This window comes from Humulus lupulus, chromosome 3, assembly GCF_963169125.1.
Source record: "Humulus lupulus chromosome 3, drHumLupu1.1, whole genome shotgun sequence".
NCBI classification, from domain to species: Eukaryota; Viridiplantae; Streptophyta; class Magnoliopsida; order Rosales; family Cannabaceae; genus Humulus; species Humulus lupulus.
In genome coordinates, this window is record NC_084795.1 from 269,835,133 (window position 1) to 269,907,221 (window position 72,089).

Sequence of the window (72,089 nt, forward strand, 5' to 3'; positions counted from 1 at the left end):
TATTTGAGGTAGGTTAGATCACATGTAGTATATGATAACCCATCTACGTCCCCTGTCTAATATTTGAGGTAGGGTAAATCATAACATAACATATAAAAACATAAACTTATCATAACATATTAAACATAACATAACATATCATACAAACATACAAGATCTAGCCTATTTTCCTTACCAAAATACCGGGATGATGAGAACAAGGTCAGGATTTTGGAACACTCCTAAAAAACCATTATTAGAGATGTGAGTTTTCTAAAAGAAAGAGATGAAGAGGAATGAACTAAACCATCGAGAAGATACTTACGAACAAGAAATCTCAAGTTCGAAGAACTTAGATGCCTAACCAAGAATAGAGAAGATTGGGTTAGGAATTAAGTAGAGAAAAACTATAAGAACTAATGAAACAATACAGAAAATGAACTAAGAATAGGAATACCTTTGAAATTGCTATGACCGAACTACACCTCGAAACCGAAATACACTCTATGAACCTTAATTCCCAAGTGTCTAATAAGCTTAGAATGACAAAGCTTATAACCTCAACCCAAGTGTTTATCACTCTATAGTCTCACTAGCACCTAGAAGGCTCTGATCAATGCTTAAAGAATGAATGAAAAGGCTTGGTGCTAGGTCCTATTTATAGAGTTCTAGGAATAAAAATCTTCTAATTATAATCCAAATTTAAATTTAAATTTAAAATAGAATCCTAAGGAATAAAAATCTTCTAATTATAATCCAAATTTAAATTTAAATATAAAATAGAATCCTAACTTCTAACTTTCTAAATCTCGTAACTCTAAACTAACCTACAGTAAAATCAACATATCTGAAGTTGTAGAACTCCGATTTAGAATATCTTTATACCGTTAGAAAGCTAATTAAATTATCTACAATGTTTTAGAAATACTATTTTTCGAAATTCATAACATAACTGGGTAAAAAATAGGTCGGAAGTTACAGTACCCTAAAGTTACGAAAAATCTATTTAATTATCTAAATCACAAATAAATAAAATATTTAAATCACAAATAAATAAAATTGTGAGTCTAAATATCTAAATAAATATCATGCTCCTAACAGATTCTGGTGAAGACTAAGTCTTATATTTCTCTTATTAAAATAATGATTCTTTAATAATCATGCATATGACAAGTGTCATAATCCTATTGGCTCTATCTAAACCTTAGGCTATAATAATCATCATATTAATAACCAGCAATATTAATCAAACCTTATGTTATAATTAATATTCTTAAACTATAGGTTAAACTTATAAAGTCCATAACTATTGCTAGGAGTTTCCAACTAAATCCCGGCTTGAACCAAAATCCACAGTAATAAACATACTATAACTACTGCTAGCTATTACTATTACTACTATTATCTAACTAGCTAAGTAAAGTTCTTGGACTCTACAGCGCTCATAACCTTTTTAGTTCCAAAAGTCAACCCAATAGGGAACCATTATTCAATCTACAAGAAGATATAGATTCCATATATGTTAAACTATGTCCCCAGCCATATATATCATTGAGTCCCCAAAACAATTGTTCTTAACCTGATCATTCTGATAAACCTTAACACATGAATCAAAGGATCAGATGACATATATAGGAGTTCATAGCAACTTCAGGATTAAGATCATCGTGTATATGATCATCATTTGATTAATACTATGAAACGGTGTTTAAACAAGTATTAACAAATCACATCTGGTCCAGTTCTATACATCACTATGTATAAAGTACCTGTAACGCCCTATACTCCAGGGACCGTTACGGTGTGCATTTTAAACACTGCTAAACTCGCTAATCGAGTCATTTGGCCATAATCGTGTAACTAAGTATGATTAGCGATTTAGGATTAAAAATTTTGGTTAAGATATAACGTTTCACTAGAACGTTTACTGTATGCATTGGGATCCCAAAAAAATATAATTTAAAGGTTTATTACAACAAAATCTTTACAACCAGCCGACCTAGGCGGTAAAATAGGGTTTAACCCTAGTTCCCCTATAAATCCTCGGCCGTGGCGATCGAGCAGTCGCATATGTACACATCGTCACCTAAGCTCTCCAACTCAAGGATGGTCCAGCTTTCTTTTGCCTTTACCTGCACCACATAGCACCCGTGAGCCGAAGCCTAGCAATAAAACTCAATATAACAAGAATATAATATCAAACAATGATCATAATGATCATCCAGGACTTTTAGCCCTAAATAAAAGAGTGACAATTATAAAAGTCACTAAGGTGGGTTCCGTTCCCTTTACAAATAAGAGATCACGTCACTAGCATAAACAAAATAAGTGATTCATAAGCAAGTCACCAATGCAAACCAATCAAGTGACCATAGAGTCATTACTGTGGGTTCCGTTCCCTCTAGCCATGTGATGATACAGTCACCTGGGCCTTCTGGCCCCGGCTCTGAGTAACTAGTCATAGAACTAGGCAAGCCACCAGTGTAAACCAAGAGAGTGACCATAGATTCACAACTGTGGGTTCCGTTCCCTTAGCCATGTGACAATAGAGTCACTTGGGCCTTTGGCCTTGGCTCTAAGTAATTAGTCATATAACAAGGAAAGCGCTTTTAGTTTTCATCGAACTTAGGGTTGGTCCGGCATTAATGCTCATAATGAGTCATTCAATGCAGATGAGGATTAGATCTAATCTTTCATCAGCTCTTCATTCATGACGCTTATGCCGCTCCTGACTTCTAGGTCAATAACATGCGACCAATGCTCAAAACTACTGTCGAACTTGACTAGTAGGTCACAACTTCACAGCTAGTTCTGACACCATTGCCGATTCTGACTAGTAAGTCAGTGCCACACACAAGTTAGCAATATTACCAGGCATATATCATATGTCAAATATTCGAATATAGGGCATTCAACATGCTTAACAATTGCTAGCATAATTATGATCATGCACAAACACATAGACTCAGGCTCTGATGAATCTCATATTTAACATTCATGGCATGCCCTAACCACATGTTTCTCATGCATCACATTTAAACACTCAATATACCTCAATAATAACCATGCATGTCATATACTGGGTGCAATTTTCTTACCTCTGGTTCGAGCGAGAAACAGTAATAGAACGACCCTTGAGAATGATCACTTCTTTAATCCCTTAGAGGTCACCTAGTCATAACCAATTATAATTACCATTAATGAAAATGAGCAATGAAAGGTCCATACCTAAACCTCACTCCCGAGACCCTGAATTGTACCCAAACGGTGAGTAGATATGATCCCAAGCCTTAAGGATTGAAACCCCAAGCCAAAAACCCTTAAAAAAACCCAAAATGGGAATCCTGAAAAACAGGGTAACATTGTAGCGCTATCCCCTAGTGCCTAGGCACTACAACCAGAGCTAGATCTGCTCTGGCTAGCGCTATAGCTCCCATAGGTGGGCGCTATGGCACTAGCACCAGCCAGAACCGCCCTAGTTCTTCCCTCCTTTGATTCCACCATTTCCAACTTGATTCTAAAGCTTCCAAACACCATTTAAACCCCCAATCGAACCCAAATATCATCTACACATAACCTAGGCATCATAGCCCAAGCATCCCTTGCCAAAACTCTCATTGAATTCTCATTATCCAACCCAGAAACTAGCTAAAACTCAAATAGAAAAACAGAGCAAGAAGAAGAGTTTTAATGGCTAAAAACTCACCTCAATCTCATAATCACACCCTCTTCAATGGTGGAACATAACCCTAGATCATCAAGACTTGGTTCCCTGGCTTGATTCCTCAAAAAGAGCTTGAAAATTCAAAGAGAAATGGGAGAGAAATGATGTACGGGAGAAGGTGAAGGAGACTCTATTTTGGGTTCACTTCCACAACCTTCTAATGGCTAATTATAAGCTTAGGGTGAAAAGACCTAAATGCCCTCAAGCCTAAATAAAAGCCTTAACAGCCATTAAGGGAAAATTGTCCTTTCCAGCCTATCTCGTTAATCATAATTAACACCCTCCAATTCCCGCTATTCTCAATATTCTCGAATGCCAATAAATTATATCCCATTACCCTTTAATTCCCGGTAATGTTGTAATCCTTAAGTCACCCCGAGACTCACCCCGAGCCCCGAAACTAATCCCGTTATGACCAGACCGAAAACTTGCATTCCATGATCTCATGCCGAATGGCTCGAACCAATCCACATATAATGTGGTATTATTTATAATTCACCCACATGCATGAAAATACACAATCACGCCCTCAACGGGCCAAATTACCAAAATGCCCTTATAATAAAATGTGGACCCATATGCATGCATTTATCATCATATAATAATATAATTCACATAAACCTGCATATAATCATTTAATAATATAATAAATCAATTATGGCCTTCCCGGCCTCCTAATCAAGGTCCTAAACCTTATTAGGGATTTTGGGGCATTACAACTATCCCCTTCTTACATAAATTTTGTCATCGAAATTTATCTGAACCGCCCGAAACATCAATTCCGCACAACTGATTCCAGTTTCCCAGGTCGTTCCCTCGACCTCACTGTTTCTGTAACATACCTTAACCCAAGGTATAACTTTGTTCCTCAGAACCTTATTCTTTCTGTTAAAATTCGAACTGGCTGCTCCTTATAGGAGAACTTAGTCTCAATCTTCAAATTCTCATAACTCAACTCATGAGTTTCCTTCCAACCCATGTCCTCAGCATGGAAATTTAAAATACACTGTATACTGCTGACAGTGCCAAAGATAAAGCCAATTTGAAGGTAACCTGACCGATCCTATCCAAGATTCAAACGGTCATAATAATCTAGGGCTCAACTTACCCTTAACTCCTCACCCCTTTCCATGGTGATACTTTAAGGATGATACATTCTTCTACTTGGAACTTCATGTTTCTGCTTTTCAATTCAGTAAAACTTTTTCATTTACTTTGAGAAGTGAGCATCCAAGCTCTAACCTCTAATAATCTCAATGGTCCCCTGAACTACCTCAGGATCCAGATATAACATCTCACCCATCTCATTCCAATGAACAGGTGATAAACATTTTATATCATACCTCATCTCATAAGGTACTCTTCCAATAACTGGATAACTCTCTCTCTTCGATTTACCATCAGTCTGAGAGTAATAACTTGTATATTCATTGCCTTCCTTAACCCTTACAAGACCTGGAAGTAACAATAGAGTCTTTATTTGATAAAATAAGCCTCGAATTCTATGAAGGCGCACTACCTCTTTCACCTGGAGGTCTAAAAATGATCAACTGTATTATTCGTCCTTACTGACAGAAGTGAACTCACTTTAAATACTGGTCCATAATGACCTAATCCAATTCATGCTGACCCACTAACCTGGGCAGCCCCACCGTGAAACCCATCACGATGTTTCCTTATTTCCATTATAGAATACTCAAAGGATACAATGGTCTTCTGATTTCTGATACTCTGTCATGACCTGCTAACATGTTAGGAACTTTGCCACGTATATCATTATGTCCCTCTCCATCCCAGGCCGTCAATATAAAGCTTTCAAACTCTGGTACACTGTCATGATGCTTGAAGGAAGAGAATAAGAGAGTAACATGAGATTTATCAAGAATCTCCCAATTAATCCCAGTGTCCATCGGATTCCAAATCCAATCCTTATACCATAATAAATTCATACCTGACACTGCATCATCCTTAGCTAATCCAGCTAAGACTTTCCACTCAATCTTCCTATCTGTGGGTTCACTTAACTGTTTTCCTTTTTGATCCTCTCTGAAATAGTGGTCTCAAGCATAAAGCTAGCCACCTGGCCCACCAGAAACTCTACTCTAGTTTTGGTCAGATCCTTTAACCAACATGATGCATAGGCAATCACTTTCTCCCTGTCACTGAGGTGTCATAACAACCTACTAACCTGATTCTGATCTGCAAGAAGACTCAAAACTCTTCCAAAGGTACATGCAATATTCTGCCCATCCAAGGAAACTCCTGCCCCTAAGGCGTTCCTTGACCATGGAAAATCTTTAACTAAGGTATATCACAACACCATTGATCAAAACGATTACAAATCTAATTCATATGATTCTTTGAATACTCTGTTCATCTAATTCATCAAGACAACTCAACACTAATTACCCTCTCAAAACATAACTCAGCACTCCCAGTGCCTTTATCTGCTACAAACAGTTTTCTGCTTATCCTTCTCCCTGATCTTCAGCTGATACTAACCATATCAAAGATCCCCTTAGAGAATACCATTTTATTCAATGACTGGGCTTTTAGGTTCTTACAACTTTGCTGAATCCGCTCAGAATAGTGCCCTAAACCTTATTCCATCCCTGGCACCAAGCCACTCACCATTCTATCCCTTCATATAAAGGTATCCTTGGCAATTCCCCCTTGAAGCGTATCTAGAAACTCACAGACTAATCAAGTCTGTCCTGATCCCACTGGCACAATCTAAGTGGTATCCACCACACTAGCTAAGAGTTCTATGCATCATCTTGCAATAAAACTCCAGCTCTCAATACAGATGTCATCAACATACAAAATCCATGCACAGTGCCAACTGTCACAAGACTTCCCACTCTCAAACCCAAGAGTTACTATCATTTCTTTGCAATTTAGCATTGCCCCATACTTACTTATCCAATCCATATCTTGAATCAAACCAAAGCTAGTCATAACCAGCTTTACCAAAACCACTGATGAGTCCTTTTCATCATAACCCAACTCATCTCTTAAATCATCAATACAATATTACATTCTCATCACCACATAACCATGTGATCTGCATAACATCTCTATGCTTTTCTATATGCAACAAACAAAGAAACTGCATGGCACCAAAACCAGTCAGCATAATACAAAATCAGAACTAGAAAGCTGACCTGCCACCCCTGAGGAACTAGTCTCAGGCTCAGTCTCAAACTCTGACTGCATTGGAATGAACACTCGAGCTGGAGTCGAGCTGTCCATCCCTTTTTTCTCATCCTTTCTTAGCCTTGGGAAATCCTTCTTGAAATGCCCAACCATGTCACATAAGAAACATGCCTTTGCTCGGCATTCTCTCAGATGACGCCTCGTGCACCGAGCACATACTGGACGGGTCTTCCAGCTTTCATTCTTGCTTGCTCCAATAAATGAAGGTACCACTACCTGAGCTCCGTGCTCTCTACCACTCTTCTTCTCATTTCTTATGCTCTCAACAGCAATAGCCTTCCCTATCACCTGAGCGTAGGTGGAGGTTCCATGCACTAGGGCAACCCTAATGCCCTTAACTATTCCAGGATTCAATCCCTGAATAAAAATTTTCTTCCGAGCTGCATCTGTGGGTACCATATCAAAAGCAAACTTGGCCAACCCATCAAATTTATTAACATACTCTGTTATTTTTGCATTTCCCTGAACGAGGTTTAGAAACTCATTCATCTTAGCAGTCTGGGCCGCATCACAATAATACTTTTCATTGAACAGCTGCCTAAATTCTTTCCAGTCCATCATAGCTATATCTCGTGTCTGGGATATTACTTCCCACCACGTCCGGGCATCATCCCGCAATACATAAGTAGCACAAATCACCCTATCGTGACCCACCAGCCCCATACTATCAAGAATGGAACTGACCATGCCCATCCATTGCTCAGCTCTAAATGGATCTAAGCCTCCCTCGAAGATTGGAGGGTAATATTCCTGAAATATTCCACAGAGAAATTCCCACCTGCTCTCAACCCTAGGCTGAGCCAAAGCTGGTGCCACTCTTGGCAAAACAAAGGAAGAGGTGTTTCCCAACAGGTTCTGTTGTTGCTTCAAACAGCTAATCTCTTCCTCATGCCTCAGCAAGCTTGATTGCAAATTTGTAAACATTTGTTGGAAATTCTGAGAGGCAGATGAAGAACTCAACCCCTGGCTGAAACTCCCAGCCTCGGTATAACCACCACCAGGCCTCATTATCTACCTTGGATACATATCTGCTGATTGAATCTGCAGTCAATAACTTGACCCATTAATCATGATGAGCATATCAAGAGCTTTCCCCACGGAAACAATCTTACCACACTACAATCACAAACTACTGCAGTGCTAAAAACATGCCCATGGCATTCATACGTTAATCATAATCCCTACTCTTCCAACATTCACCTCATGCCTCCAACTCCAGCATGAAACTATCACATATATATATATATTCATGGAGAAGGTAATAATATAATCACATTCATATATGTTCACGGAGCGAGTAATCATATAATCATTTCAATAATCAAGAGCCAGGCTCTATCAGAATCTCATGCTCCCCAATACAATGTGCAGGTAAAGCATTTACTTTCTATTTAAGCAGTTAAGCACATAACTACAGAAATAGTTACCATTCCCTGAGTGAAGCTATCTTCAGTGACGAGTGTACATGCCCAGCTTGTCTTCAGGAACTCTTAACCTTGGCTCGCTCTGGTACCAAGTTGTAGCGCCCTATACTCCAGTGACCATTACAGTGTGCCTTTTAAACAGTGCTAAACTCGCTAATCGAGTCATTTGGCCATAATCATGTAACTAAGTATGATTAGCGATTTAGGATTAACAATTTTGGTTAAGATATAACGTTTCACTAGAACGTTTACTGTATACATTGGGATCCCAAAAAATATATAATTTAAAGGTTTATTACAACAAAATCTTTACAACCAGCCGACCTAGGCGGTAAAATAGGGTTTAACCCTAGTTCCTCTTTAAACCTTCGACCGTGGCGGTCGAGCAGCTGCATATGTATACATCGTCACCTAAGCTCTCCAACTCAAGGATGGTCCAACTTTCTTTTGCCTTTACCTGCACCACATAGCACCCGTGAGCCGAAGCCCAGCAGGAAAACTCAATATAGCAAGAATATAATATCAAACAATGATCATAATGATCATCCAGGACTTTTAGCCCTAAATAGAAGAGTGACAATTGTAAAAGTCACTAAGGTGGGTTCTGTTCCCTTTACAAATAAGTGATCACGTCACTAGCTTAAACAGAATAAGTGATTGATAAGAAAGTCACCAATGCAAACCAATCAAGTGACCATAGAGTCACTAGTGTGGGTTTTGTTCCTTCTAGCCATGTGACGATACGATCACCTGGGCCTTCTGGCCCCGACTCTCAGTAACTAGTCATAGAACTAGGCAAACCACCAGTGTAAACCAAGAGAGTGACCATAGAGTCACAACTGTGGGTTCCGTTCCCTTAGCCATGTGACAATAGAGTCACCTGGGCCTTTGGCCCTGGCTCTGAGTAACTAGTCATAGAACTAGGCAAGTGCTTTTAGTTTTCATCGAACTTAGGGTCGGTCCGGCATTAATGCTCATAATGAAGCATTCAATGCAGATGTCGATTAGATCTAATCTTTCATCGACTCTGTGTTCTCGACGCTTATGCTGCTCCTGACTCTTAGGTCAGTAACATGCGACCAGTGCTCAAAACTACTGTTGAACTTGACTAGTAGGTCACAGCTTCACAGCTAGTTCTGACACCATTGCCGATTCTGACTAGTAAGGCAGTGCCATGCATAAGTAAGCAATGCTACCAGACATATATCATATGTCAAATATCCGAATATCCGAATATAGGGCATTCAACATGCTTACTTAACAACTGCTAGCATAATTAGGATCATTCACAAACACATAGACTTAGGCTCTGATCAATCTCATATTTAACATTCATGGCATGCCCTAACCACATGTTTCTCATGCATCACATTTAAACACTCAACATGCCTCAATGATAACCATGCATGTTATACCCAAAAAATAGGAAGGTGCATTCTAGGAGAGTTAAGGGGAATGGTCCTAGGAGACCCCAAGGAGGGTGTGGTCCTAGGAGACCCCAAGGGTGTGTAGGAGGTAAGCCTCCCAAGGTTTTCTAAGTGTTGGCTCGAACGTGTCCAAGGTAAATAGCTAAGGAGGATGAGTCTCATGCAAGAGAATGGAGACTTAGACTTTCATAAGGAAAGTCTATACAATGTTCGATCAGACATGTTTGGGAGATGCTAAAGGAGGTTGCCTCAATGTTGTCCAAGGTGAGGTTGCCTCAATGTTGTCCAAGGTGAGGTTCCCTCAATGTTGTCCAAGGTGAGGTTCCCTCAATGTTGTCCAAGGTGAGGTTCCCTCAATGTTGTCCAAGGTGAGGTTCCCTCAATGTTGTCCAAGGTGAGGTTCCCTCAATGTTGTTCAAGGTGAGGTTCCAAGGAGGTTGCCTCAGACCACCTTGGTCCGAGGAGAAGCCAAGGAGATTGGTTCAAGGAGGAACATGGCATGCTAGAGGAGAGTGCATGTTAGAGGAGAGAAGTGCATCTCCTACCACCATGCACGTTCAACCCACCAAAAACATGTCCTACCACCATGCATATCCTACCACCATGCATGTTCAACCAGCACTTGCATGGGTAGTGAGTAGGAGGTGGACCAACTAGCTAGAGGAGACTAAGTCAGACACAACTTCAACAACATACGCGGGAATCTCTCATTCTTCCCACAAATGGGGGGTTTGTTACATTTCGAATTTTGAATGTTTATTTGTAATATAAATGTAATAAATATAATAAAATATCCCTATTATAAGGGGATATCAGTTGAGGATCCCAGGTCTATAAATAGAGAACTTATGGGATGAGAGAGGGGTTCTTCTTGGGCTTCTTCTTTCTAGAGAGAGAAAATTGGGTCTGTCTATTCTAGAGAGAGAAAGTGCTGAAATTAGAGAGAATTCTTGTATTTTCACAATCTGTACTGAAGAAACTCAGTTGGCACAATCCATCTGATCTTGAGTATAGATTTATAAATCACAACTCTAAGTGGATTAGGCTATTACCGACAATCGGAGCTGAACCACTATAAAAATCTCTTGTGTTATTTACTTTTCTTGTTTATACCGTCTGTTGTCGTTTTTATTTCTCTTGAAGGCTTGTCATTATTGACGTTCTCACGTCGTTGGCTAAAAACGCAGTCAACACATGTCATATACGGGGTGCAATTTTCTTACCTCTGGTTCGAGCGAGAAACATTAATAGAACGACCCTTGAGAACGATCACTTCTTTAATCCCTTAGCGGTCACCTAGTCATAACAAATTATAATTATCATTAATGAAAATGAGCAATGAAAGGTCCATAACCTAAACCTCACTCCCGAAACCCCGAATTGTACCCAAACGGTGAGTAGATTCGATCCCGAGCCTTAAGGATTGAAACCCCGAGCATAAAACCCTTAAAAAAACCCAAAGCGAGAATCCTGAAAAATAGGGTAGTGCTATAGCGCTATCCCCTAGTGCCTAGGCGCTACAACCAGAGCCAGATCTGCCCTGGCTAGCGCTGTAGCGCCCATAGGTGGGCGCTATGGCGCTAGCACCAACCAGAACCGCCCTGGTTCTTCGCTCCTTTGATTCCACCATTTCCAACCTGATTCTAAAGCTTCCAAACACCATTTAAACCCCCCAATTGAACCCAAATATCATCTACACATAACCTAGGAATCATAACCCAAGAATCCCTTGCCAAAATCTCTTTGAATTCTCATTATCCAACCCAAAAACCAGCTGAAACTCAAATAGAAAAACAGAGCAAGAACAAGAGTTTTAATGGCTAAAAGCTCACCCCAATCACAAAATCACACCCACTTCAATGGTGGAACACAACCCTAGATCATCAAGACTTGGTTCCCTGGCTTGATTCCTCAAAAAGAGCTTGAAAATTCAAAGAGAAATGGGAGAGAAATGATGTACGAGAGAAGGTGAAGGAGACTCTATTTTTGGTTCACTTCCACAACCTTCTAATGGCTAATTATAAGCTTAGGGTGAAAAGACTTAATTGCCCTCATGCCTAAATAAAATCCTTAACAACCACCAAGGGCAAAATCGTCTTTTCCCGCCTATCTCGTTAATCATAATTAACACCCTCCAATTCCTGGTATTCTCAATATTCTCTGATGCCAATAAATAATATACCATTACCCTTTAATTCCTAGTAATGTTCTAATCCTTAAATCACCCCGAGACTCACCCCGAGCCCCGATACTAATCCCTTTATGACCCGATACTAATCCCTTTATGACCAGACCGAAAACTTGCATTCCATGATCGTCTCATGCCGAATGGCCCAAACCAATCCACATATAATGTTGTATTATTTATAATTCACCCACATGCATGAAAATACACAATCACGCCCTCAACAGGCCAAATTACCAAAATGCCCTTATAATAAAATGTGGACCCATATGCATGCATTTATCATCATATAATAATATAATTAACATAAACATGCATATAATCATTTAATAATATAATAAATCAATTATGGCCCTCCCGACCTCTAAATCAAGGTCCTAAACCTTATTAGGGATTTTGGGGCATTACAGTACCTTCACTAAAGTGTCCTACTACACTAGTGACCCGGATCTAGGTCACTTGTATTCAAAATACTAGCGAACCGTACTAGCAGTAATTAATCTAAAGATTCCATAACTTTATTTTACTATAAGTTCATTATATTAATCTCGACCCTCTCATTCCAATATGAGATTAAGTCAAAAAGGTAATGCACTTCATGAGGAGTAGATGGATTCCAGCCCTGGAAGTGATAGAGAATATATAGAGCAGATAGTGCTTGAATTCCGTTTGGAGCAATCTAGAAAGGAGAAACATTGAAGTAATCTGCTACTGACCAAAAGAAAGAATGCAGAGGGATAGTAGCTTCTGCATAAACATGGTATCTAAACCAGGCGCAATAAGTTCCATCAGGATTATTAGCTTTCTGGTTAGGTTGCGGACATATCACATTTATTCCTTCAAGGCCCGAAGCCTGAATGTGTTTATCGAGCATTTTGGAGTTGAGTTTGGAGGCTTTAGCTATGAACCAAGAAGGCGTGCCATCTTCATCTTTTCTTGATTTAGAGCAGTTGTTTGTTGAATCTCAGTTATAAAAGTCTAGGTGGCATTTTTCCTGGGTTTACCAGCTTTCCGGACCTGGCGATGAGGCCTTGGAGAAGCTTTAGTTTGAGCTTCTTCTACCAAGTGTTCTCTAGCTAATGGATCGCGTTCCACTACCTTTTGTGTCGCTCTTCGAGCTACATGAGGATCTTGTTCCCGAGGGAGTCGATTGGACTTTTTCACCCTCATCGGTTGATGTTTACGTTGCTGCTTAAGGAACTGATCTTTGTGAAGGAAGTATAAAGTTGATCACTGAAGGATTTTCTTGAGACGATGAAGACGGTCTTCCGGAGTTCGTTGTCTTTGAGATTTGGAAGAAGAATCACTGGTCGGAAGGGTATCACTTGAAGCGGGAGAAGAGGAATCAGAGTCTGTTTGGTTGTCACCTCCCCTATAGTCAAAACGATTCATCTACAAAAAATACACGGAGTGAAAACATTTTACTGCCCAAATAAAAATGTATGAGAGTAGTAGTGATAATTTGATGCAAAAAAATTTTTTTGGTCACACGACACAGTTCAAGGCCAAGCCGATTGGGGTTATGTATTCTTGTGCTTGGGTGATGTTTGTGGCTTAGCAGATGTGAGACTATTCGAGCAGTAGGTGTGTGTTTCGAACGGCTAATACTATCTGAGTAGCTCAATTACTCGAGTGGCTAGGAGGTATCTGAGCAGCTTGCAGGAGTTTCGAAGGGCCAAGGTGATGACTGATCGACTAAGGATGCACCCGACCGGTTAAGCATTTCTGAGTCAAGACAACATAGTGGTTAGGGTGCATAGGCCGAGCAGCTTGGTGGGTTCTGAAGAACCAGGGCAGCCGAGAATGCCCGAGTAGCTACAAGAGGTCTGAGCAGCTAAGGGTGATGCCGATGAGCTATTTGGGCTACAAAGGGCCAAAATTGTCCAAATGGCTAGAGGTTTCCGAGGGGTCACGACATCCGAGTGGTGTGTGACCAAGTGTCGAGGAGCCAATTCAATGGCATCCGGCCGGCTCAGTGAGAATCAAGGGGTAGCTTGGTGGTCCAATCGGTTCTCAGAAAATATGAGCAGCCAATCCGATCAGCAATGATCAAATTTGAGAATCTGAAAAATGAAAATAGGCTGATGAAGCAATCCGATGGGTTACCCAAAACAGTCAGAGAAAGCTCATTCTGAGCTGCTTACAAAACTTAAACGCGGCCGGGTACCCATTATTCTGAGCAGTAAAACATAAATTCAAAGCAACAGCCGAGCAGTACAAGACATGCCCGATTGGGATTGTAAAAAATTGTCTAAGCCGTGAAGTTTAAACAGAATTTTATTCATAGAGCACAAATACACTCAAACTCGTGGGGCACAAACACGTTTTCCACAGAAAATACCAAGGTTATTATTACTGACTAGGGACATGCTTTTGGACGACATGAATAACTATCAGTTAGAAGAAAAGTTTATCATATGAGAAAATCATATAATAAACTTGGGGGGCAAATGTTATCCCCAAAATTTTGTTCGATGACATGGCAATCGGATGGGATAAGTGGCAATGCATGGTCAGTAAATGACACATTAATAGTCAATAAATGTGTTGACTAAAGAAGTGCAAAGGTTGGAAGTTGACTTGCGGAGTTATGATATTACTGGTTAGGAAATAGATTTACCTAGTCAGGAAGTGATTTGTCCGACTAGGTAAGGTTTTTGACCGACCAGTGAGGCATTCTACCAGACCAGTATTGTGTCTTGGTCGACCAGTAATGTGTTTTGGCCGACCAGTCACTTCAGTAAGACGTTGTGCCCGACCAGCTACATCGGAGAATATTTTTGTCTCGTCAGGGAGAAGTCTCACCCGACCAGAGGCACGGATTGGCCGACCGGTCATCTCGGAGAGGGACTCACCTGACCGGACACGTTGTTCACCTGACCAGTCATCTCATAGATTGGTTTCACCTGACTAGTCATCTTAGAAATGGGTTTCATCCGACCAGCTATGTCAGATTGAGGAGTGTAGCTGACCGAATGTGTCAGAATCTCAGGAGTTAACTGCCTAGTGACTTCTTTATAGAACCTTAGTAACGACTTCAACCTGAATAGCTCGCAACCGCCTTGCGAATCTCTCAAATATCCAGAAGTAATAGCTATATTGTTGTGATTTAAATTTGTTTATTATTTATTAATTAAAGTTTGTTGAAACAACCAAAGACCCCGTCAAAACGAAGATATTTTTCATGTACAATCCATGAGCCTATAAATAAAGAGCTCATGGCATCATTTTAAGGATTTGATCTTTTGTGGAGATTTTGAGACTTTTTAATTTTGAGATTTTGGGACTGTGACTTGGGGTATTCTTAGGGCATTTTCTAAGAGAGCTTAGAGAGAGAAAGCTTGTATTCTCTAGAGAGAGAAACTTTGTATTTTTCTACTTACACTTAAGAAACACAATTGGCTCAGGTTCATCTGATCTTAAGTGTAGACTATATATATCATAACTCCCAGTGGATTAGGCTATTACCAACAAATTGGGGCTGAACCACTATAAAATTCCTTGTGTTATTTATTTTCTATTCAAGGTTTATTGTCGTTTTTGCGTCTACTCGCAGTTGGCCAAAATCGTGGTCAACAATTTGTAGTTCAAAAGCACAATGGTGTACTCGCTTGAAGAAATCAATGCCATACGAGATGAATGGGCGGAGTCAATTCTACCTCATCTCAGTGTTTGATGAGAACTAGTGCCAACTAGTATGTACCTCCATATATCGATCGAGTATGAATATAATTTTTTGAGTCATATGTCGATCTTGACTTAGAATAGTTTACTAGCTAACTTATCTTTTGTCTCTAAACAATGAGCTTAGATTAGTTACTAACTTATTTTTTGTTTCTAAACAATGGTTAAGTTAGTAGATTTTGATTAGAAATTTAATCATTGTTTTCCCTCGAGTACATGGATATTATTTTTTGAATTATATATCTCAACCATTGTATATATAGTTTCATATAAATATATACTTTTGATACATATATATATTTATGTTTCTGTCTTTCTGCTTCTGTTTCTGCTTTTGTTTTGCTGCGGGGGAAAATGAAAGAAATAGTTTGCATGATACAACTTTTAAACTCATCAGTGTCGGTTCTACACTGACACAAAACCTTGTCGTCGATCTGTAACCGACACATTTGTAGGTTAGAAGCGTCGGTTACAGACCGACGCATTCGCCACTCAGAAGCATCGGTTATAGATCGACGCATCTGTCCAACAACACCAGTTACAGACCGACGCTTCTGACCATCTCAATTGTGTCGCCTTCAACAACATCATTTGCAAAACCAACGCAATTGACAAAAACGTCGATGCAAAACCGATGGTGAACCCCTAATTTTAGTAGTGCGTGTAACAATATTATAAATCTTCATGCGAAGGAAATAACAAGCTTAATTGTACCGAATTATGACTTATAACAATATTTATTAATGAAAATTAGTTATCTTTGGAGCTTTTTCTAATATTTGACTTGATAAGTTCTGCAAGCTGGCCTTATTTTTGGTTTTTGTTTGGAGCAAATATTGATAAGAAGAGCAAATATTGGTCTATGAATTCACACCCAATGGAAAACATGTCATGTAATTTTTCTATCTTTCCAATTTTAAGTTGGCCAAGTAAGAAGTTGAGAGCATTACTCAATCAAATTCAATCCACAACTAATTAATTTTACTATGAGAAATGGAGCAAGAAACAAATCATAACGGAAAGGAATAATTTATTATAACATTAAAATTAAACAAACCTTATGAAAATGTCCAACATTTTGATAAAGAGAATGGACTAAATGCTATTAATATTGTTCTTAGAACTTTATTGAGAACACATCACATATGCATCCAAGGAAACCAATAAACTTGTACCGAATTAATACATGTAGAAATGATGGATGCATGAAAATTAATTATGTTTTGATGCTAGGATGAGGGAGCTTTTTCTAATCTTTGACTTGACAAGTTCTGCAAAGTCTGCCTTCACATTAAGCGACACTTGTAACACCTCTTCGGACAAAGCAGCGAAGCTTGATTGGTTGCTTGCAATATCCTCTAAAATAGGCCTACCAAAATAAAATAAAAATAATAAAAATTATTATAATATGTACAATACATAAATAATTATTAAGATCGATGCAACTTCACTATAATCGTTAATTATATAACTGATAATACTACTATCATTTGAATCCATACTTATCTACTACAGACTAGCTAGTATATATAGTGAGTATATTATAAAAGTATATAAATACATACATTATAATTGCACGCATTTTTTATTTTAAAAACACTATTTTAAAAAAAAATTATACTATCAAATAAACTTGATATAAGGGGTTTTTTTATATATATATATATATAATGTAAATAATATATAAATATGTGTTTATTGAATATCTCTATATATAATGTCAAAAAGACAGAAAAAAAAACTATAGAGAAGCATAGTCTTAAGATCATCCATATATTGCAAAATAATCATTTTAGATAAGACCATTTCGTAAATTCATACCATATGTATATATTTCTAGCTCGCATCAAAATCTATTTAGACTAATTAACCCACCTGAAAAACATATAGTTAACTAAAAAAAAACAAATCTAGACAACAAAAAGATTAAAAAAAATGTATAGTTTGTGAAAAGTGATCACGTATTGTTTTGAAAGTGTATTTAACAAACTAGATTGTTGCTCAAGAAAACAATATAAGCTATCGTTCTTAAAATTAGCTAAGACAGAAATTGAAATTATATACTTACAGTGAGCTTGTTATGACAGAGAGGCAGACTAAACCTTGTTCCCCAGCAATGGCAGCAACCACAAAGAACCTTGGCACAACCACCAAATGGCCAGCTTCGACTTCAGCGTCCAAAACCCTTTTCCCATTAATGCCCACAATCTGGACACGACCACTCCCGGACACAACATAAATCATCTTAGCACTGGAATCAGTGGTGTAAATTGGTGAACTCATGGTATTGGCACCCAGTTCAATCAAACTAGTGCTCAACCCAACTTTTTCAAGGAAAGGAAACTCTGCTTGAGTCAATGTAGTCCAAGCTCCAGTGCTCTCCTTCTCGACTCTAAGGCCATGTGGAAAAGAAGAATCTATGTTATGAACCATTTCCTTGGTGATAGGATCACCATTTCCATGGTGGGGTTTTGGTAGGGTTTTGTCTTTTGGAACTGTGATGATCAAAGAGCCATCTTGGCTGTTGGCCATCGTATCTGTCTCATCTGAGGTGAGACCAAATGCTTGGGAAATGAAATCATTTGAGAAGCCTGCTAAGACTCCTAAGCGACCTGTTTGAAGGAAATAGGTGAACTCTCCGGGAATGTGAGCGTCGTTTGTCTTTCCCAAGAACACTATTTTGAGATTGGAATTGTTATCTCCTTGGTTGAACCACCATGAGAGTGATCCTAGTGGCACCGGAATGATGTCTCCTTCCTTGAGCTTCACCACCACTTCTTTTGTTGCCTTAGGGAATACCATTCCTACTACTCCATCATTGCCTGTAATAACATCAATCAACACGAATATTATATAATTGATCATATGCATGCTAATGAAGCTTATTTTAGGTTGATATACAAATTAGTGTTGTGATATCATTTGATTTTAGCAGTAGTTATTTTATATATATATTAGCCATTAGGCCAGCTAGGATAATTAGTTACGTTGTAAGTAATAACTGCTTAGTGTTACACTAGTTTTCTCTTTTCCTTGTATAAGCATCTAGTGCCGGCCTCACCTTAAGGTAGGTGAGGCAGTTGCCTAAAGCCTCCGAGACTTCATCTTCAATATAATCTATATATGTATATATTACATTTTATATAAGATTAATGTAGACTGATAAATGACTAATGTAAAATCACTTATAAATGTGTGGAAAATATAATAAAAATAATAATGAGAGAAAAACAAAACAAAAAAGGAAATGGAACACAAAAAGATGACAAACAAGATAATTAAATTATAATAGATTGTTTATCTCTATTTCAAAATTTACATAGTTAGTGTTAGATTATTTTGTATCAAATACTAAAATTTACTATTCATAGAAAAATAATTGGCTGAAAAATGACATATTCCTTGTAAGTCTATATCTAAGTTTTATAGGTAGTAGTTTAGAGTTAGAAAAAAAAAATATCCAACATAAAATATGCATCAAATTCCCAATGAAAAAAATCTGCATCAAATTATATTAATATTGCAATTTAAAAGGAAAAATACTTTTAAAACAATCCTCATTTTTTGTGCTCCCCTACAGCCCCGAATTTGCTTGGGCCAGCCATCAGACCTTGTATTCATTTTTCTGAGTTTTGGTTCCTTAATATCATGAAAAAAGCAAAAAGTAACATACTTTTTTTTTTAGATCTTTTGCTAAAGCTGAGTATAGAGCTATGATTACTTTCTCATTATATATATATCACCATTCTAATAAAAAGTAAAAAGATGAAGAAATAAGATTATATATATATTTATACCTTGAAGAACAAAGCCAATCTTAGAGCAATCAGCATAGTGAGGGAGAGCAAATCCACGAGGGTTGAGAAGAAGAACACCGCCGCCTATCTTGTTCTCCGGAAGCAACGGGAAATCCTTGCTTGACCAGCTGTGGTATTCTCCTCCTTCTCCCTCAAAGATCTTCTGGGCAAACTTTGGTTTCAAGTCCATCTTATCCATAAAATGAAAGGCGATATTTAGAGAGATAAAAGTTAATTCGTAGTAATATAGAAATGAAATTAGAATATCATAATCATCAAACATCAATTAATTGTGCTATTTATAGGCATGAATTAAGAACGTGAAAGCACATAGCCATATATACACGAATTTAAGTTTCCCGTTGAGTTGGGGCACTCACTGCATTTGATTACGTGTTTGTTCAAACATAGTACAAAATCATAAATACACTATTTGTTGCCTTTACCAACAATTCAAAGGCCAATTCTTTTACGCATCCTCCTCTCTCTATATATCTTATTTATTATTTTTTTAGGGAATACTTTATATAAAAGAAAAAAAAAACTTCACTAGAAAAAAAACCGATCTGCTCTGATATCACTCTGTAACGACCTTCTTTCTTAACATACATATATATAATGTAAAAACAAAGGTTAATCTGAATACGACAATACTGAAATTCTAAATTTTTTAAAAAAAATTATTAAACAATACATAAACTAATGTTCATAACTTCTGTTGGTAATGGGCACTCTTCGAGACAGTGCAAATCTCCTTTAGCAATTTCAACTATTACAATTAACAATCTAAAATCCATAATTGTAAACAAAATTCAATTTATACTCAGCAATCATCCCAAGAGCATAACAGAAATTGGTTACAACCCTCTCTCTCTCCTCAACGGCCTAAGCGCAACACATAATCTTTGAGCCTCCGAGGCCTCACTTGCACCCTGTCCTTACGCGCCAATTCCTTCTCCTTGTTCCCAGCTCCTTCTCTTTCTTCAGTCTTGGCATCATTTGTTTCCCTCTGCCCTTCCACGTTTGAGTACTCTTCCCACTTCTTCATTTGGTGTTTTATGCTAGTAGGGTCCAATGTAATTGGGCTTGTCAACTGGGCTGGGCTATCACTACTCCCCTCTCCGAATACAACCTTGTCCTCAAGGTTGGGCAGGTCGTAAAGACGGCAAAAAGAATGTAAATCCTCCCAGGTGGCATCCTCGGGCGGGCTGAGAGTCCACTACACCAATACCTGTCGAACAACCTTATTGTGAACAAAGTGAATGCGTGTTGCCAATACAGCCAATGGAGTCATCACAGGACGATTAGCAAGGGTGAGTTCTGGTAAGGATAGCAGCTGAATGTTTCTGTGCCATGGTAAGGCCTGAGTAGGGACACATGAAAAGTTGGGTGAATGCGGCTGCCTTGTGGGAGTTTAAGAGTATAGGCCACCGGACCTGCTCTGGCTACAATCTCGAAAGGACCAAAGTATCTTCTGCAAAGCTTTGAGTTAAGTCTATTGGCGACTGTTGTTTGGCGGTAAGGCTGCAACTTAACTAATACCAAATCCCCCAGCTTGAATTGAATATCCCTACGTCTCTTGTTTGCTTGCTGCCTCATACGATTTTGAGCTTGTTGCAAGTTAGTTTTCAGCTGTTGCAGAATGTCGTCTCGCGTCAACAGATCATTCTCTACTGCTTGTATTGAAGTGGCTCCCCGGATATACGACGGAATAGTAGGGGGCGGTCTACCATATACTGCTTGAAAAGGTGTCATCCCAATTGCCGAATGGAAGCTTGTATTGTAGTGATATTCTGCCTAGGATAGAAATTTGCTCCACTGTTTCGGATTATCCGCTGTGAATGCTCTCAAGTATTGTTCCACATAACGATTTGTAACTTCTGTTTGACTGTCCGTTTAGGGGTGATATGCTGAGCTCATCTTAAGTGTGGTGCCCATTAGTTCAAAGAGCCTCTTCCAAAATGCACTGGTAAAAATGGGATCGCGGTCGGAGACAATTGTGCGCGGTAGTCCATGTAAACGAATGACCATGTTAGAGAAGAGTTCAGCTACTTTGGTGGCCGAATAATGGTTTGGCAATGCTCCAAAGTGAGCATATTTGGTAAGGCGGTCGATGACTACCAATATGTGTGGTGACCCCATGTGAATTTGGCAACCCCACGATAAAATCCATGGCCAAATCCTCCCAAACACGTTCCGGAATGGCCAAAGGTTGTAACAAACCATATGGAGCTGTGGGTGAATACTTGACCGTTTGACACGTTAAGCATGCTTGTACAAATTTGCGTACATCCTTGTGCATCCCCTTCCAAAAAAATTTGCTCCAAGTCGCAGAAAGGTTCTTTCTACCCCAGCGTGTCCTCCTATTGGAGAGGCATGGAACTCTTTGAGTAACTGTGACTTTAAGTTAGAGTGCTCACTGATGAAGAATCATTGCCTGAAATACAAGAGTCCCTCCCTAACCGAGTACAAGTCAGTGTCCAACTCTCCTTTTCCGTACTGAATATGAAGCTGTCTCAGGTCTAGGCATGTAATATTTTCCTGGCGTAAAGCCTCTAGAAATTCAAAACCACCAGAACTGATTGCCATATGAAGAGTAGAAAAAACAACACCATGCTGCCTAGAGAGCGCATTAGTCGCCAAATTCTGCTTGCCAGCTTTATATTCAATAGAAAATTGGAAACCAAGGAGCTTATAGAGAAACTGTTGCTGTTCGGGAGTCTGAATGACTTGAGTCAATAATTCTTTGAGGCTTTTATGGTCTGTGCGAATGAAAAAATGGCGTCCCAACAAATATTGTCGCCATTTGGTGACTGCTTCTACGATAGCTCGCATTTCCCTGCTGTAGACCGAAGCTCCTGCAAATCGTGGTCCCAGTTTTTTGCTGTAATAAGCGACAGGATGTTCCTCTTGCATTAGGACCCCTCCAATGCCGACATTGGATGCATCTGTTTCCACTACGAACTCTTTAGAGAAGTCGGGCAATCGTAACACGGGAGTGGCTGTCATGGCCTGTTTAAGGTTATCGAAAGCAGCTGCTGCTTCGGTAGACCATTTGAAATTGTCCTTCTTAAGTAACTCAGTGAGTGGCGCGGCTATGGCTGCATAATGAGCGACAAATCTGCAATAATACCCTGTGAGGCCAAGGAATCCATGCAACTATTTTACATTCTTCAGGACCGGCCAATCCACCATAGCTGAAATCTTGGAAGGATCCGCCTTAACTGCTTGATACGATACTATATGACCCAGATACTCAATGGTATGTTGAAAAAATTGACACTTACTAGCTTTGGCGAAAAAACTATGTTGTTGGAGCAGCTGTAACACCATTTCGAGATGCTGAACATGGTCATGGGTGTTGTTGCTGTAGACCAAAATATCATCGAAGAAAACAATGGCAAATTGACGTAAGTATGGGCGGAAAACTTGATTCATTGCGGCTTGAAAGGTTGACGGGGCGTTGGTAAGCCCGAATGGCATTACCAAGAACTCATAATGACCCTCGTGAGTTCGAAAGGCTGTCTTGTGTATATCTCAACGATCCATTCTAATTTGATGGTACCCGGCGCGAAGATCCAATTTTGAGAAAACCGCTGCTGTCCCCAACTCATCCAATAATTCATCAATTGTGGGAATAGGAAATCTGTCCTTAACAGTGATGCCATTAAGTACCCGATAGTCCACACAGAAACGCCATGTTCCGTCTTTCTTTTTCACCAAGAGCACGGGAGACGAATATGGGCTGGTGCTTGGTCGAATGAACCCCACATCACTCATCTCTTTGACAAGTTTTTCTATAACATCCTTCTGAAAATGCGGGTACCTATATGGTCGGACATTGATAGGTTTAGTACTTAGCTGCAAAAAAACTCTGTGGTCAACACCACGGTAAGGAGGAAGCTGCTTGGGCTCTTCAAAAACTGCAGCAAACTTAGTAAGTAAACCATGTCCCTCCTTCGGCAGTTTGGCTTCCACGCTGGTAATTTCTGCACCCTTAGAAGTAGGTTCAGCCAACACTGCAGACAAACAGAACACCTCTTTGATATCTCATTCACGTAATAGGGCATGAAACTGAGTATATGTTAACTGGTGTGCCGACACCTCTGTAGAACCAGCCAACTTCACCACACTTCCCTGCCAATTAAATTCCATGGTGAGAGCTTTATGATCGTGCACACACGGCCCTAAAGTCTGAAGCCATTGCATCCCCAAGACAACATCCAACCCGCATATAGGAAATACATACAAATCCACCATGAATTTGTGGCCTTGCAGAACCAGCTCAACCTCCTTGCATATCTTTGTACATAGCAAAAAGTTACCATTTCCCATATACACTTTGAATCTTCTTGTATCCTCACAGGGAAGCTTCAGTTGGGCAGCCAACGATTCTTGAATGAAGTTGTTGTTACTTCCGGTATCCACAAGGACCTCTAAGGTTTCCTTCCCGTGTGTGGCCTTTATCAGGAAAATTCACGGATTCATCAAATTAGAGAGGGAATTCAGGCTGACTTCTTCCTTCCCTACTTCCTCAAACTCCTGCATCTCAGCTTCCTTAAGAACATGACAGTCATCATCTTCTTGGCATAAAAGAAGCATTCGATTCTTGCATTTGTGTCCATAACTGAATTTTTCATCACACGTAAAGCATACCCCACGGTCCCTCCTATCCTTCAACTCTGCTGGAGTAAGCCGTTTAACAGGGAGAGAGTGAGTACCCGTTCGTATCGATGTAGTACTAGAAGACCCGTGAGTATTGGAACTGGTTTTGGGAGCTGCCTGTAGGGATGATGGTGACCCGTGAGACCCAGTCGCTGTGCAAGACGCCCACCCAGATCGCCCAATGTCACTTCGAGTACAGGTCGTAAAGTCGTCGTAACGCTCCTCAAATAACTGAGCCTTCGCCATAGCATCAGCCAGATCGACTGGTTTAACCATCAGCAACTCCCTTCGAATTTCCAGCTTCAACCACCAAATGAAAAAATTCAAAAACATAGACTCCTGCACTCCAGTAATCCGCGGCATGAGTGATTCGAATTCAACACGATAATCTGACACTTTGCCCAGCTGAGTAAGTTTTGAAATCCTTCCCAATGGGTCATCATAAATGGAGGCTCCAAAGCACAGCTGTAATGCTCGAAGAAATGCCTCCCAATCTGAAAACGACCCCCCCTTCTCCATCCATTGGAACCAAGTCGATGGTACCCCGTCCAAATGAAAGGCAACAATAGAAAGTCTCATAGTCAGTTCCACACGATGAAGATCAAAAAACTTGTTGATCTTATAAACCCAGTCCTCCACATTCGAACCATCGAATCTGGGAACCTTGACTCTCAGAGTTTTGAGTATTGAATTCACGTCTCTGTTATCCGTTTCAGTATCCGAGCGCCTGCCCCCCGAGCGACCTGAGTCACGCACAACACTCCCGTCTCCGCCCATGATCGGAGATGACAATGAAGGTACCTTAGAGAGTGTCTCTTCTGTCTTCTTCGTGTGCTGCTCCAAAAGCACCTTGAAATGCTCCAGCTGCGACTCCGAACGTTGCTCCCACTTGAGGTCCAAGGCCTGCAATATAGCTGCGATCTCCTCGTTCTTCATGGTGAAGACTCGATGAAAGCACCAGTGTTGGTAATGGGCACTCTTCGAGACAGTGCAAATCTCCTTTAGCAATTTCAACTATTACAATTAACAATCTAAAATCCATAATTGTAAACAAAATTCAATTTATACTCAGCAATCCTCCCAAGAGCATAACAGAAATTGGTTACAACCCTCTCTCTCTCCTCAACAGCCTAAGTGCAACACATAATCTTTGAGCCTCCGAGGCCTCACTTGCACCCTGTCCTTACGCGCCAATTCCTTCTCCTTGTTCCCAGCTCCCTCTCTTTCTTCAGTCTTGGCATCATTTGTTTCCCTCTGCCCTTCCACGTTTGAGTACTCTTCCCACTTCTTCATTTGGTGTTTTATGCTAGTAGGGTCCAATGTAATTGGGCTTGTCAACTGGGCTGGGCTATCAACTTCAAACCATACAATACCCACAACTAAATAAAAACTTTATCTTACATACAAATCTTAATACTTTTCTAAATAATTTTCGTGGCGTTACTACACCTTAACGTAGAATTAGAGATGTATCCAACTGATAAATTGAAAAGCTTTATGTAAATTACAAAGTTCATGAAATACTTTTAAAGCTTTATGTAAATTATAAAGTTCACAAAATACTTTTTATGAAATATAAATATAAAATCAAGTTTATCGTTTATTTATAAAATAGCATAGCAGAACTCCACTCCCTTCAGGTCAGCCCCATATGTACAGTCATGTTGGCTCCACATATACTCATCAACGATTTATATTTGATGCATCTTACCTACAATACAAGACATTGTCTAATGAGCTAAGGCTCAGTAAGCAGAATAACTACCTCATATGCATAAACGTGCAACATGTTATATGTATTTTCTTTCTTTCTTCCACTTTCCTTTCTTTTGGGCCCTAGAGGATGCTGCTGCCGGCATTACATTAGGAATCACATTCCCACCTGAACATAAACATGATAATAGGGAATTTCTCCCTCATAAACATTCATCATATAGGGAATTACATCTCCCTCCTTACATTTTTGGGACTTAGGTCTCCCAAGCAGCACTTCTACTTTAATGCTTTCAATAACTTATTTGTGAAGATTAAGCGTGCTTATGCATAATAAATATAACATTCTTGAAAATAACTTATGCATAAGAACAATATGGCAGATTAACATATAAAGCATATAAATGCACATAAGACACATAAAAGACTTGTATTGTAGATGAGGATTCTACTAACCTTGAGTCCTGATAAAACAACCGAAATTGTTAGCTTCCTGATAAAAACACAAACTATTAACTTACATAAAATCTACATTATGAAATGTTAGCTTGTAATTGTTATTATTCCATTTTTCCTGTTTTATTGCTTATTTTATGTCCAGGCGTATGGTCATACTATAGTTGTCCATGGCAAGGTCCTGATCTAAAAGTCGTGGTCATGGTCATATGGAAAAGTCCAGGTCATAATACGTGTCCATAATAATAGGGAATAAGGTCATAAGAGTACATAATAATAGTCCAAAGTGTGACCATAGCCTATATACGTTTAGTATTATAATGACACATAAAAAATAGTTTATATTTCAATTTTGGCATTGTAAGTTATGACGACATGGTAAAATAATCTATGTATAAATTTTTGGGCATTATAACGACATAGTAACATAATCTATATATATAAATTTTGACATTATAACGACATAGTAAAATAATCTATATATAAATTTTGGTATTATAACAGCATGATAAAATAATCTATATATAAATTTTGGCATTATAACGGCATAGTAAAATAATCTATATATAAATTTTGGCATTATAACGACATAGTAAAAATAATCTATATATAACTTTTGACATTATAACGACATAGTAAAATAATCTGTATATATAATAACTAAATAACTGAACTGAAAGGCTCGGGAAGGAGCTTACCCAAAAGGTCTTCGTAGGCTAGTGTTACAGACAGAACTTCGCCTAGATTTTAGAGATTTAAAACTTTAAAAGAGTGTTAAGAAGATTTTTAGGCAGAGTGAGAGAAAGAAAGATTTTTCGTAATTCAAAAAATGAATTCTGGAAGGCTCTATTTATAGGAAAACATTGGGTTACTATGCTGCATAGTAAAATAATAAAATATTTAAAATATCAAGCATAGCAAAATATTCAAAATATCAAGCATAGTAATTTGCTGAAGTCATCACTGTGTCACTACTGCATCAACATGTGGGACCCATGGGGTGGACTCCGCTGTGGGACCCATGTGGACCCTACTGTGGGACCCACTATGAATAGTACTTGGTGAATAGTAACCAAAAAATGAAAACTTCCCAATCTTCTTATATTACTTAGTCCAACACTTTTAACTCACAAACTATTTTGAAAATGTTTCTCTAACATCTATAAATTAATTATTCCCATGTGTTAGTTACTTCAACAACTTATAATTGTTAAACTCCCACAGTAGAAATATAGTTATATCCCCAACGGTCAGGTTACTGTTTCTAACGGTCAGATCACTATTCACCAACGGTCATAACGGCTAGTTTTTGTCCTATAAATACTTGTTCCTTCAACCATTTACTTGCACAACTTCTTCATCTCTTCACATTCTAAATAAAATTCATCATCAAATCATGAATTTCTCTTTACTGTTCATAACTTTAGTGATTGTTTGCTTGTATTTAGCATCATTCTATGGGTATTATACTAATGAAATGCCCATGAATATTATAGTTGCGTATTCGTTAGTTATTCTTCCACTTTACTTAATAGCTCTAGCATTCGATTAACATTGTAATGCACTCCAAAGTATGAAAAAAATATCTTCTCTTGTTTTTCATAATTGTTATAATGCATTTGTAGAAAGAAGTGGGAGTTACAAAATAATTGAGTTAGAGAGGTTGTTCGGTCCAACAATGGGTTAGTTGGGTCTTATAGTAATGTAGATATTGTTTTAGATCTTGATAATGATGCGAAGATGAAGTTGTATGACCTTTACAAGATTGCTACTCAATGGCCCTGCTTGGATCCCCAACCAATGACGTTAAATTTTTTTGCAAGAGCGAAATGATTAAATATCGTGAACGTAGCTAACAACACGCATGCCTTTGTGGGATATTATCTAGTTATGTAGCTAAGATATATAAGACTAAATTTAAGTATGTAGTAACAAGTTGCCATAAATGTAACTAGATACCCCTAAGATTATGAAGCTAGGTTATCTAAGGCTAAATTTAAGTATGTGGTAACCAAGTTACCATAATATAGGTAAATGATTACCCCTAAGATAGCAACAAGTTATTCTGATGGTAACCAGTTACTTATAAAATAGGTAACTAGTTACCCCTAATAGCATGCAATTTTAGAAGTATATCTTATTAATGTAGAATAAGTTAAACTAAACTAATTTAAAATATTATTAAAATATAGTTTTAAACTAATTAGCTAGTATTTTTCTTAAAAAAAAAACTTTCTTTTCTTTTTATATAGTAATTTTGTGTTATACAAATTGATAATTTGATTTTTAATCTTTAATTACAAAATGAAAACACAATATTTATTAAAGAAAATGAAATATAAATAAGGATATGTTTAGTTTTTAAAAGAGATTTAAATAATAAACTGATTTTCAAATTCTTTTAATCTAGTAATTTTTTTAAGTGTGTAATTTAAAAATCTTAAAACCACCCAAAATTTTTGATGTCATTTTTATTTGGCTCCACATTTAGCCGCCAATTTTTTTCATCATATTCCAGTTGTAATTTTCTCTTCTCTTTCCATCTCTCAAACTCCACTTGGTAAATCTCTTCAACTTTCGGCATCTTTCTTCATCTCCCTCAAGCTCCCAACTTCTTGAATTTCTAATATATATATATATACCAATGATTAATATATGGAAGCTCTGACTCTTTACCTTCTTTGGCCCTGACATTGGCTCCTTCCTTCTCCGAGTGGCTCAAATCCGCTCCTGGTATCGACTTCGGCTCGGCTCTCGCCGAAGTCATCCACCACCATTTCTAGTACGTACCCATCCTTGGTCTATTCCTCTGCCATTCATATACTCTTGGCTCTCCATATATTTTTATCCAAAAGGGTGCCCTTCATTGATTTTCTAGGGTGAGTTACTCTATTTTTTCCTTTTCAGTTTGATCTTTGTATTTTGGGGTTCGCTTCGATTTTAACGTATCATCGAAATCAACCCAATTGGTTATAATTTTCATTAGGATGAAATATATTAGCACCTGTATATATAAATTTGGAGCATTTTGATTATTTTATATTGCTCCGAAGTGTACTGGGTTTAGAGGGAATTGTTGACTTGTGTTTTCGATTAGCTAAATTGAATATTACTTGTAGTAGGTGAAAACATAATGGGCTGTTTTGTGATGATTCAAGTTCATATATATATATATATATATATATATCTGTATGTATAAATATTTGCTTGTATGTGTGCTTCACTAATCACATTGCTAATCTTAAATTCACGTTAACTGCTTTTGATTGCACAGGTGCCCCTTCCTAAGAGTTGTTTAACGAAAAAAAAATATAAAATAAAAATATAATAATATTATTATTATACAAAGTAGTATCAGTCACATTAGTAATATCTCCACTTTTCTCATCTCTATCAGTCACATAAAATAGAGTCTATAAAAAGAGAAGTAAATCAGACAAAAAAAGTGAAGAAAACTTTGTCAAAATTGTACTAAAGTTTGTCTCTATTTTCTTCTTGATATTCCAAACGTCTTTTATTTTTTAGTGATTTTCTTTTTTTGTCTTTAGTTCATTTTGTCCTAAGTTTTATAAGCACAAAATATCTTTAAATGTGAAATATAGCCAAAGGGGATATGAGAAAATCTGATTTCTCCATATCGTGCTGTCTAAATATCTTCTAAAGTTATAATTGATTTTCATGTTGTTCATGGTCTACTTTGATCTTAGTTTTGCCAACAAAATGTCTCCAAAAGTAAGATATAACTATGAAAGACATAATAAATCATAAAATTCATATTTTGTTATATTGTCAAAGTTTTCTTAAAAAAAATAAAATTTGCTAAACATTAAAATCAAGAAAACAAAACTTGCCAAAATCCAATATCTTGATTAAATTTTAAAGCCGAAACTTAAGAATGTAAAAATCTAGTTAATCAGTAGAAATCTAGTTAACCAAAATAATTGTTGATCTAAATTCTTTACTCATCGGGTATTCTTTACTCATCGGGCAACGTGACTTATATATGTATGCCAAAACATATGCAAAAATTTCTCTGAAAGAAATATATATGCGTACACATAGACATATATTTCATGTTCAATTGACATGGGTTACTTTAGAAAGAAAAGAAAAACGTGAAAAGACTACATCGGTCAAATCATGTGAGAAAAGATTACAAATGAAAGAAAATGATGTTTGTATGTGTTAGGATTAGTTAGTTTTCTGTTTTATCTAACAGCAATTCTGTTCAGTGTACAGTTTCTCTAACTGATTTGTACAGCTAACTCCTAACAACCTCTTGTATATAAACTCTGTAATTTACTGATTAATCAATGTGAATCACATTATTCCATTCAATACTTTGTATTCTTTACATGGTTTCAGAGCCGAACTGATTCTCTTCACATTTTTTTTTCGTTTCCGCTTACTCTGATCTGTGGTTCATCAATCTGTTTGTTCATGGCGAATCCAACTGGTTCTTCAGCTCCCTCGTTCTCTCCAGTCGTTTTCTCGCACAACCTCTCTGTTAAGCTCGATCTTCACAATTTTCTCCTATGGCGTCCCCAAGTTTATGCTGCAATTCGTGGACACTCACTTCAAGATTTCATCGATCCCGATTTCCAATCGCCAGAAAAGTATCTTACGGAAGCTGATCGATTTGCGAACAAGATCAATCCAGATTTTATAAAATGGGAGCAACAAGATCAGCTACTCTACTCTTGGCTGCTATCATCGATGACGGAAGGCATTCTCACGCGTGTGATTGGTGGCAAGACATCTGCGCAAGTCTGGGCGATCTTGGATACGTACTACACAACTCAGACAACAGCCAAGGTAGATCAATATCAAACTCAATTGAAAAATATCAAGAAAGGATCTCTTTCCTTGAATGAATACCTTCTTCGTATCAAAAATCTGGTTGACAAATTGGAATCGGTTGGTCAATCTGTTTCTCCAAAAGAACATATAAGTGCGATCTTTAATGGTCTCCCAGCTGATTATGATGTATTCATAATTTCGATTCAATCCCGTACCCAAGCGTACACAGTTGCTGAGATCGAATCGCTGCTTCTTGCTCAAGAGAATCGACTGGAAAAACATAATCTCGAACTTGATTCTGCTCCAGCTATGGCGAATCTCACTAATATGAATGGCTTCAAGAAACGATCGGTGTATCCCAATCCGTTTGCTAATCCTCAGTCGTTGACTCATCCGTCTGGTTCTAGCCGCACCAATGCCTCTAATAACAACAATCGTGCATTCTGGAATCCCTATGCCACTGGAGGTCGAGGCATGTTCCCTAGCATGTATCCCCAATCTGGTGTATCTACTCGCGGAGGCTTTACCACTCCAGGTGCATCACGCCCAATTTGCCAACTATGTTCTAAGCAGGGCCATTTTGCTTCTAAATGCTATATGCGGTTTAATCCTGATTTTCCAGGTTATGGAGCCGGTCCAGTTGATAAACAACAATCTCAGATGTCGGCAATGGTGGCTACTGCTGATATGGTTAATGATCCGTGCTGGTATCCTGATTCCGGAGCAACAAATCACTGCACTAGTGATGATTCCAATCTTATTCAGAAGCAAGAGTATCTTGGATCTGACAAATTACATGTGGGTGATGGTACGGGTCTGATGGTATCTAATGTTGGTAAGGCGTTTATACAATCTCATTCATCTCCAAAGTTTTTTGTTTTAAACAATGTTCTTCATGTTCCATACATAACCAAAAATCTTATTTCTGTGTCTCAGTTCACTAGAGATAATAAGGTATTTTTTGAATTTCATCCTGACTTTTGTCTTGTGAAAGATCAGGTTTCCAAGGAGGTGCTGATGCAAGGCAACCTCAGTAACGGCCTCTATGCCTTCCCTACATCTTCAATGTCCTTTGCTCACACTGATTCCTCACACTCCTCTAGTTCCGAAGTGTGTTTCCCTACTGCCTTATCTGTTCAGTATAATCTACCTTGTAATTCTTCATGTAATTCTGCATCTGTTATCTCAAACTCTACTTTTCATTTGTGGCATAGCAGGCTGGGTCACCCTGCAGAAAAAGTTGTAAGAAATGTAATGTCGTTGTGTAACTTGTCAATTCCTAATAAAACATTTTCTGATTTTTGTAATGCTTGCTGTCTAGGAAAAATCCATAAGTTTCCCTTTCCAATTTCTGAAACTACATATAATTCTCCCGTACAGCTCATTCATTCGGACCTTTGGGGTCCAGCTCCTATTGTCTCATCCAGTGGATATAAATATTATATCCATTTCATTGATGCATATTCAAGGTATACTTGGGTCTATCTTTTAAAAGCTAAGTCTGAGGCTTTGCAAACATTTATAAATTTTAAAACCCAAGTAGAAAATGAATTTAGTCGCAAAATTAAATCATTTCAATCTGACTGGGGGGGTGAGTTTCGTGCTTTTTCCTCTTATCTAACTCAGCAGGGCATTAGTCATCGACTTTCATGCCCAACCACACACCAACAAAATGGTGTTGCCGAGAGGAAGCATAGACATCTTGTGGAGACAGCCTTGACATTATTAGCTAATGCATCAATGCCCATGAAATTCTGGGATGAAGCTGTTAGAACTTCTGCATTTCTTATTAATCGTTTACCATCTCATGTTTTGTCTGGTCATAGTCCTTTTCAAGTTTTGTTTCAAAAAATTCCAGATTATAACCAGTTGAAAGTATTCGGCTGCTCTTGTTTCCCTAATACTCGTCCTTACAATGCGCATAAGTTGCAATACAGATCGATGGAGTGTACATTTCTGGGCTATTCATTGAAGCATAAAGGATTCAAATGTCTTGCTTCTACTGGCCGAATCTTTATCTCTAGAGATGTCATCTTTAATGAGAATCTTTTTCCGTTTGCCTCGGTCAGTTCATCTATTCCTTCTGCTTCTAATCCTATTTCTTCTAAACTTCCTTCAGGGTCTATTCCTACAACTCATAAGATACACTCCACACCACCAATCGATACCCTCACTTTACCTCATGAGACAATGTCTCAAACTGTTCCTGTCACTACACCTTCTCCTACTCCATCTTCCATTCACCCGAATCTCCCTTCCTCTCCCACCATCTCTCATTCATCAACTCCTAATCTTCCATCTTCTTCTATCCCTCCTCCATCTAACTCTGTGCCGAACACTATGACTGAGATTGTATCTACTGCTATACCAACATTACCTTCCACAGCCACTACTAACATGCACAATATGGTTACAAGATCCAAGGTTGGTATATACAAGCCTAAGGCTTATATTATCTCAAAAGAACCACTTACTGTGACTGAAGCTTTGCAGGACTCACTTTGGAAGGCTGCTATGGATGAAGAGTTCTCTGCTCTTGTGAAGAATGGCACATGGGATTTAGTTGATCTTCCACCAGATCGAAAACCAGTAGGATGTCGATGGTTGTTCAAGATTAAGGAGAAGCCTGATGGTTCCATTTTGAAGCACAAAGCACGGCTTGTTGCAAAGGGATTCAGCCAACAATTTGGCTTTGACTTCACTGACACCTTCAGCCCTGTGGTCAAGCCTACAACAATCCGAGTTTTACTCACTATTGCACTCTCTAAAGGCTGGAAAATAAGGCAATTGGATGTTAATAATGCTTTCCTTAATGGATTGCTCAAAGAGGAGGTCTATATGAGTCAACCGCCTGGTTTCATTGACAAGGTATATCCATCAAAGGTGTGCAAACTTAACAAGGCCATATATGGGTTAAAACAGGCCCCTAGGGCCTGGTTTGATAGACTAAAGCACACCTTAATCAACTTTGGCTTCTCTGGTGCAAAATCTGATCAATCTCTGTTTATCCGTGTAACTCCTTTTCATACAACTTTCATTCTAGTCTATGTAGATGATATTTTACTGCTTGGGAGTTCTAATATGGTGATTGATAACATAGTTGCTGAGTTGAATTCAGCTTTCTCTCTTAAGGATCTTGGTGAAGCTCAATACTTCCTTGGTATTGAGTTAATAAAAACATCTACTGGTCTACATTTATCTCAGCGCAAATACCTTATTGATATACTATGCAGAGCCAAAATGGAACATGCTAACTCCTTACCTACTCCAATGACGGCTGGTGAAAAACTCTCTGCACAAGGCAGTGAGTTAATTGATGATGTCTCCTCTTACAGAAGCTTGGTTGGGGCATTACAATATGCCACTATAACTCGTCCGGAGCTATCATTTGCAGTTAACAAGGTTTCACAGTTCATGCAATCACCTCTATTGTCTCACTGGAAAGCCCTTAGGAAAATACTCAGATATATTCGTGGGACTTTGGATTATGGTCTTACCTTTCATCCCAGCAGCTCGCTTGATCTCATTGGTTTCTGTGATGCAGATTGGGCATCAGATTTGGATGATAGGCGATCAACTTCTGGGTATTGTGTATTCTTTGGTCAGAATTTGGTTTCTTGGTCATCTAAGAAACAACATACAGTGTCTCGTTCCAGCACAGAGGCAGAATATCGCAGCCTTGCTCACTTAACTGCAGAAATGGTTTGGCTTCAGTCATTGCTCTCTGAGTTACATCTTTGTCTTCCTTCAACACCAATTGTTTGGTGTGACAACTTGAGCACGGTTCTTATGGCTGCTAATCCTGTCCAACACGCTCGGACTAAACACATCGAACTGGATTTGTACTTTGTTCGTGAAAGAGTGACTAATAAACAGTTGATTGTTAAGCATGTTCCTTCATCCGACCAAGTGGCTGATGTGCTCACAAAACCTCTCACAGCTGCCAGATTTACTCTACTTCGGCACAAACTTAGAGTCTCTCTTCTTTCCCCTCTAAGTTTGAGGGGGGATGTTAGGATTAGTTAGTTTTCTGTTTTATCTAACAGCAATTCTGTTCAGTGTACAGTTTCTCTAACTGATTTGTACAGCTAACTCCTAACAACCTCTTGTATATAAACTCTGTAATTTACTGATTAATCAATGTGAATCACATTATTCCATTCAATACTTTGTATTCTTTACAGTATGTGAGAAAAGACTTCAAAGACTCACATGCTATACATATATAAAATCATCAGGCAAATCATCTTTCTTTTGGCTTTTGAAAAGTCAAATGTGACTTTGATTCTATAGTATAAATAAATAAATATATATATATATATATAAATATGTGTTAAAAAAATGAAACCAAACGAAAGTTAAAAAAAACAAACAGCAAAATCATATATTCCTAGACACCCAATCAAAACAAATCAGAAGCAAAAATCAGACCAAGCAAAAAAAAAAAAAAAAAAAAAATTTATCAAAAGTAAAAAAGCAACTGTTTTGAGAAGGATTTCTTAATTCAAGAAATAAATGGTGGTTGAAAATAGATAATTGCCGTAAATAAATTTTTGTCGTCTCCTAATAAATATATATATATAAGAGATTAAGATTATATATTTGTAAAATTGTTTATGATATAAACAATCAATAAGAACAAATATACATATTCAAATATATGCTTCACTTTTTTTCTCAAAGTTAAAACATGTGTCAAATTTGGAGAATTTTGACGAATACATTATGTTGAGTATGATAGAAGATTTAAATAAACAAAATATGATATCTTAATTCTATTTCAAATTCAAATTCAAATTCAATTTTAGAATATAAAATAATGATATTATCTTATAAATATTTATATCAGATTTTATCACAAATTTTAAATTTAAATCCTTAAAATTAAATTTGAATTTTAGTATATAAATATTATCTGATATAAAATTTAATTATTTGGAATAATTAAATGAGCAGATTTTAGAATCTGCCAAAATTAGTTTTGATCTCTTTATTTTATAAAAAAAATATATAATTTTCCATAAATAAAGTGATTTCAATATAAAACAAAATTCTAAAATCATATTAAATGATAAAAAGAATTTTAAACAAAAGGTCTTTCACCTGAATTTTTTTCAAAAAGACATCACAAAGAATGTTTTGAACTACGTTTGACTTGATTCCTCTAAATGATATGTATGCAACTTAGTCGCTAAAACTAAGTGCAGTCACATGAACCAAAAATTCCCAAAATTCTCAGATATCAAACACAACACTCAAAATTCCATAAAAGATCATTCATCTCGGAATTTTTCATAACTTCCAAAACACTAAATGATTTCATGATATGGTCATCTACTGGAATTTCATAAATTTCTAAAAATACCATAAATTCCTATGAATGGTCATGTACCGGAATTCTTCCACTCGTTTTCTAAAATATCTATCTAGAATTACAAGTGACTTGATCCTTCATCAAGAGGGTATGTAGGCAGCTCAGTTAGTCAAATTTACTGAGTGCAGTCGCAATTCCAGATTCCTTAAAATTTTCCCAAAATTACACAAGTACTTAATATCATCATAATTGGAATCAAAATGTTTTCCTTTAAATAAAAAAAATGTAGTAATTAAGAGGTTATTCTTATAAACTTGGATGGGTCAAACTCAAATTTAAACTCTTATGCTATAAAATTGGCATAGCTGAACTTGTGTTTGGCATTTATTTTAATGTATTAAATTTGAAAATTTTGTCTAACATGATTTTTGGCACGCCCGGTGGGACCCATTCTCCTTTTCATCTCCAAATATGATGATTTTACAAAATCAAAATTTTAGTGCTAACCTTGTTATTTATTTCACAGGAGGAAAATGGCACCACAAGTTACTGTTTACTTCCACCAGTTACCAATTGTCGGCACAAATAATGGATAGAAGCCTAAGAGGAATTGAGTTTTGGCCTCATTCTCTATTGGCAGGGTACCTATCACTTACAGTGTACCCAAACCAATTATGAACTTGAAAACCACCACCGAAGCTCGGGAAGCCTTTAAAGGCAAGGTTACTAGAGGCACCACCAAAACTCAGGAAACCTTGAAAGGCAAGGCAGCTAAGGGTTTTAAAAGAGGCAAAATTGTTCCATCAAAAGAAACAACACCAAAATTACGAAAGCTTCTGCACCATGGCCTTGTGAGGTAGTCAAAACTACCAAAGAAAAATCACTACCAATTAGGGGTTACTCAGTTAACAATCAAAGGGAAGTGAACCAACAATTTGTTCAGGTTATGATTGGTTCTATCCTTATCAACTTGCCCGCAGTGGCATCTGTGATGGTCACTTCGGTCGTGGATGAAGAAATTGCACCAAGTCCCCAAACTTTGAGGATCACCAAGGCAACAACATCTTCATCTACACCAAGTACTCCCAAAACGTCAAATTTAGTAAAAGGTGACTCTATTATGCCTAAAGTTGGAATACTGGCAAAATCTGCACAGTCAAAAATTCCAACAAAAAATTCATCTAGTCATCAAAGACAACAACAACCACTCATCGAGGAGACTAGGCACCTGTCATATCACCTGAGATTAGATGGAGGGTTAAAGACACTTTCCTCTTTCCCAAAAAGGGCTAGAAGTTCCCATTTGCGAGTGCCTAAAGCAAATCCTTGCTCATTCTTCAGCAAAAGAGAAGGATGGTCAACAACTCAAAAGGGACAAAGTGAATGGGTATTTCTTCCTGGGTACCAGCCCACAAGATTTGAACAAAATAATGAGTCCACACCCTACACGGGACCTATAACTCGTTCAAGAGCTCGTACTATGAGCAAAACGGGCACTGAAAAATCTTTAAAATCCTCGACTCAAAAAGTGGGAAGTAGTATGTCAAGAGCCTCCATAAATTATACTTATTTCAGTGATCAAGAGGAGGTGGTTCCCAATGAGCTCATTTCTCAATTTTAAGCACTAACAATCGGTAATGATAAAAATATGCCACTGTTAGTAACTGGGGCAGTGAGCCCAGAAGAGGAGGTGCAAGAGTTTCGCGAGCGACCAGCGGAAAGAGACGAAGAAGTTGTTCGACTTTCTACACAATTAGCACAACAAGCTAATGCTAATGCATCAAAACAAAAAAAGGTTGAAGTTGGGCAAAATTCTTCATCCTCAATACCTCCGCCTGCCAGTATGCAACCTTTGTCAGTTAGTGTACAATCACCACCAGTCGGTGTGCAACCATCATTAGATCTAAAAACTTTGATCATGGAAAGTATTCAAGAGTACCAGGCTGCAACAAGCATGCCTATTCTTGGATATCACAAACCTTATCCGGCCTACTATGATCAAATTATGTTTCCAGCAAACTACATCAGACAAAAAATTGAAATGTTTGATGGAATTGAAGGGTCTCCCCATGAACATCTGGCATATTTCACCTCTACGTGTGGTGAATCCGCTCAGTCAGATGCACTTTTGATTAGACAATTTGTGCAATCATTAAAGGGAGCAGCCTTTACATGGTATATCCAACATCCACTAGGGTCTATAAATACCTGGGATGATATGCAAAAGGCCTTTTTAACACAATTTGTCAGTTCGAGAAAGGCGATAAACATTCATGATTTGGTGGAAACCAAACAAAGGCCTAATGAAAATGCAAACGAATTCATTACAAGATGGATAAGTCTCAATCTCCAATGTTCGGAAAGGCTATCGGAACAGGCTGCAGTTTTGATGTGTGCTAGGAACCTCAACCTTGAGGTGGCCACTTTTGTTGGCACAATAGAGCCTAAAACCTTTAATGAGCTAGTGTCAAAAGCATGTAATGTGGAGATTCAAATTGCTTGACAAAAGGGTGGCTTAGAGAATTCCTAACCAAAAATTGATAACAAAAGGGCACCGAAGAAAGGGGAGTCAATGGCCACCTTTGTTAATGTTGACAATAATAAGGATAGGGGAAAAACGCGAGAGCCACCAAAGAAATTAAAAAAAATTCTTTTGCCTAGTTTTAATTAATCATCTTTTCTCACCTTCTCAATTTCCTAGTATTGATTCAAAGATAGAGGAAGGATCCAGCCATCAGCCCTTCTATCTCCACAGCGTTGCCCAACTTGGTTGGTCTGTCCAAGGGTAAAACTATATGTGTCAGGCTGTATTCAGTAGTTTTCCTGGCCCAAATCAATCGTACGTTAATATATATTATTACATGATGGAGAGTGGGAACACGTTTTTTCGTCCATGATTTTAGCTAATTAAATGTTTTTTTTTTAATTTATTGAAAATAGATTTTTTTTAGTATATATGCTAACTTTTAATCAAAAAAGAGATTAAGAGTCAGTTTGATACAATTTTTAGAAAAGCTATAAGTTGCTTTCTGAAAAAGCTGCACAATAAAAGTGTTTGGTAAAGAGTCAAAAAAACAACTTATTGAATAATTTATGTAGAGAGTACAGCTAATGTGTTAATGTATTACAATATTTATGATTTCAAGTTCAAGTACAAAGAGTTAACACATTATATTATATTAGTGTAAAATATAGAATTTATCCATAAAATAGATTAAACCTTATCTTTTGTCCGTAGCTCTGTATACATATTTTTAATGTGAATATTTTGATATAAGAAACTAGAAATAAGGTATCTCAGCATGAATAGTTGCCGAAACACAATAACGAAATGTATAAATAATAATTTTGGTCCGGACAAGACAGAAGCTCCAAAAATAGATCGTGATCTCTTATTTCTCCCAAGCTCGTGCATGCATACATGCCAGTTCGACGTGGAAATCTTTGTCTTTTTCATTATTATATACGGGGGAAATTTGCAGCATTAATATATGTGTAATTTGTTTTATTACACTTAAATATATTTTTTTTTAGCAAAAATGCTTATTGTTACACATTTAGTGCAGTCAAATGTCTATATCCTTAGATTTAAGTTAAGTTTAACTTTGACCTGCATAATAACTATGTGTCATTTTTTAATTGGCTATAAATAATTAAAAATATAAAAATTAAAAAAATTAAAGTAAAAACAAAATCTCAATATTAAAAATTAAATTAAATCTGATTTTTTTTAAATCACTAAACATTAAAGTTGTTTTTTTTAGTTGGAATGGAGTGAAATTAAATCTGATGGAAGAATCTGAAATGATTTCACTTTTTTTAGAAAGAAAAACAACTCATATCTGTTATACTGCTTTTCAATTGCTTTAATACTAACTATAACGCTCTGGATAGCAAAGACCGCTACACTGTATACTTATAAAGGCGTAGGACTTGCTAATCAAGTCATTTAGTTAAAAACGTGTCACTGAAACCATTAATGTGCTAGGGTTAAAAGATTTTGGTCTCAAAAGATACATTTTATATAACTAAACATTTTTACACACGGGATCCCAAAAAGAACAACGTTTAAAAGTCAGTTTACAAAATTTCCAGAGTGCAAACAACCACTAGCCACTCTAAGGGCAAAACAGACGTTTATGGTTCTCCTGTTCCTGTCTCCCCCTCAACCGTGGCGGCTGAGCAGCTAATCATGTACATTCTGCTCTCAGAGCTCCCCGAATCAGGGTTGATCAAGCTTGCCCTTGCCTTTACCTGCACCATGAAGTACTTGTGAGCCAAGGCCCAGCAAGAAAACATAACATTGTAGTACAAACAGTGATATCAACTAAACAATCCTTAAAGCATGTTCATACACTTAGCATATCACACTAATTACATAGCCCATAGACATAAGCAAAGAATCTACAAGCCAACACATAGCTATTCAGCGTGACAAGTCCACCAATCAATAATAACAATCAAATCACATAATAATCAGGGTCAGCACCCTTAGGTCGCACCCTCTGTTTACCCCGCTGACTCTGACCCGCTTAAACTGAGCTTAGTGCATAATATGCTGTCCTCAACTACCAGTGGCTGAGCCGCGCCCTGTGCGCCAATGTAAACTCCAACACTCTTAGGCCACTTGTTTACTATTCACATGGCATAATACCACTTCAATAAGCATGCAGAATAGGGAGCCCTCAGTTCCATTATCAATTCACAATCGGGTGCAATTTTCTTACCTTTAGTTTCCAAGTGTATTGGTTACACGAGATGCCTCTTGAGCACGATCCGTTTCCCGAACCCCTAGCTTATACCTAGTCACAACCAAGATAAGGGATACCATTAATAATTGTAAAATGGCTTCTAGGTAAGGTTCTAGTCTCCGGAACATCGAATTCCGCCAAACACGGTAGTAGATTCGATCCCGAGCACCCTAGGTTAAATTCTCATGCTTAAAATCCCAAAAACCCAAATTCCCTTAAGGGTCGCGGCTCAAGCTTCCTATGCCGCGGCATGGCCCCAAACAGAGGCTCACCCACGCCCAGAACTAGACACGGGCCGCGGCCGTACATAGCCCATGCCGCGGCCTGCCCTCCCTCTCCAACATTCATCAGCTTCAAAGGTAAGGGGGATAATGGGCCGCACGGCCCAACCCAATCGTGGGTGCCTGAACACGCACGTTTAGGCTGCGTGTCCGAGAGTTCAAGGATATATCAGACACGTGATGCCTGATATATGCACGTTTACATTGCGTGGTTGACTTTATAAGGTGTCACAGACGCCAACTCAGGCTCGTACCTCGAGCTGGATGTCTTCTTAGTCCGCGATGTCCATACTTCTGACCCGACTCCTTAGTAACCTCAGTGAACCTTTGGTTACCTCGAGCTAAAGAGGTGGGACCTGGGACCAGCAACTCTGGGTACATGTCATCCACCTGGCTGACACACAATTATGCCATACCTTAGCCTGCTAATAGCCCGTGGAGAATTAGGGCATACATTTTCCCCCTAAGCCCCTGCTCGTGGCACATGACGTCACCTGGGGCCACAGTAGGGGCTTTTAGACTTCTTTGTGAACTTTCACATTCCGCCTATTACGCAGGCGTCGAGTACGTGGAGCATCGTGGTTGGTGACGGTACGTCTTCCGAGAACCGCATTAAATGGCCTAGCCTATACTCGGCCGTCGTTTTTCCTCTCGAGTAGTGATCCTCGAATCCTACATTAGGGCAATCCAACGACCCCCCTCACTTGGCCTCTTACGTATATAAAAGGGGTGGCCACCTTACGCATGGGCCACCCGTGTAACGACCTAAATTTGCTAATAAGGCTTGGAGCCTTGATTAGTGTGCCAGGAGGGCAATAATTGTTATATTGCATTAATTTATGTGAATTTAAATTAATATGTGGTTAGTATGCATGTTTAGGTGAAATAAACAAGCATGTGGACCCCGTTTGTATGATAGAGGTAAATTGGTAATTTTAGCCTGCTGTGGGCATCTATGTGATAATTATATTATGTGATTTGTACCACGTGAGGGTGGTGTTATTATTGTGATGCATGTGCCGAGACGGTCCTAGAGAGCTAGTTAACTCAAAAGTCACAACGAGATTTTATACCCGGCTCGGGAGGAGCCTAAGGGTATCTTGGGGAATTTTGTGAGTTGAGTTGAGAACTAGTGGTTATAGTTATTGGTGATTGAGTAACCTGGGTAACCATTTGTAACTGCTGTGAGTAACAAGTTTAGATGGAAAATGGTAGGATTGAAATAGAAGTGATTGGACTAGAGTGCCCTTGAAGGTTTAGTTAGGAAATGATTAGTAGGAGGGGTAATATGGTCATTTGGCAGGGGGTTTAGACAATGTTCAGCTGGGATAATGGGGTACACAGTTTAGGCTTTGGGTTATATGATGGTTGGGATAAAAAAAGTTGAAGAGAAGAAAAGCTAGAGGAAAAAGCTAGGGCAAGAAGAAGAAGAAGAAGAGGTGTAGAAGGAGCTGAAATTTTGAGGCTTGGGAGAAGAAGCAAGGGAGCTTAGGGTTGGATTCTTCATTCAAGGTAAGGATTCTATGTGCACTTAAGGCTTGTTTCTGTTTTGGTTTGAGGAATTTAAAGCTTGAGTTAAGTTTTTAAAGTTTTGGGTTGAGTTGCTGAAATTAGAAATCAAAGGGTGGATTTTTGGGTGTGATTGTGTTTTGATCTTGATACTAGTGTTTATGGGTTGTTAGATTGTTCATTTGAAGTTTTAAATTGATCTTGGGGTTTAGGTATTTGTTTGGGATGATTTGGAGGGGTTTTGGCTCGGGGAAATGCAGAGGAAAAACCCAGATTTCTGGGTTCACGAAGGAGCGCCGCAGCCCTGTTCTTGGGCGCCGTGGCGCGAGGCTGTTTACAGTCAGGGGAACTTTCTGACTTCTCTGGGAGCCGCGGCCCTTGCGGGTAGCGCCGCGGCGCTACGCCTTTTTCAGGACATGAAAATTACAATTTTGAGCCTTTGCTCCGGGGGTTTGGGGGATGTTTCCAATGAATTGTTTTAGGAATTTGGAGGTCCCGAGAGTACGGGATTGGTACCGAAAAGTGGTTTTGGAATTGGTTAGTATACAAGAGTGTTTTGTATGTGTTGTGGCTAGGGTTTCGGAGAGGCTCAAGTTAGAGGACCGTGCTCGTGACTTTGGTGCACTGTGAAGCTCGGGATACAGGTAAGAAAACTATAGCACCCATAGGACAGGGCATGGGCCCATAGTGTGATTGCAGGGCACGGCCCTATATTGCATTACATGTTAGGGTGCAGACTTGATTGTTTTAATATATGTTCAAATGTTATTTGAGTTGGACTATCTGTGATTATAGTTGAATGAAACTGCGAGGAGCCGAGAACGGCAATGGAGCCGAGAACGGCGAAAGGCCGAGAACGGCAATGGAGCCGAGAACGGTGAAAGGCCGAGAACGGCAGTGGGACCGGAAGTACCACTTAGCACATGGAGTGCTTGTAGTCAGGGTGGGACCCCATGGATACATGGGATATCCTTACGGTGAGGACCGAGACCCCAGGCTTTGGTAAGGCTTCTGGGGCGGCATGGCCGGGTTGCTTAAGTCTAATGGTTGACCTGTTTATCTGCAGACTATCTAATATGATTAACTGTATAATTTGCATATATTATGCACTGCATGAGTTTTCTTGCTGGGCTTCGGCTCACGGGTGCTCTGTGTTGCAGGTAAGGGCAAGGACTGAGTCAACCAGCCATGAGTACGGAGAGCATGAAGCGACGCGTACATGTTTGGCCTGCCCGACTGCTTTGGTTGGGGGTATTTTCGAGAAATGGCTGTAATAACCTGTGATTTTAATAACGGATCAACTGTAAACTTATTTTAAGATGTAAATAGTTTTCAAACCTTATTTTGGGATCCCAATTGTTTAATACTAGAAGTTTTTAATGAAACAACACATTTTCAAAGATTACAGCCTTAACTTTTGATTAGTCACACTTTCGTTTTAAAAACCTCGGTTAGCGAGTTCTTTGCACACTGTTTTGTCTTAAAACTCACTTGGTAACGGCTCTAAGGAAGTAGGGCGTTACAACCCGTTCATTCGAAAAAATTTATTGTTTTCTTCTTTCTCTTCAGTCTCAAAAACTCTCTCTCTCTTCTGGTTACCGTTCCCAGCGTTCCAGAAGTTCAGGCACGAGAGTTCCTTTGAGGCTTTGGCACCAGCAGTTTCAGCTGGATTCTAACCCAGACGACCATTTCAGCCCCCTCACAGTAAAACATTCTGTAAGTTCTCCGCTTATGCATGCTTTAAATTTCCTTTTCACTGTTGCTAGGGTAAATTGCTTCTATAGCTGCATGCAGTATTCTGCTGGTTTTTGTGGGTATGATAGGCGTAGGATTTTATTCTAGGGCATCGACCGTAGAAAAATCACTTAGGAGAACGACTCAAAGGGTACACTTTCTGGGGAAAATTTCTGGGTAGAACTTTTGTACGCCTGTTTGAAAGAACCAGTTTTTAGGGTGCAAAAATAGGGTAGCTTAGGGGACACGCTTCACAGGCGGTTTTGCACTGTTTGCCTACTGAAACTTTCCTTCCAAGGAAATTTTTTTTATTCTGACCCTCCTGACACACGGATTCCGAGTAATCGGGGACCCGTTGGGAGCACAGGCGCGTGTTCATAGAACCGCGTGGTCTCACTCTCCATGGGCTGAGATTACCTCAGCCCGTGTAAAGGAAACACTTCGTGTCAGATTCTTTCTTATGCTTAGGTCGCCTTTTTCTGAATTATCTTCTTTTGTTCGTTAGGCGACCAGATGGGACCAAAGAAGACCGCCCCCAAGAAGACTGTTGGCAGCTCGTCTTCTTAACAAGCCAAAGGGAAAGAGGTGGCCTCGGACTCTCCCATCCCCGTCTTTGGTTCGGCCATGGAGCAGGAGCTCGAGGTGGGGCCCGATGCTTTCTTTGAGGCCGAGAGGATCGTCTCGAAGATCACTAGCCAGGGGAGAGCGAATAAGATATTCCTCTCCCACAACATTGAGCTTGGGAGGGGCGCCCTAGACGCCCGACCTCCCCTAGAAGGCGAGCGGAGCTGCGCGCCGCTCGATGAGGAGTATGCGGCCTAGAGCGACGAGCACTTCAAGGCTGGGGCCTTCCTTCCGCTGGACCAGTACTTCGCGGATTTTCTCAACTACGTGAAGCTGGCTCCTTTCCAGCTCCCCCCTAACTCATACCGTTTGTTAGCAGGGTTGAAATACTTATTCCTAAAGCAGAAATGGGAGGTCCCCACGCCGGCAGACATCCTTTACTTTTTCTACCTCAAGGCCAGCCCGGACCAGAAGGGTCGAGGCGATGGGTTTTACTATCTGACCTGTTTTCCAAGCACGGCTGCGGTCATCGAGCTGCCCAGCCACCCCAACGACTTTAAAGACCAGTTCTTCATGTCCAAGGGGTTTCGCAATTGCGAACATCACTATTTCAACCGTCCTCGTAAGTACCCTTCACTCTTAGCTTGTAAGTTAAGTATTGATTAGCTCCCTTTATTAGTTCCTGACTTAGAAACAATCATGCAGCCATTTTCGCGAGGATGAGCAAGTCTGTGACCCTCGGGGGTCAATACGAAACATTGGCGGGGCTGCCCGCCAGCAAAAAGGACTATCGCCAGCTCGTGTCCGACGAGACGATGCTGGTGTGCAAGCTGATCTCCCCGGGCCAGACTCTGAACTTGAGGAGACCGCGGGGCCTCCCTCCAGCTCACGATGTGAGGACCATCCCCGAGGAGGAGGCCGAGGGAGAAGGAGAGGACGAGGAAGATGAGGTGCCCCTCGTACGGCAGAAGCGGGCGTTGGAGGTTGCCCAAGAAGTGAACGTGGAGAAGGCCCAGTCCGAGGCAGCAGCCGGCCCCTCTGGCCAAGGTAACCCTTATCTGTTTAGGGGCTTAGATAGGGCCACCGCAGATCTCCGGCTAGCTAGGTTTAATCCCAACCAGCCCGTTCAACGCCATCGAAATGACCCAGACCTCGACATAACCCTACTCCAATGCGTCGACCAGCTCGTGCTGGATTATGAAAGTAGCCGCCCTAGGGGTACTGTAGTTGTAGATTACACCCTAGCCTTTAGGTCGGTCTTCTTTGAGGAGTACGGGACCAACCTTCGGTCGTGGCCCTCCCTCCGGAAGGGTATAGTAGCTCCGGGTCTTAGGCAGTACGTAGAAGAGTCTAGTCCCGAGCCAGATTTGGACCCAGAGCCTCTTCCAGCCCGCGAAGTCGTTATCTTAGACTCCCCTTCGGAAGCTTCGGGGCCGGTGGTTGTGACCATAGATTCCTCCTCTAGCTCGGAGGGTAGGATCCCTTTCAATATATACTTGAGATCTGTTTTCCCTTTTTTATTTTTGTTGTTCTTGCATAAATATTCTCACTTGTATACTAATGCTTTGTCTTTGTTTTACCAGAAGAGATGTCTCAGCCCGGGAGCAACGACTTGCGAGCTATGTTCCCCGGAGGGAACCCTTCTACCGGGGTTTCCGGGCCCATGGTGAAGCAGCTCCGGATGGCGAAGAAGGCCATCGGGACAACCTCCAAGTCCCCCGCAAAGGGGAAGAATCAAACCCCGGCTGCCCAAGAAAAGTTGCCTCCACCCCCTCCTGCAATGGAGAAGATGCCCCCGCCTCCTCCGCGAGCTTCTGCCTCTGCTCGGGAAATGGAGGTGGACCCCGGGACCTTGTCGACCACAACCCCCGAGGTGCGCGTTCTAGTGGACCCCCGGGCTTTGGAGAAGATCCTCGATGTCTTTCGGGGGACGGTCTACGAGACGACGAGATACACCGTGGACCATTACTATAACGCCACCGAAAGGGACCTGCGGGCGATTGAGACAAGGAGCCCGGAGAATGTGATGGAGTCTTCGCTGGGGATGGCTCTCATGGTAAGTTGGCTTTCCCATTTGTATTCCTCGCTCATTATGCATCGCACGTCTTTTTTTTTTTCTAAAGCAGTTGCCTTGTCGCCTTTTTGTCTTATAGGGTGCCTTGGCCCTCCACTGGAACATATCCCGATCCAAGGCTCGGCTCGAGGATATGAGGGGCGAGCACCAGACTGCTTTGGCCGCCCTTAAGACTGCCCAAAAGCAGGAACAGGATGCCAAGGATGCCCTGGCGACCGTCCAGGCTAAGTTGAATGCATCTCGACCCAAGCTGCAGGAGGCCGAGGCTACCAAGGCCGCGCTGGCCGCTGCGATGCCTGAGCTCGAGGAGGCCAGGGCTACTCGGGCTGCACTGGACGCCGCGAAAGCTGAGGCCGAGGAGGCTAAGGTCGCCCTGGCGACGGAGAGGGCAGCTTCCAGCTCCTCCATGGAGGATATGCTGTACCACTGCTGGGTCTTCAACCCGGATGGTGACTTCTCCTTTCTAGGGGCGGATGCATGGGAGTCATTCCGGGAGAGGTTCAAAGCTCGCCTTCAGCAAGAGGCGCCCTCCGAGACCGGGGAGACCTCCACAGCCGCCGAGCAGGAGGGCGAGGTGGTGACCTCATCGGAGCAGCCTGGCGGGGCCTAGGACTTCTCTTCTTTTTACCATTTGAACATACACACATTTTTTTAAAAACTTTGTATGAGGTTTTCTAACCTCGAGACAATTTGGCTTTATCGACTTTTTGTTTTTAATTGATTTACCTCCTTTTGCCTCTATGCATTTTGGTAATAGTCTTAGTTTTTGTTGGTGCTGTGATTGATATCTTATGCTTTTCTAGGAAAAAACATGTTAACCAATTTTGAACCAACTTCTAAGACAAGTCCTGGTTGCATCCTGGACATTAATTTGAAAACCTAGTTCGCGTTAATTTTCGATTAATATCTCGTGCTTTTTAAGAAAAACAACGATCAATCAATTTGAATTAACTTCTAAGTTTTAGGACCTGGTTATATCCAGGACGTTAATTTGAAAACTTAGTTCGCGTTAATTCTTGATTAATATCTTGTGCTTTTTAAGAAAAACACTGATCAATCAATTTGAACTAACTTCTAAGTTTTAGGACCTGGTTATATCCAGGACGTTAATTTGAAAACTTAGTTCACGTTAATTCTTGATTAATATCTTGTGCTTTCTAAGAAAAACATCGATCAATCAATTTGAACTAACTTCTAAGTTTTAGGACCTGGTTACATCCAGGATACGACTTAGTTCGCGTTAATCCTTTATCAATATCTCGTGTTTTTTAAGAAAAACATCAATCAATCGATTTGAATCAACTTCTAAGTCTTTAGGGCGACCTGGTTGTTATCCAGGCACCATATGCCTCCCAAGTAATTAGGAAAAGGGTCTTTCGTGGTTACTTGAGATTACTTCCGCAAATATACATAATAATGAAAAAATATTTAATTCTCATTGCTTAATAAACAAAAGATGGACTTTTTGATTAAGCCTTACAAGGGTATTACTGATAATATTTCTTCAAATGGATGGCGTTCCAAGTTCGTGGGACTGCTTCTCCATTAAGCTGAGCTAATTTGTAGGTTCATTCCTTTATGACCTTGGTTATTTGATATGGCCCTTCCCAGTTCGGTCCCAATACTCCATCTTTGTGATCTTTACTGGCTAAAAAGACTCTCCTGAGGACCAGATCGCCGATGCTAAAGGCACGCTTTTTGACCTTTGAGCTGAAATAACGAGTGGTGTTTTGCTGATAATGCGCGAGCTGGAGCTACGAATCTTCTCGTCTTTCATCAATCAGGTCGAGGGACGCGCAGAGAAGTTCGTGGTTACGATCCTGGTCATACGTCTGGACTCTATGCGAAGATACCTTTATCTCGACAGGAAGGACTGCCTCACTCCTGAAATCTAGGGAGAAAGGAGTATGACCTGTCGGAGTTCGATGCGAGGTCCAGTATGCCCACAGTACCTGGGGGAGTTATTCTGGCCAGACTCCCTTGGCTTTGTCCAGTCTCTTCTTAAGGCTCGCCTTCAGTGTCTTATTGACGGCCTCGACCTGCCCATTTTCCTGGGGATAGGCCATGGAGGAGAAGCTCTTCACGATGGCGTACCTCTCACAGAATTTGGTGAAGAGGTCACTGTCAAATTGCGTTCCATTGTCTGATACGATCTTCTTTGGAAGCCCGAACCGGCAGATAATGCTTTTGACCACGAAGTCGAGGACTTTCTTGGAAGTGATTGTTGCCAATGGCTCTGCCTCAGCCCACTTGGTGAAGTAGTCGATAGCCACCACCGCGTAACGGACCCCTCCCTTTCCAGTAGGGAGGGCGCCAACTAGGTCGATTCCCCAAACCGCGAATGGCCACGGGGACGAGATCATCTTCAGCTCGACTGGGGGAGCTCGGGCAACTGAGGCGAATCGCTGTCACTTGTCACATTTCTTGACGTAGGAGATCGAGTCCTTTGACAGAGTGGGCCAGTAATATCCTTGCCTTAAGATCTTCAGGGCCAAGCTTTGCCCCCAGTGTGATCTCCGCAAAAACCCTCATGCACGTCTTGCAAAATGGTATTCGCTTCATCTGGCAGAATGTATCGAAGAAAGGGTAGAGAGTACCCTCGTCGGTATAGCACCCCATCTACCACTGCATACCTCGGAGCCTGGTAAAGTATCCGCCTTGCGTCATTGCGCTCTTCAGGTAATTTTCCTTCGGTGAGATATTTGAAGATGGGGGTCATCCAGGTCGGTCTGGTGTCGATCATCTCGACCTCCGCCCCGACCTCTTCTATGCTTGGCTTCTCCAAGAACTCTACCGGTACTATCCCTGAAGGTAGCGAGCTTTACGAGGGCGTCTGCGTTGGCATTCTGCTCCCGAGGTATCTGCTCGATTGAGCCCCGTTCAAATGAAGACAACTCGACTTTTACCTTGGCCAGGTAAGCAACCATCTTGGTTCCCCGTGCTTGGTACTCGCCTAGTACTTGGTTGACCACGAGCTGGGAATTGCTGAAACACTGAACGGAGCTGGCCTTCAGCTCCTGGGCCACCCTTAGCCCGCCCAGTAAGGCTTCGTATTCAGCCTCATTGTTGGAAGCCTTGAATTTGAACCTCAACACCAAGTGGAATCTATGTCCTTCTGGGGATATCAAAATGATCCCAGCCCCGGAGCCGTGCTCGTTAGATGAGCCATCTATGAAGACCTTCCATGAGGCCTGGATCGAGGTGGCCTGGGGCGAATCTCCCGTAGGATCTTTTCGGAATCCTGCGCATTCCGCCACAAAATCAGCCAGGGCCTGGCTTTTTATTACAGTTCTCGGAGTGTACAAAATCTTGAACTGGCTGAGCTCAATAGCCCACTTCAACAGACGTCTCGATGCTTCAGGTTTTTGCAAAACCTGCCTTAAAGGTTGATCGGTCATGACATGTATTGAGTGGGATTGGAAATACGGCCTGAGCTTTCAGGAGGCCGTGATGAGACAGAATGCCATCTTTTCCATCAACGGATATCGGGACTCAGCTCCGAGAAGCCTATTGCTGATGTAATAGACTGGTTTTTGAACCCGGTCCTCTTCTCGGACCAATACGGCACTAGCTGCATCTTCTGTGATAACTAGGTAAAGGAAAAGAGGCTCTCCTGTTGTTGGTTTGGACAACACGGGCGGCTCGGCCAGATGTGCTTTCAGGTCGAGGAAGGCACGTTCGGACTCCTCGGTCCACTCGAACTTCTTGTTCCCCCGGATCAGGTTGTAGAATGGCAGGCACTTGTCGGTGGATTTAGAAATAAACCGATTAAGGGCTGCCACCCTTCCTGTCAGGCCCTGAACGTCTTTTTGCGACCGAGGCGAGGGCAGCTCGAGCAACGACCTGATCTTATTGGGGTTTGCATCGATTCCTCTGGTATTGACAATGAAACCTAGGAATTTTCCCGAGGCGACTCTGAAAGTGCACTTCTGCAGGTTAAGCCTCATGCCGTATTCTCTCAGGATCTTGAAGCATTCTCCCAGGTCGGAAACATGGTTATCGGCAGTTTTCGACTTGACCAGCATGTCGTCAACATACACTTCCATGTTCTTCCCGATCTGGTTGGCAAACATCCTGTTCACCAATCTCTGGTATGTAGCACCAGCGTTCTTCAGCCCGAATGACATGACCTTGTAACAATAGACGTTAGTTAGGGTCATGAAGCTAGTGTGCTCCTGGTCCGCTGGATTCATGGCGATCTGATTATAGCCCGAGTACGCATCCATAAAGGACATGAGCTCGTGCCCCACCGTGGTGTCTACCAATTGCTCAATCCTTGGCAAGGGGAAACAGTCTTTGGGGCAAGCTTTGTTCAGATCGGAGAAATCGATGCAGGTCCGCCATTTCCCGTTGGGCTTTGGGACTAACACAGGATTGGCGACCCAGACCGGGAACTTAGCTTCGCGGATAAAGCTGCACTTCTTGAGCCGGGCTACCTCATCTTTTAGGGCTTCAGCTCGGGTTGTTCCTAGGCGCCTTTGTTTCTGGGACTTCGCAGGCATGCTCTTATCCAAATGGAGGGTGTGCATGATGATGCTTGGACTGATTCCCACCATGTCCTCGTGAGACCATGCGAATACATCCAAGTTCTCCTGCAAGAACTTAATCAGCTCCGCCTTCCTCTCGCCACATAGGTTTTTCCCGAGCTTCACCATCTGTGAGGGATTCTGTGGATCGATATTTACCTCCTCGAGCTCTTCGATAACTTGAGCTCGGATTTGTCCTCGCCTATCCCGGGGTCAATATCATCACTTAGGATGATATTTTCCCCTTCGGCGCTCTGAGGTTTTTCAATCTCAGGATTAGGTAAAGGTTCCTGAGATTCCTCATTTCCACCTTGGACGGTCATCGTTAACTGCCCAGGTTTTAATTTTCCCTTCATAGAATTGCTGTAGCATTCCCTAGCAGCAAGTTGATTGCCACGGACCATGCATATCCCCGTGGAAGAGGGGAATTTTAGCGCGAGGTGGCGGATGGAGGTAACGGATTCAAAAGCTATAAGCGTAGGTCGACCCAAAATGACATTGTACGCGGCGGGACAGTCGATGACCACGAACTCGAGGAGTTTTGAGACTGTCCGAGGTCCTTCTCCTAAGGTGATCACTAGCTCGATCATCCCTATTGCTGCCGATCCTTCTCCAGAAAATCCGTAAAGCATCATGGAAGTGGCTTTCAGCTCGGTGACAGACAAACCCATCTTCTCCAGCGTGGACCGGAATAGTAAGTTTACCGAGCTCCCGTTATCGACTAGCACTCTCCTAACCCTTTGATTAGCGAGCTGCACTGCTACAACCAGAGGGTCGTTATGATGGAACTGGACGTGGCTGGCATCTCCTTCGGTAAATATGATTGGTTGCCTCTCCAACCGCTGCTGCTTTGGCAGATGCTGCTCGGGGACGAACTCCACTCCATTATGAGCCTTAAGTTCGTTGACGTACCTCTTTTGGGAACCTCTGGTCGTGCCAGCCAAATGAGGACCTCCAGAGATTGTGGAGATCTCTCCTCCTGTTACTGGAGGAGGGATGTCCTGATCTATCCGTGACCTGGGCTGACTGACCGGGACTTCCGGAGCTGGACGGGCTGCGGGAACTCTATTCTGCGCATACTGAGTCAAGGGTCTGGCTCTAATGAGAGTTTCAATCTCGTCCTTGAGGTGCCTACAATCATTGGTATTGTGCCCAACGTCGTTGTGGAACCGACAAAACTTGGAAGGGTCTCGCTTTCCCTTCTGGTGCTTTAATGGCTCCGGCTTCTTCCAGGGGAGGCGAGCAGAATTTGCTAGGAAGATTTTCTCCTTAGAGTGGGTGAGCTCCGTATAAGTTGCGTAGACCGGCTTAAATTTTTCTACAGACTTGTTCTTCTTTGGGCCGTGCTGGTTGCCCTCCCTGCTTCCCTTTCTCTTGCTTCCACCAAACTGGTTATTCTGTGTAACGGTCTAGGTCGCTGTCACGACCTCCGTTCCCACTCCAGCGGGCTGTTCAGGGACCTGGCTGATTCCTGCGGCTGAAGCTTGCGCCTCCTCCAGGTTGATCCATCCCTGGGCCTTATTTAGGAATTCATTTACGGTGCTGACCCCCTTCCTTTGTATCTCATTCCAGAGTCCCCCTCCGACGAGGATTCTAGTCCTCAAAGCCATGAGCTTGGAGCTGTCATCGGTGTCTCTGGCCCGAGCAGCGACGTTCGTGAATCTGCTCAGGTAAGCCTTCAGAGGCTCGTCAGGTTGCTGCCTTACGTTTGCCAAGGTGTCGGCCTTGACGCGGCAGCCTGGGAAGCTCGAAATGCTCTCTTGAAGTCAGTAGAGAAGGTTTTCCACGAGCTGATTGACTGTTTCTTGCTCTGTTTGAACCACTGTCTGGCCGGCCCAGTCAAGGTGGATGGGACTATTAGACACCTCAGCTCGGGACCAATGTTATGGGCCATCATCAAAGTATTGAACATGCCCAGATGATCTGATGGATCTCCGTCTCCGTTGAATTTGGACAAGTGCGGAATACGGAAGCCGGGCGGATATGCCATTGCTGCTATGCTGGGGGCGAAGAGCTTAAGTTCGTCCCTAGAATCATATTCGTCCTTTTCTTTTTCTGATAGGAGCTTCCTCATCAGCTCCTCCATCTGAGCTAGGCGCTCAAGGGTTTTGTCCTGATTTCCTTAGTTGTTCCGGGGCTGTTCAATAGCTCTGGATCCATTGTACACGTTTGGCGGGTTACTGTCTCTCCTATCTTGAGATAGGTTATATGGGACATTCCCGTTGTCGCGTACCTCGGACAGGTCTTCCCTCTGGCGAGCACGGCTGCCGTTTCCCACTGGGTCCCTCCTTTGAGAGTTAATACGATCTCAGAGGTCGCCCCTCGGAGTGGCTTGAGGACTCTGCGCCGAGCTCAGGCGTTGGCGCAGGTCTCCGCCAGAAAGGTCACTTCGACGGGTTTCGGTCCAATAGCTCCCATTTAAGAAGCTTGGAGCTCGCCTTTGGGGAGGAGGAGTCAGGACTTCTCTTGGTGCTTTGCTACGATTCGTCGGTCCGTGGGAAGGAGGAATTCTCCTACTGCTCCCATGAGCCGGAACGTCTCGGACTGGCTGGGGAGGAGACATATATCTTATGGGTGAAGGAGGATGCCTGACCAGAGATGCAATCCTAGTCTTGTCTGGGCGGATTAGATTAGGTTGGGGCCGCTGCGCTCTACCATCCTCCTGGTCCTGCGCTCTACGGTCTGAGCGAGGTGTAGGACGGCTGGCCAGGACGGGCTGTCACTGTGAGCCCTCCCTGGATCTCCTTTGCGAACTCCCTTGAGCCCTCCTGGGTGCGCTCGAGGGCGGAAGTGAGCTGGGAGTCGAAGTTCGGACCGATCGGCTGTACTGATGCTCGGCCCTGGGTAGTTCTTCAGAAGTGGTCTCCTGGTGGTGCGAGGTGGGAGTATAGTTCGACGTCTGGGGTCTGATCGATCGGCTAGGCCTGGACCGATTACCCTGGCGGGACTTATGAGTCTCACCTTGTCTCTTTCCGACGTTGGCTTCGGTTGTAAGAGGGGGTAGCCGGGCCAGAACCTCTTGAATCTGCAGGTTAGCTTTCGCCAGCTGGCTCCTCAGCTGTGCATTCTCCATTTCCACCGCCATGTAGAAATCTGGGTTCGGATTAGGTGGTCGGGGAGCCGAACTTCCAGTATCATCTTGGCCTATTGGTTGCTTGCCCGGCCGCTGTTGAACCTCAGGGTTCTGATCATCAGATTTGGCGGCATGATGGGCCTCCTGCCCATCACGTTGGTTCGCCTCGTTACCATGTCTTGAGCGAGTGACCACCATGGTTGGGTATTCGGGATAGCACCAATCTAAAAGGCTCTTAATGAAAGCACCAAACTGTTGACGCGGTTCTTCGCCAACAGGTAATTAATAGAATAAGAGAGTGGGATTAGTGCTAAGTAATGAACCGTAACAGATGAATGATCTTAAAATAAAATGGTGATACGAATACTTTTTTAGGTGGTTCAAAGGTTAAAATCCTTCTACTCCACCAGCCAATATTATTGCTAGTTTTTTTGTATTCTTTAAATAATAGAATCCAACCCCTTGCAACTCCCAGGATCTCCATATTTATAGGAGAGGGCACCTGGGGGTTGGCAAGGGGGGTCATCCCGTGACCTCCTTACCCATCATGTCATCTCTGTGACATTTATGATTAATTCCTAAAACCTGACAAATGAAGTGTGGTCTAATCAATAGGTAAGGGGGATAATGGGCCGCACGACCCAACCCAGTCGTGGGTGCCTGAACACGCACGATTAGGCTGCGTGTCCGAGAATTCAGGGATATATCAGACACGTGATGCCTGATATATGCACGTTTACATTGCGTGGTTGACTTTATAAGGGGTCACAGACGCCAACTCAGGATCGTACCTCGAGCTGGATGTCTTCTTAGTCCGCGATGTCCATACTTCTGACCCGACTCCTTAGTAACCTCAGTGAAGCTAAAGAGGTGGGACCTGGGAGCAGCAGCTCCGGGTACATGTCATCCACGTGGCCGACACACAATTATGCCATACCTCAGCCTGCTAATAGCCCATGGAGAATTAGGGCGTACACTAATTATGCCCTCCCGACAAACTAATCAAGGTCTTTAAGCCTTATTAGTGATTTTGGGTCATTACACTAACTCTCAAGATCAGTGAGATTTGAGGGACTATCAAACTTGCCCATAGTTGATGTGCATATCAATAATTAATTGTTGCAACCCAAGTGGTTCAAGAGGGCCTGAATCATGTTCAAACAAATCCAAAAGCTCTTATTCATCACAGTTGCTAATTACTACAAGAACAAGAACAAGAACAAAACCCTGAACCAAAACCAGAAAAACCCCATCTCGTCGAACCCCTTGGCTATGAAAACCCCATCCATGATAGACCCCAAACCCAAGATAGCCCATCTCATCGACCCCGAACCCAGAAAGCTTCACAATCTCATCGATCCCAAACCCAGAAAACTTGCTCCCATCATCGTGTTTTTCATAGCCCCTCGACGACAACATCAAGTCAAAGTTTCAGATCCAACGACAACATCCCACACAAGCCCTAGAACCGATGATGATATGCCTTTGTGTTTGATGCGAAGAAGAACAATTTTTTTTTCTGGGTTTTGGGGTCCGACTGGGTTTGAGGTGCGACAGGGTTTTGGGTTTGGGTATTCAGGTAGCAGAAGAAGAAGGAGAGGAAATATCGATGGGAAGAAGAATTTTTTTTTTCTAGGTTTGAGGTTTGATGGGGGTTTTGGTCTGGGTACTCGGGAAGAAGAAGAAGGGGAGGAAGTCGATGGGAAGAAGAAATTTTTTTTCTTTCTGGGTTTGAGTTCCGAAGGGGGTTTGGGTATAGGTATTCGGGAAGAAGAAGAAGAAATGGAGGAAGTCGATGAGAAGAAGAAGAAGAAGAATAAGAACAATAGGGAGGAAGAAGAGGAGAAAAAAAAATAAAAAAATAATTTTATTTTGTATATTTTGTTTTATTATAATTATTTTTTATTAATTTTTTAATGAATTTAATTTTATATTGTTTTAAACTAATTAGAAATTGATACGTAATTATTAAAATCAAATATAACTGAGATCTAACGGTAAAGACCTTTGACTATACCAAATATATAACGGTAGACATTTTTACAGCCAAAAAAATTACATAAGCATTTAAGTACAACAAAACAAACTACGCAGTCATTAATGCCGCAAATTTCCCTAGTAATTGTGGAAAATGACAAAAGGATATTGGAGGAAGAGATATGAACTTAGGAAATGTCATATTCAAAACATGCATGTTTAAAATATTATTTATATTTTTATTGTTATCTTTTTTTTTTCTTTCTTGAAATTAAACTTTATATATAATAAGCATCTATCAAACCAATGAGGGGATATTGAGATGAGCACGCCATTGTCTCCTGTTTGGCATCACTTCAGTTATGGGCTTATAGTTAGAGAAGTGTTTTTTTTTAAGAAGCTGACCATAGTTGTTTCGTGGAAATAACTTTTATATTAATGAGCTCTTTTGCATATTAAACCCAAACACCTACAAAAAAAAAGAACTTCTATTTCTAAATATTAAAGAAACATCTTCTAAAAAGATGTGCCAAATACTTTCTTAACACTATTATTATTTCAACATAACAAATATCATTTATAAATAAAATTTAATTTGTTCATAAATTTTTTATTTTTAATGAAATAAAATCTCAACACACAAATAACTAATAGTTTTCCTAAAAAAATTAAATTTAAATGCGATGATATTTTTTTATTTTTTTTTCTGTTTTTTGTGCTCAAGTATGACAAATTGAATAACTTTTTGCAGCAAATTATGTAGCAATTGCAACCACAATGAACATATCCCTTTCCCTTTTATATAATAAGTGTGTAGATAACGGAAATTTTTTGTTTTAACGGTTTTTTATTTTTTTAATGTTAACTTTAATAGAATATTCTTATATTTAACAGAATATTCTTATATTTAACTGTAGTTTGTAAACATTTAAACTTAAATAAAATAAAATAAATAATTAAAATAAGATATTTTTGAAATATTTTACAATGATAATTATTTAAAAATAATAAATAATCAAACAAATCAAAATAAAATACCATGATAATTATTTTAAAATAATAAATAATTAAAAATTAAAAAAATATATTTTTGAGATATTTTACAATAATAATTTTTAAAAAATAATAAAATCATACATTTTATAACTTAAATAAAATTAATTTAAACTTAAACTCACTTATTAGAATAATATCATATTAAACATATAATATAATCTACTGTCAATTAGCAACAAATTATTTTCTTATAAAAAACTAGCAAGAAACTTAAATTTAAAATCTACGTATAATATTTAATATTATATTAAACATATAATATATAATCTCTTGTTGTCACCCTCAAATTAAAAAAATTAGAACAAACATAAACTTAAACAAAAATAAATAAATTATTTAATTAAAATATGATATTTATTTAAAATTTATATAATATTAATATAAATTTAATAAAATTAATTAATAATTTCTATAAATAAAACTAAGTGAACTTACCACTGCCAGTTGCTTGTATCTATAATATATATATATATATATATTTTTGCAGCAATAATAATTATTGGCACCGTAAAATGGCTTGTAGTAACAAAACAGAACTTAAAAAAATGTCGCCACAATATCAATAATTTTTTGTAGTCTATATTTGTTCATTTATTCTTATATTTTGTAAAATATAGGGCGGCTAAAGTACTTATGCTTTGTATGCTTGTATATTATTGGAATGGCTTATAATCAGATTTACTATAATAACCCGATTCACATCCAATCAAATTGATGAATTATTAAACTCATTAGATAAAATCATTATTTTATTATATATATTTAATATCATATGTCTTTTAACACTCTTACTCATCAGATAATTTTAAACTCATTTGGTACAGATTTATTCATTAATAACTTATGCCAACAGTAGCGACGAAAACCCAGAAATATCACAAATTATTTTGGGGGAGAGATAATGGAGCTGCTTCTCATCTTCGAAGTCAAATGTTGTTCGAAGTCTGGAGTGACATTAAACGAGGTTTGTAACACCTCAGATGACAGTGCCTCCAATACCGATGTCGTGCCAGCTAAATTTTGTACCACTGGCCTGAAAATTAACAATAATAATATATATAATTAATTATTAAGTCTATATCTCTGTGATTATTTATATTTTATACAAAAATAATATTATATATTAAATTGGAAAGCAAATTTCCACCTGTACTCGCTCGATCCAATGCAAATTTTTATCATTAAATAAATGAAGAGGCATATATATAAATCATTAAATAAATGCATGTGGTATGCATTTTCAATAAAAAAATTAAGAATAAAAATGCATGTGGTATGATTTTAAAGTTCTATATATATAAAACGGCAAGTTGACAACTATAGGTAGATAATAAAATACATTGTAAACAGACGAAATGAAAGATAAACTTTTATATAGTAAATGCTAAATATTTGACTTGAAAAATGCACCCAATAGATTTATATTTAATTATATATAATTTTACATGCATGTGCTGTTGATTGTTATATAAAAATTGCAGCATTATGATCATGTGAGGGAAAAAGTATATATCTATCATCAAATGCATAATCATTAACAATAAAAATAGTGATTGATAGCCTAATAGTAAATTTTTTATGATTTGATTTGATAAATATAGATTATATATTATAGCTAGATATAGATGAATAATGCATGCGTGCTTACTCTGCACTTGTTATGATGGAGATGCACTCCATTCCTTCTTCACCAGCCATCTTAGAAACGACAAAAAACTTTGGCACAACGACCAAGTGACCAGTCTTGACTTGAGTGTCCAACACAAGCTTACCATTGAAACCCACAACTTGGATCTTCCCACCTCCATTAACCACATAAATCACTTGAGTAGACGAATCACATGTGTAAACTGGCGAGGTCATGGCATTGGCCTCAAGTCTTATGTGGTTTGCACTCAACCCAACCTCTCCCAAGAAAGGAAATTGGGACTTGGTCACCTTACTCCAAAACCCACCTCTTTTCGAACACTCCAAGTCATAAACCAAGCCGGGCTTTGGTTTTGGTTTTGGCAAGGTTTTTGTGTCATCTAGCTTGATGACCAAAACCCCAGTTTGGGATTTGACAAGTTTGTTAGCTTCTTCGTCAGTGTCCAAACCAAAGGCTTTCTTGACAAAATCAGTCGAGAATCCTCCCAACATGGAGACAGCCCCGGCTACGAAGAAGTAAGTGATATTGCCAGGGAAATGAGCCTTTGAGGTGTCTCCAAGGAATACGATGTCAAGGTCAGAATCTCCATCGTTGAACCACCATGACACTGCTCCTAGTGGTACTGGTACTAAGTCTCCTTTCTTCAGCTTCAACACCACTTCCTTTGAGTCATTAGCTAATACCATTCCCACTACTCCGTCACAGCCTGTCACACATGATCATGGGATAATTCTAACATTAATTAAACTAACTTGTAATAAACTTTACAAGTTTATTAATATTTTTCATATTGAACATGTGAAATACTTTTATATATGCTTCTTCTTCTTCAAGAAACAGAGTTTTAGTGACTTTTTTTTGTCTCACTATCGTTTGGACTTTGTTTGAGCTATTGGATTAAGATTTACACAGTTCTAAATCAAAACCGATCATAATTATCAATATCTTCACACATCTATTCGATAAATAACATATATTAGCTGATATTTCCATATGATAGTTGGTAGTAATATTTGCATATAATCATCATTAGCAAATATCACTAATCATCAATAACATATTCATTAGCTAATAATATATAACAGCCTGTCATCATATGATCAAGAGATATAATTATTATAATAATTATATGTCAACCCAAAATACATTATTGCTATATATTATAAAATTATAAAGAGATGGAGAGAAGAAAAGAAAAGATGGCATATCTAAATCTAATATTACAATGTATAGTTAAAAGTTGTGTAGATCTAAAGTGATAGTACTACTGACCTTGAAGAACAAAGCCGAGTTTGGCAGAGTCTGCATAGTGAGGAAGAGCAAAGCCACGAGGGTGCAGAACAAGCCTTCCGGCACCAACTTTGGTCTCAGAGAGCAATGGCAACTCCGTACTCGACCAACTGTTGTATTCTCCTCCTTCTCCCTCTGTTATCTTTTGGCTAAACTTTGGTGTTAAATCGAACTCCAACTCCATTATATATTCAATATATATTATTGCTTTGAAAACTTTCTTAGAGGACTATATATATATATATATATGTATATATATAAATATGATGAGCTTGAGCTATGTGAAGTGAAGTGAAGAATAAAAGTAGTGCAAGTCCAAGTTATTTATAGCATATACATAGCATATCCCAACTTATATACCTATAAATTCACATTAAACAAAATATATAACAAATAACATGCATGTTTTCAACCATAAGTCACCGAGAACACACATAATTTGCAGAATCTACTTCACTAAGATACACATGTTCTCAACTTTCTGTTATCTCCGCAACACACAATTTTATCTTAGAAGCTACTTCACTACAGATCAATATCTAATATATTCAAACTCCTACAACAATAGTTTATAAAAAAAAAATTAAGTAGTAATTATTACTCAACTTCAAAAATTTCAACACACCTCAAATTCAAACAAATGCTTCCTATAATAAAAGTTTAAACATTAGTAAATATATAGTAATTGAATTGATCCTAAAATAATATAATTAACAAAAATATACTTAAAAAAAATTCATTATGTAAATAATATAAAAAAATTATGTAAGGAATAATATTATAATATAAAAAATACCCTAAAACCGAAATATATATTAAAAAAAATCAAGTTTTAGTGATTAATACATGCTTTAAACAATGAAAATTTCTTCTAATCCTATAAAAACTTTAAAAAAATGTCATACTTTTTTTTTAAAATAACCCTATAAACATACATTGAAACCTCATTAAACTCACTCAATATTTCTTTATTTTTTCCATAAAACTTCAAAATAAATTAATATTAAGTATATTTACATGATTTAAAGCATTAATATGGACCCTTCCAAAAAAAAATTCATAATAAATACACATTTTTCATCAGGTAACCCTTCCAAAAATTTGAAAAAATCAAAATTTATTTTTAGAATATTAATTAATAACTATAAATATGGATCATTGATCTTAATCTAATAATTAATATTAAAGTAACCATCTATGATTAATAGCTGCACTCGTGTATATACATATTTATAGTTTTATAGTGAAAAATTTTAGCACAAACAGCAGTAGGTGTCACTTGCTGCCAAAATAAACATATTTAATATTATCACTTATCTATATTTTAATTGATTTATTTCAAAATTTTACATAATGAAAATTGAAAATTTGATTTTAATTAATTTCTAATGATATAATTTTTTTTAATTATTGTGTTCTTATTTTGAGTTAAAAAAAATAAAAATTATAAGTTTTTTTTTTTTAAATATTATTATTTTTTTAATTTAGAGCCAAAGATATTTTAATTTTTTAAAAAATATATTATAAAGGTACAAATAAATAAAATAAATTATTTACTAATGGACAACTTTATATTAACTTTTCTTTCTATGGATGTTGAAAGAATTTCTTAAGATTTATAAGCATGTAAGCAGAACGGAGCATAATGAGAAAAAATAATAGTGTAGATAGAAGCAACCATAATTATTTATATAATACATACTTATCCGATTCAAGAAATAAAATATATAATAAATCACCTTTACATTTGGTAATTTGTAGAAAGTTTTTCTGACATTGTTGTGAGTTTAAATAATTATACTTTTACATATACAGTAATATAAGTTTAATATCATAAACTCTTAATTAATCTGAGTCTTTTTAAATAAGGAAAAAGCAAGGAAAAAAAATAGTGTTATATATACATAAATAATATATTTACACATAATAAAGTGTATTATTAGCCATTAATATTTTTAGTGGTTCATATTTTAAATTATGTAGTTGAGATTAATTACATATTAATATTAAGTGTAATTTTTGTGTGTGCATATTAATGTTTTATATTCAGGACACTACTTTTATTTATTGATCAAAGACTTTTACACGTGCAAAATAGACTTTAATTTATGAGAATTGCTAAAGAGTATTGGTGGTGCCCAATATTATATGATGCTATGATACTGTTAATAATATAATTTAATATTATGTCTCATATATTTTAATTTAATAAATAATATTAATTACTTATAAAGTGTGACCTCGTATAGTATGATTATCTTAAAATGCCTAATAACAATGTCAATCAAAGTGGACTAGACTATTTATTAATTAACCCAATTGGAAAAGAAAAAACCAAATTAAAGTTCATTAGTACATTTAGTGATAGACCAAAAAAGTGTTTTCATAATTACACAAGGACAGATTTATTTTATTTTTTAAAAGAAAAGAAGTTATGACAAGGACATAAAGCTAGATAATTTCTTATTTGATATTTCGCTTTATGTACACTATCATTAAAGTAATACACAATCCGTGCATGTGAAATAATCGGTGAAAAGAAAGTGATTCTTTGGAATGATTTTGAAAAATAGCCCATTCTCCCAAAGGCGTGTGGAAAACATATGTATATAATTATAGGATAATTATTCTACAAGAACTTCACTTTAAGCACTATTGGTAGGACTTTCAGTGTTTCTCGACCTATGAATAGTTTTCGATGCGATTTTTTTTATGACCATGTATATTGTAGCCATTTAGAGTATCACGCAAATTTTTAGAAAATTTCGAATAGTTTACAATACCGAAAACTAGGTTTAAACATGTTGTTTTCCACGCGCATAAAAAAAATTAGTCACGGGTGCAACAACATATTTGAACCTAGTTTTCGGTACTGTAAACTATTCGGAATTTTCTGAAAATTTGCAGGATGCTTTAAATAGCTACAATATACACGGTCATAAAAAGAATCGCGCCGAAAACTGTTCACGAGTTGTAAACACTGAGAGTCCTACCGGTAGGGCTTAAAGTGAAGCTCCTATAGGAGAATTCCCCTATAATTATATTATATAACTGTTTTTTTTAAAGAAAAAATATATATTAGTGTTACACCTAAATTTTGAGAATGAAAATTTTGATCTTGAAAGTCAGGCTCATGAGGTGTAAGCTCGAAATAAGCAGATTTATCATATAATCCGCATTAATGAGAAAATCAGGGACAAACTCGTTTAGTATTAAAACGACGACGTCGGAATTGGTGACCTTGGAACTACATGGTCTCAAAGGTGTTCCGAGGTTACAAGTTGAGCTCGGAGCTACAATAACAAGGATTCAACACTTGTATAAATCTCCTGGGACAATTTTTGCCATCAAACGAGATGGTTCGAGCTCAGGCGTTGTGAGCTCGAGAAGGGATAATCTCGACAAAGTCTTTTGTTAAGACTGAGGTAAACCGAGGTAGCAAGCTTGTGGCGGTTGGTCGATCTCGAAGGCATTGGATTATTCGAGGTCGATAGCCAAGTGTGAACATAGTTACTATTTGAGAATCCCTATATCTAAGGGATTGGATGTAATCTGTTGTTAAATCTCGAATATCATGAGATTTATACGCGTATTATATAATTATATACATTTAATCGTATTTAATGGGTGATTTGAATAATTACTCCCCGAAATGTGAGGGGACATATTCTGTAAACCAATCTATAAATAGATTGGAGCTATTCATTTGTAAAGGACGAAGAAATTTGTATTGGGAATACTCTATTAAATTGCTTCCAAAAACTTTGAGAGAATTCCATAGTTGAATAACATCGACTCGTGGACTAGGCAGATTTTAACTGCTGAACCACATAAAAAATCGTGTCTTCTATTGTTTGTTTCTTCTGGTATTTGTTTAATTGCTCTTCATTTCTAAGTTGACGAAAAACGACGTCAACAGTTTGGTGCTTTCATTGGGAGCCATTAAACAAGACGTGAGCCTGTTTAATCAGAAAACCTCCTGAATCATCAATGGCCATTGCAAACAACCCCAGTACTGGTGGACAACCATTGCCCCAGATACCTGAGGAGCACACTCCTCGTACCGAGGACTATCCCTGACGACCTGGAAAGCATCCCATGGTGGACCCAGACCTTGAAGAGAGGAGTGATTCATCCAATTCTCGAGGGCCACCTGCTCCCAGGCTTGATGAGGATCTGTACTACAACCCCGAGAGGTATGTTCCTATTGTGGAACTTGAAAATTGCCAACTGCGCAAACAGTTGGCAAAGGCAACAAAATACAATTAAGAATTAGCTAGACAGGTTGCTAACGCCCAGGCACCTCCCCGGAGGCCTAGAGGACATCCCTGTGGGAGAACGACCGCCAAGAAGACGAAACAAGCGTTGCAGCCGAATCAGCTGAGGCCCTAGAGAAGTACCCAGGCTGAGGCCACTATCAACCCGACTACAAAATTATCAACAGGAACGGGTAATAAACGAGCCCCTCTAGTGGCTCGGAACCCGAATCCCGATGCTACAAGAAACAACCCGGAGCTTGTCCGAGCAGACTCTGGCCCATCCCGGCATGACAATGGGAGATAGCCACCGTCACCCATAAGGCATCCACCATCCCCAATAAGGCACCCCTTGCCAGTTCGAGAAGTCCCACGACTTGCACCACAGAGGCCATCTCGCAGTGGCAGTCGAGATGGAAACCGACAAGCTAGGCCTGGACAGGGGAACGAAAGAGAGGCCACCCGAGATCACAGAGCTCCTCAACCTTTAGGAAACCAAATGTCAAGATCACAGACTGCTGGAACAAGGAAACCAGCAGGGGACCCACCTCGTAATCGTTGAGCCTCACATCCAGAAAGGGCTACAAGTTATGCAAGAGAAAGCTCGGACTACACTCATTTCGTAAGCATTTATAATGCTGAGCCAAGGCATACGAGGAATCGAGGGAATCACCCTGATCTGCGGGATCATCTAAACCATAACCGAGGGCGAGATAATCCCCTAAACCCTGATCTACGAGACCATTTTCATGGTCGTAAGCAGCTAGCATATAACCCTATACAAAGATAGGTAGTTGGAGTTTTTATTAACGATAACCAGCTCCCTCAAGTCCAGACTCGACCCCCAGTGGATCTGGTCCAGGAAAGATTGATCAGCTAGAAAGAGCATTCAGGCTCCTGCAAGACGAGCAGAACAGGGATAAGGCTAAAGAGTCTGACGAGGAGCTCGAGCCTTTTGCCCCACATATTTCTAACACTCCGTTTCCCCAAGGATTCAAAATACCCCATGTAGCACCATTTGATGGAAACTCAGACCCGTATAGTCATCTGAGTACTTTTAACATTATCATGCAAACCAACAATGTTGGCTACGAGCTTAGATGTATGCTGTTTCCAGCTACCCTTACAAGACTAGCAAAAAACGGGTTTGAGAAGTTTCAAAGACATTCAATCTCGTCTTGTGATATATTAGCTAGAGAATTTAATAAAAAATATTATGTTATGGTTGGCATCAGGCCCGAAGCCTCAACCTTAACCAATGTTTGACAATAGCAAGACGAGTCGCTAAAGAGTTACCTTACGAGGTTTAACCTAGAAGTGGCCCGAGCTCCAAATGTCGATGATAGTGGCCACCCGATGGCCGTTAGAGCTAGTATTTTTCCATTAAGCCCCCTTTGGGAAGATTTACAAAGGAAACCTATTAGGTCACTAATCGAGTTCAATCGGAGGGCCCAGAGGTTTGTCAATGTAGAAGAGGCGAGGTTAGCAATGAACCTGGCCTCTCAACCCATAACTACATCGACAAACATGAACTCTGCCTCGACCACGACGGCCCCATCAACTTCAAAACCCTCTAGGGATAACCTTTCTAAAAGGAAGAAGAATGAAGGGAATAACCCTGAGGCTGATGGAGGTAAAAAGAAGAAAGACGGTAAATATTTCTCCGTATACAAGGTGTATGCCTAGCTCAACGAGACTAGGGAGAATATTTACCTGGCGAATTAAAACCAGGTTCCGTTCAAACGACCTGACCCCATGCAGAATCAGAAGGCGAAAAGGGACTCAAATAAATACGATAGATTCCATAGAGACATCGGACACCGATGAATGTCGACAAATGAAGGACGAGATTGAAGGTTTGATCTCGAGAGGATATTTCGGTCAGTACATCAGGAACCGAAATCCAAATCAAGCCTCAAAAAGTGAGAGGGCATCAGCTGCACAACCTGTCCAACACATCAACTCCCGAGCTCGGGAGGACGATCGACCCCCTCCGATTGATGGAGAGGATGTAGTAACCATCTCGGGGGGACCTCATATTGCAGGCTCAGGCAGGAACGCCATAAAAGATACGTAAATAAGCTCAAAACTAGAGACGGTTCTCCCTACGACCCCGAACCACAAGCTCCAAAACAACAGAGGGTCCAGACTCAACCCATTACATTTACCAAAGAGGACACGTCACACATCAAATTTCCTCATAAGAACCCCATGGTCATTACTCTCCAGCTTGCGAACAAGAGGGTACGCCGAGTCCTGATTGATAACATGAGCTCAGTGAATATCCTTTACAAAGCCACTCTAGAAAAGATGGGACTTGCGCTTTGCGATTTGAAAGCATGTGCAACAATGTTGTACGATATTTCAGGAGAAGGGATTTCCTGTATGGGATCCATTGAACTCCCCGTAACCTTGGGAGACTATCCAGTCTCAGTAACCAAGAGGATGGAGTTTGTAGTGGCGGACCTCCTGTCGGCCTACAATTTACTGCTCGGGAGACCCGCCCTGATTGGGTTGGGGGCAGTGTCATCTGTTAGGCACTTGGCCATCAAGTTCCCAACTTCTAGTGGCATCGGGACGCTGAAGGGAGACCAGCTCGTAGGAAGGGAGTGTAACACCATTTGCATAAGAGGAAAAAGTCAAACAAGTGCGCAAGCACTAGTGGTTATTCAAGAGATAAATGGAGTCATCTTTGAGATTGATGAGGAGATCGATCCTAAAGTAGATGAAAGGGCCGATCTCGAACCTCTAGAAGAGATCGAGGAGGTCAAGCTCGATACAGTGGATGCCACAAATGTGGTGAAGGTGGGTACGAATCTTTCTGAAAAAGCAAGATAGCAATTAATTTACTTCTTGAAAGAAAACCAGGACGTGTTCGCATGGTCACACTCGGACATGGTAGGAATCAGTCAGAATATCATGAGCCATGCATTCAAGATTGACAAGAGCTTCCCCCCGAAGCAGCAAAAATGAAGACTCCTGGACGATGATAGAAAGAAGTCCTCAAGGAAGAGGTCGATAGGTTAAAGGAAAATCGATTCATACGAGATGCCTTTTATCCTGATTGGATCGCAAATCCGGTGTTGGTCCCAAATCCCAATGGAAAATGGCGAACCTGTATCGACTACTCGGATCTTAACAAGGCATGCCCTAAAGACTATTTTCCCTTACCTCGAATAGATCAGCTCGTAGATGCCACTGCAGGTCATGGCATCATGTCATTCATGAACGCTTATTCTGGATAAAACTAGATCGGCATGCATGCACCAGATCAGGAACACACGAGCTTCGTGATCGACAAAGGGTTATTCTGCTACAATGTCATGCCTTTCGGGCTCAAAAATGCTAGAGACATATACCAAAGGCTGGTGAACAGGATGTTTGCTGAGCAGATAGGAAATAACATGGAGGTTTATGTTGACGATATGTTATTCAAATCAAACCATAACGATAACCATGTCAATGATCTCGCAGAGTGCTTTATTGTACTTCAAAAATACAACATGAAACTTAACCCACAAAAAGTGCTCGTTCGGAATGTCTTCGGGAAATTTCCTTGGATTTATAGTAAATGCACGAGGAATAGAGGTTAATCCTGACAAGATTAAGGCATTAGTAGATATGCCCTCACCTCGAAAGCAAAAGGATGTCCAGAGCATAACTGGACAGATGGTTGCATTAAGTAGGTTTATCTCGAAATCTACAGACCGTTGTTTACCTTTTTTCAACCTTTTAAGAGGGGGCAAAAAATTCGAGAGGACGGAAGAGTGCGAGCTCGCATTTCAAAATCTTAAGAAGCACATCGCCAAACCGCCAATCTCGTCAAAACCTATCACGGGAGAGGTTTTGTAATGTCCTACTTCCTTAGAGTCGTTACTAAGTGAGTTTAAAACGTGCAATTAACTCGCTAATCAAGGTTTTAGGTTAAAAGTGTGGCTAAACTGTAATAAAAGTCATATAATTTAAAAACGTAGTCATTCATTGGAATTATCAAGCATTATACATTTGAGATCCCAAAATACTGTTTAGAAAATATTTGAAATTCAAAATACATTTCAGGTCGACTAAAAGACAAAATTGAGATTAATACATAACATCTCACAAAAATACCCCTGGCCGTGGCAACTAGGTAGGCCGAACATGTACACATCGCTTCACGCTCTCCGTCTTCATGGTTGGTCGACCTTTCCCTTGCCCTTACCTGCACCATAGAGCACCCATGAGCCGAAGCCTAGTAAGAAAACTCAACACAAACAATAAACATATGCATAACTATCTCTACTGGCAATGCTCTAACCATCTCCTAGAGACTACCAGTTCCCCAGTCGGCAACAAAGTCTGAAATCCCCTAGCATACAAATCACTAGGTCTACACAGTTGATCTATCACTCTAGCAGACACAAATAAATGAGTAGCCCCTGAATCAATTAATGCAGTAAAAGAAGAACCAACACTAGAAATCTGAGCTGTCACAACCGAGGGGCTAGCTCAGCCTCAGTCTGGGTCAAGGTGAATACTCTGGTAGGAGCGAGACTGTCGCTCTGCTTTGGCTCCTCTTCCCTGGCTTGTGGGCGGTCCTTCTTAAAAAGGTTGATACTCCCACAGACAAAGCAGGCCCTGATCCTGCACTCTCCTTGATGTCGTCGTTTGCATCGTGGATACACTGGGAAACTCCTCAAGTTGTCACCCCCACCTTGACGGCCACTGAAAGCACCCTATACCCTCTTATCCGAGCTAGGAGGAATGAAAGAGTCTGGGGCCTTCTCTTCTGCTCACTGGGCCCACTACCCCGACTGGATCTAGTAAAAGGAGGCACCGTCCTCCTAGCATCGCGCCTAATAGCGCTCTTTCTCCATATCTGATCCTCGGCCCCCTTAGCTATAAGGGTCTTGTCAACTACCTGAGCATACGTAGTAGTGCCCAGATCCAAGGTTATCTTAACATCACAGGCGATCATAACATTCAATCCTCGCACAAACCTATACCTTTGTGCCATATAAGTTGGCACCAAATTTGGTGTAAACTTCGCTAAGTGGTCAAATCTTAAGGCATACTCAGTAACAGTCATCCGATTCTGAGTTAGGTTGGTAAACTCGTCAACCTTCATAGCTTGGACTGCAACACTGTAATACTTTTCATTGAAAATCTTTTTGAACTCTTCCCTGGTCAAAACTGCAAAAATTCTTCTCTGGGTCACTACATCCCACCAGATGCAGGCAACCCCTCTGAACATGTAGCTGGCACAAACTACCTTTTCGTTCCCTTCCACCCTCATAAAGTCCAGGATAGAAGAAATCATGTTCATCCACTGCGCTGCCCGCAGTGGGTTTGGTCCATCCTCGAAGGTGGGAGGATGTTGCTTCTTGAACCTCTCATACACAGGTTCCCACCTATTCTCCATAATAGGCTGCACTGGCACTGGCACCATAGCCTGCTTAACCTACAACCTAGTGCCCTAAGGTGGAGCCTGTTGCCTCAGCTGTCGAAGCTCTTCTTCTGTTCGATGAAGTCTAGCTTCCATTTCGGCAAACAACTGTTGCCAATTCTATGGGGCGGGTGGAGGGTATTGACCTTGGTTGTCATCCTCGACCCTATTGCCATAGAGTCTGATTGATCGCCTTCATCAGGCATGATAAAAACATCCCAAAACCACCTCCCAATACATAACAACCAACCATAAACAACAGTCCACAAAACACAAATAGCATACAATAATCAAGGGGACCATGCCCTAGCATCATGCATATGTCAACACATTCATCATGCTCTATATAAAATAATCAGGCAAACAGAACACTTAAACACGTAATCAAGCATATAATTCAATCATTACCGACCAACCCTGAGTTGAGCTTGTCACTAGCAGTGAGCGTACATGTTTGGTCAATCTCAAGGAACCATAAACCTTGGCTCGCTCTAATACCAAGTTGTAATGCCCTACTTCCTTAGAGCCGGTACTAAGTGAGTTTAAAACATGAAATTAACTCGCTAATCGAGGTTTTAGGTTAAAAGTGTGGCTAAACTGTAATAGAAGTCATATAATTTAAAAACGTAGTCATTCATTGGAATTATAAAACGTTATACATTTGGGATCCCAAAATATTGTTTAGAAAATATTTACAATTAAAAATACATTTAAGGTCGACTAGACGACAAAATTGAGATTAATACATAACATCTCCCAAAAATACCCCTGGCCATGGCAGCCAGGTAGGCCGAACATGTACACGTCGCTTCACGCTCTCTGTACTCATGGTTAGTCGACCTTTCCCTTGCCCTTACCTGCACCATAGAGTACCCGTGAGCCAAAGCCCAGCAAGAAAACTACACACAAACAATCAAAATATGCATAACTATCAATAACCTAACAGGCTAAACACATAGCGTCCATGCCGTCCCAGGCGCTTTATCAGGCCCTGGGTTCGCGGTCTACACCGTGAGGATGACTCAAGCATTCGAGAAGGGTCTCACCCTAGCAACTTGCACTCCGCTTGCTTAACTCCACTCCCTGCCCCTTGCCGTACTTGGCCTTGCATTCCACGTGTTTAATTCCGTTCACAGCCCCTTGCCGACTCGACTTCCTGCCGTTCTGGGCCTTCGCCGTTCCCGGCCCTTGCCGTTCATTCACAAATATGAATTACATAGCATACAATCAACAACTACTTAAACAAATACAAACATAAAAAATAGGGCTATGCCCTGCAATTCAATCACATAGGGTCGTTCCCTGCAATACAAACTATAGGGCCATGCCCTGCTCTATGGGTACAACAGTTTTCTTACCTATGTCCCAAGCTTCCCGAGCACCGATATCCTGAGCACAGTCCCCTAGTCCGAGCCTCACTGAAAACCTAGTCACAATGTATCAACAACCGCCATCCATCAAGCTCTAATTCAATAAATTACTTTGGGATATAATTCTAGTCTCCGGGACTTTGAATTCTATCAATCCAGGTGATAAAATCC

The 72,089-nt window shown here is 39.8% G+C and overlaps 4 protein-coding genes across 4 annotated transcripts; all 4 read right to left on the minus strand.

Annotated features, from left to right (window-relative positions):
* Positions 1–16,652: 16,652 nt before the first annotated feature.
* LOC133824171 (cocosin 1-like) lies at positions 16,653–19,736 on the minus strand. The gene is made up of 3 exons (XM_062257045.1): positions 19,437–19,736; positions 17,708–18,461; positions 16,653–17,008 (listed from the first exon to the last, which is right to left on the minus strand). The coding sequence occupies exons 1-3, from the start codon at positions 19,717–19,719 to the stop codon at positions 16,852–16,854; spliced, it is 1,194 nt and encodes a 397-aa protein (XP_062113029.1). The 5' UTR covers positions 19,720–19,736; the 3' UTR covers positions 16,653–16,851.
* Positions 19,737–20,142: 406 nt separating this feature from the next.
* Positions 20,143–21,191, minus strand: LOC133825685 (uncharacterized). Its single transcript, XM_062258596.1, has 3 exons — positions 20,814–21,191; positions 20,362–20,655; positions 20,143–20,205 (listed from the first exon to the last, which is right to left on the minus strand). The coding sequence occupies exons 1-3, from the start codon at positions 21,189–21,191 to the stop codon at positions 20,143–20,145; spliced, it is 735 nt and encodes a 244-aa protein (XP_062114580.1).
* Positions 21,192–22,973: 1,782 nt separating this feature from the next.
* LOC133825687 (uncharacterized) lies at positions 22,974–25,394 on the minus strand. The gene is made up of 4 exons (XM_062258597.1): positions 25,272–25,394; positions 23,952–25,115; positions 23,552–23,897; positions 22,974–23,455 (listed from the first exon to the last, which is right to left on the minus strand). The coding sequence occupies exons 1-4, from the start codon at positions 25,392–25,394 to the stop codon at positions 22,974–22,976; spliced, it is 2,115 nt and encodes a 704-aa protein (XP_062114581.1).
* A 33,266-nt stretch (positions 25,395–58,660) lies between these two features.
* LOC133821643 (13S globulin seed storage protein-like) lies at positions 58,661–61,121 on the minus strand. The gene is made up of 3 exons (XM_062253816.1): positions 60,850–61,121; positions 59,578–60,283; positions 58,661–58,962 (listed from the first exon to the last, which is right to left on the minus strand). The coding sequence occupies exons 1-3, from the start codon at positions 61,049–61,051 to the stop codon at positions 58,812–58,814; spliced, it is 1,059 nt and encodes a 352-aa protein (XP_062109800.1). The 5' UTR covers positions 61,052–61,121; the 3' UTR covers positions 58,661–58,811.
* Positions 61,122–72,089: the final 10,968 nt, after the last annotated feature.

Coding starts and splice junctions, on each gene's coding strand:
- LOC133821643 (XM_062253816.1), bottom strand. CDS start 61,051: ATGGAGTTGGAGTTCGATTTAACACCAAAGTTTAGCCAAAAGATAACA. Junction 60,284..60,849: donor ACTCGGCTTTGTTCTTCAAG/GTCAGTAGTACT, acceptor CATGTGTGACAG/GCTGTGACGGAGTAGTGGGA. Junction 58,963..59,577: donor TCCATCATAACAAGTGCAGA/GTAAGCACGCAT, acceptor GTTAATTTTCAG/GCCAGTGGTACAAAATTTAG.
- LOC133825687 (XM_062258597.1), bottom strand. CDS start 25,394: ATGAAGAAGTGGGAAGAGTACTCAAACGTGGAAGGGCAGAGGGAAACA. Junction 25,116..25,271: donor CGCGTAAGGACAGGGTGCAA/GTGAGGCCTCGG, acceptor TAATTGTAATAG/TTGAAATTGCTAAAGGAGAT. Junction 23,456..23,551: donor AAGTGTGGTGAAGTTGGCTG/GTTCTACAGAGG, acceptor GTTTGTCTGCAG/TGTTGGCTGAACCTACTTCT.
- LOC133825685 (XM_062258596.1), bottom strand. CDS start 21,191: ATGACACCTTTTCAAGCAGTATATGGTAGACCGCCCCCTACTATTCCG. Junction 20,656..20,813: donor GCATTCACCCAACTTTTCAT/GTGTCCCTACTC, acceptor GTATTGGTGTAG/TGGACTCTCAGCCCGCCCGA. Junction 20,206..20,361: donor CGCGTAAGGACAGGGTGCAA/GTGAGGCCTCGG, acceptor TAATTGTAATAG/TTGAAATTGCTAAAGGAGAT.
- LOC133824171 (XM_062257045.1), bottom strand. CDS start 19,719: ATGTTTGATGATTATGATATTCTAATTTCATTTCTATATTACTACGAA. Junction 18,462..19,436: donor GATTGGCTTTGTTCTTCAAG/GTATAAATATAT, acceptor ATGTTATTACAG/GCAATGATGGAGTAGTAGGA. Junction 17,009..17,707: donor TCTGTCATAACAAGCTCACT/GTAAGTATATAA, acceptor TTATTTTGGTAG/GCCTATTTTAGAGGATATTG.